We start from the raw sequence: 72,089 nt of genomic DNA on the forward strand, positions 1-72,089 counted from the left end.
ATCATCCATTTATCTATTATCTCTATACTATAACAAAGGAAATGAATGAGAATAAATTTTGAAAGGTTTGAGATATCGATGTGCGGTTTTCACCATATCTTTTCTCTGGAAATCCTGGTATAGGAATCATGCATCATATGACCACCTTTCAATTAAAACATAATTGAATTCGTCAAACATAATTTTCCTGTACTACTTTACACCTGTATACGTGTATAATTCAGTTCTTTAATATAATAACAATTTTAATTCCGACCATTATGATTTGTTGATTTTTTTATGAAATCGTATGTACTATCAATGAAGTTGAACATTAATTCTGAAAAATCTAGAAGGAAAAATGAAAATTGGCTTCCAGGTGCACGAGAATTGATATTTTTAGAATCTATGTTCAAAATTAGGAGATCCTAAATCATTCACGTTTTTCCGGTATGCAATCCACAAGTTGACATGTTTTGATGCGAACAAAACGAACAAACAAACCCTACTCTCTCTTATATATAGATACTCACTTGAAAATGATCTGTGATGAATACCCAGCGTCCTAATATATCTTTTTCAAGTGATTCACATCCCGCGCTGAAATGTTCTGGCCTTCCGCCTCATTTTCAAATTTGAAACCACTCAGCTCCTCCAGGGTGATCAGAAACAGTTCGTATTTCGGTGAATATACTGTTGTAGGCAAACAATCTTGAGGAATACAGGACAGACACATTACATAGCCGAAAATAGATACCAGCACTGTAGCAGAGCGACAACTAGTACAAGTAGCCACTCTCTGCAGTTTTCGTGTAGCTGGCCGGCAGGAGAAGGAAAACGTGATTGGAAGATCATCGAAAGGGACGGAATTTTATAGATGCACAATCAGGATACCGTGGACACAGTTGAAAGAGTATCCAAAACAGAAGAAGAGGAGAATATGCTGAGCGCTCTCGAGTTCCTGATCGCTGTCTCCTCCATTTCCCAACTTTGTTGCGTTTCTTTTCCACCAGGTTTGCGTCCGATTCGGATTTGAACGTGGGATTTTGTCGTATCGAATCCTTGGGGTCGCATGCCAGATTACACCAATCATTGTTATTATTTTCATTCAGTTACCGTTCGGAAAATCAGAAAATCTCGGGAAATCTCAGTCGACTAATGATGGTAATTATTGTTGTGAAAATAATAGTGCGAAGGGGTGGTGATTGATGGGTTGCAGGTGCTTATTACTATAAGGACAGCTCTTGAGAATTGTCTGACACCTGAAATTAGAACAGAAATAATTATTTTCTGAGTTGAAAGTGTGCAGATCCTTTCTTGTCAAGGCTGGTACTGTCAATCATTTTTGTTATTATGTTTTGAGAAGAGATTCCAGATCAATGTACTATGAATAGCAAGGTAATAGTGGGGTGATTCTTCAAATAAGACTCTCACAAAATAGTAAGTTGTTATTGCTTATATTTTGGGCAAAAGATTTCAAATTAGAGGCATTTAGAGTGAGATAGCGAGTGAGGTGATATCACTCTCACAAGGGTGAAAAAGTGGAACGGTGAAGTCAGAGGGTATCAGAGAAGGTAGAGGTAGGTGAGAGTTTTGAAAAGTATAACTATGTACTTATGTTAACTAATGTTAAAATACCATCTATATTCAAATGTGTCAGAAAACATAGCGGAGCGGTGAAGGTACAGTATCAGAGCTATAGGTGACAGTGTTAAGGCTGTGCAAAGCTAAAAATAAACTTTCTACTGGTGATATTTTTCAAAGTTTTTCGATTTGTATACTATTAGCTATCAAAATGAAAACGTTTTCTCAGGAAAATTTTTTTTTCGATCATTACTTTTTGAGATATGAGCGCCTAAAGTTTAAATGTTTGGGACTGAACATTTCAAGTTCGGTAAGAGATAAATCCATGAGATTTAAAGGATAGATTCTTCATGGTATTGTTGATCTAGTAAAACAAAACTTTTCTGAGAATATCAATTTTTGAGAAAGTTATCCAATTTACTAAAATTACAAAAAAAACTTTTAGTTTAGTTATTTTCGGTAAATTGAATAACTTTATCAAAAATTGATATTTTCAGAAAAGTTTTGTTTACTAGATCAACAATACCATGAAGAATCTATCCTCTAAATCTCATGGATTTATATCTTACCGAATTTGAAATGTTCTGTCCCAACATTTAAACTTTAGGCGCTCATATCTCAAAAAGTAATGATTGGAAAAAATGTTTTCCTGAGAAAACTTTTCCATATTGATGGCTTGATAGTATACAAATAGAAAAACTTTTAAAAATACCATCAGTAGAAAGTTTATTTTCAGCCTTTGCTCAGCCTTAAGAGAATAATCTGGTGTGGCGCACTCACACTACTTACCTTGCCATTATAAAATTGATCACCTGACGCTAGTGTTCACGCGCATGGCGCATCTCAAGTCTACTATTCAAAGATCTGAGCCAGCTGGTGACAGGACAATAACGCTGGAGACACACAAGGAGTGCTATCTCTTCATAGTGAATGATTTAATAGAATCAACAGTTTGCAATTGAATAATCACATTTTCTCAAATTTCAAGCCTATTTTCAATTTAGGTGAAAATGTTATTGACATTAACTGTAGAGATTTTCATGCTCAATCTCTTACACTTGATTTTTTTTGTTCAAATTGTTTCTGAAGCCTGATAACTGGGAATCTAAAATCAAATTTAGCATAGATGGGGTGGAGCTCCTGAATTATTACAGATATGAGACTTGTGGCAGTTGATAGAGCTTATCAATGACTATTTTAGGTATAAATTTGATCAAAATCGTTAAAGTCATTTTTGAGAAAATCGCGAAGAACCCTGTTTTTGACAACATTTTCGCCATTTTAGCCGCCATCTTGAATTGCATTTGATCGAAATTGTTCGTGTCGGATCCTTATATTGTAAGGACCTTAAGTTCCAAATTTCAAGTCATTCCGTTAATTGGGAGATGAGATATCCTGTACACAGACGCACATACACTCATACACTCACATACACACATACACACATACACACACCACCACACACACACACACACACACACATACAGACCAATACCCAAATCCTCTTTTTTGGACTCAGGGGACCTTGAAACGTATAGAAATTATTTAGAAATTGGGGTACCTTAATTTTTTTCGGAAAGCAATACTTCTTTTGTTACCTATGGTAATAGGGCAAGGAAAGTAGAAATGCATGTATGCAAATAATGTGTCAAAATAGTGGAGCGGCGAAGGTAGAGGGTAACAGAGAGGGTAGATGAAAGTGTTGAAAAGTAATTCATGTAGGTAACCAAATGTGTGGTAGCAGAGTGGGGCAGCGATGGTAGGGTAGAAGGTAGAAGGAACCGGAGAAATTTAGTTACATGCTTATGAGATAGGGAGTAATTTTTGGGGAAAAGTATAGAGAATAATGGAATATTCAAACTGTCGGTCCGGGCTGAAGTATGACAGTCGTAAGGCCCATTGACGGCTTAAATTATATATTCAGGCGGTGGGACCTTCCCGCAAGGGACTCCCCACCAACAAAAGCCATACGAATTTACTTTTTTTACTATAGTGCGGTCCACGTTATAATAACAGTGGAGAAAGATATAAGAACAGCGTTGTAGATTCTCTGCCTGCTTTCATAGAGGATAGCTGATACCGGAATATCTGATGTAATATTAAGGCTCAACTCACACTTACGCGACTCAGGTCGAGAAGAGACTCGACTCTAGTCGAGAGCATGTGTTTTCAAATGGTGACATCGCAGAGACTAGAATCGACTGGTCTGAGTGTCACACCAAGTGTGAGTTGAGCTAACTGTTCATTTTTGTTTAAAATGATCAGAATCAAATTTATTTGTCAATTTTATTTTTAGCCAACGAACTAACTTGATCTGTATAAAGCTACGTTTACATCAAATTTGTCAACCAAATATTGTTCACAGGTAGTTCTACGAAAATTTGTCAATTTTTTGTAGAAAAATAAGTTGCTGTCGTTCTCAAATGTAGAAAAACAAAATTTGACAATTTTTGTAGAAGACGAGTTGCTGTTCTCAAATGTAGAGAATCAAAATTTGACACTAGTATAGTTGAAATTTAAGGTATTTCTTCTTAAGCAGATGAGCTTTCTGTTTTCAAGAAATAATCACACAACCCAAGGTAAATATATAGACATATATCTATATAATATATTATCTACATATAAATAAAAATATAATCTAAACCCTTATTAAAATTATTTAGTCACATGTTTCGGCTATATATTAAGATAATGGCATCATATAGCCGGAACATATTGTGAGTAAACAAAGGGTACTTAGATTTCTACAGTATTTTTATTTATATTCAAGAGTAACCCTAAAGAAGAAGAGACAATCTACACTACACTTTGATATCTTTGTATCAATATGCCTAGCACTCAACCTACCATATTCTTGAATACTTTTCAATAGTCTACCGCTCTTGAAAATAAAACAGTTCAGAATTCATCTATCAGCTAAGAAGTCTCAACCAGCTCTGACTACAAATCTTGGCTGTCGATCGGATTTGAACGTGGGATTTTGTCGTATCGAATCCTTGGGGTCGCATGCCAGATTACACCAATCATTGTTATTATTTTCATTCAGGTACCGTTCGGAAAATCAGAAAATCTCGGGAAATCTCAGTCGACTAATGATGGTAATTATTGTTGTGAAAATAATAGTGCGAAGGGGTGGTGATTGATGGGGTTGCAGGTGCTTATTACTATAAGATGACAGCTCTTGAGAATTGTCTGACACCTGATATTAGAACAGAAATAATTATTTTCTGAGTTGAAAGTGTGCAGATCCTTTCTTGTCAAGGCTGGTACTGTCAATCATTTTTGTTATTATGTTTTGAGAAGAGATTCCAGATCAAATGTACTATGAATAGCAAGGGTAATAGTGGGGTGATTCTTCAAATAAGACTCTCACAAAATAGTAAGTTGTTATTGCTTATATTTTGGGCAAAAGATTTCAAATTAGGGGCATTTAGAGTGAGATAGCGAGTGAGGTGATATCACTCTCACAAAGGGTGAAAAATAGTGGAACGGTGAAGTCAGAGGGCATCAGAGAAGGTAGAGGTAGCTGAGAGTTTTGAAAAGTATAACTATGTACTTATGTTAACTAATGTTAAAATACCATCTATATTCAAATGTGTCAGAAAACATAGCGGAGCGGTGAAGGTACAGTATCAGAGCTATAGGTGACAGTGTTAAGGCTGTGCAAAAGCTAAAAATAAACTTTCTACTGGTGATATTTTTCAAAGTTTTTCGATTTGTATACTATTAAGCTATCAAAATGAAAACGTTTTCTCAGGAAAATTTTTTTTCGATCATTACTTTTTGAGATATGAGCGCCTAAAGTTTAAATGTTTGGGACTGAACATTTCAAGTTCGGTAAGAGATAAATCCATGAGATTTAAAGGATAGATTCTTCATGGTATTGTTGATCTAGTAAAACAAAACTTTTCTGAGAATATCAATTTTTGAGAAAGTTATCCAATTTACTAAAAATTACAAAAAAAACTTTTAGTTTAGTTATTTTCGGTAAATTGAATAACTTTATCAAAAATTGATATTTTCAGAAAAGTTTTGTTTTACTAGATCAACAATACCATGAAGAATCTATCCTCTAAATCTCATGGATTTATATCTTACCGAATTTGAAATGTTCTGTCCCAAACATTTAAACTTTAGGCGCTCATATCTCAAAAAGTAATGATTGGAAAAAATGTTTTCCTGAGAAAACTTTTCCATATTGATGGCTTGATAGTATACAAATAGAAAAACTTTTAAAAATACCATCAGTAGAAAGTTTATTTTCAGCCTTTGCTCAGCCTTAAGAGAATAATCTGGTGTGGCGCACTCACACTACTTACCTTGCCATTATAAAAATTGATCACCTGACGCTAGTGTTCACGCGCATGGCGCATCTCAAGTCTACTATTCAAAGATCTGAGCCAGCTGGTGACAGGACAATAACGCTGGAGACACACAAGGAGTGCTATCTCTTCATAGTGAATGATTTAATAGAATCAACAGTTTGCAATTGAATAATCACATTTTCTCAAATTTCAAGCCTATTTTCAATTTTAGGTGAAAATGTTATTGAACATTAACTGTAGAGATTTTCATGCTCAATCTCTTACACTTGATTTTTTTTGTTCAAATTGTTTCTGAAGCCTGATAACTGGGAATCTAAAATCAAATTTAGCATAGATGGGGTGGAGCTCCTGAAATTATTACAGATATGAGACTTGTGGCAGTTGATAGAGCTTATCAATGACTATTTTAGGTATAATTTTGATCAAAATCGTTAAAGCCATTTTTGAGAAAATCGCGAAGAACCCTGTTTTTGACAACATTTTCGCCATTTTAGCCGCCATCTTGAATTGCATTTGATCGAAATTGTTCGTGTCGGATCCTTATATTGTAAGGACCTTAAGTTCCAAATTTCAAGTCATTCCGTTAATTGGGAGATGAGATATCCTGTACACAGACGCACATACACTCATACACTCACATACACACATACACACATACACACACACACACACACACACACACACACACACATACAGACCAATACCCAAAATCCTCTTTTTTGGACTCAGGGGACCTTGAAACGTATAGAAATTATTTAGAAATTGGGGTACCTTAATTTTTTTCGGAAAGCAATACTTCTTTTGTTAGGGTACCTATGGTAATAGGGCAAGGAAAGTAGAAATGCATGTATGCAAATAATGTGTCAAAATAGTGGAGCGGCGAAGGTTGAGGGTAACAGAGAGGGTAGATGAAAGTGTTGAAAAGTAATTCATGTAGGTAACCAAATGTGTGGTAGCAGAGTGGGGCAGCGATGGTAGGGTAGAAGGTAGAAGGAACCGGAGAAATTTAGTTACATGCATTATGAGATAGGGAGTAATTTTTGGGGAAAAGTATAGAGAATAATGGAATATTCATACTGCAGAAGAAAGCCATTAGGATAATTTATAAGATTATTATTTATATATTAGATTTAGCAATCTTCGTTTTTAAAAATAGACGAATGTAGACTATGAGGAGAACCAGGTGAGTCATCTCCATAATACAAGATTTAGAGGTTTTGTTTACCCACATCACAGACTTAGCCTGCTGGAGAGTGGCCCGTTTTATATGGGAATGAAAATATTTAGTTCAATCCCATCTCACATAAGAGAAATTGATGGCTTGAAGGAGTTCAAAAAAACACTTAGGGAATTCCTCATTCCATTGTGTCCGTACAGGTTAGCAGACATCATTGTTGAATAATGTTTGATTGATGTATGTTATGTGGGATCTGTTTTGTTGAAATAGGAGGGATGGTAGATATTAGATTAAACTTTGACGTGTCATATACTGCGGGATTGTTGCTCCCTTAATGCAGTTTAATAACTGTGATGAACAAGAAAAGTAAAGTAAAGTTAAGTAAAGACTTAGCTACCTTCTCTGATACCCTCTACCTTCGCCGCTCTACTCTTTTTCACCCTAACACACAAATATGTATAAAAAGTTAAAAACGTTACCAGGCTTTCAAGCCTCGATCACACTAAAATTCTCAACCAAGTTGTCAACAAAATTGCGGCAATTTATTGTCAATTTCTTAAAAAAAAACACAGCAACATTTTGCCGTCATCAACGTACGGAAATTCTTGTTTAAGTTACAACAAAATTTCTGTTTCCACTCAGTGTAGGAAACATTCAACATAAAAGTAGCTTTAGTTTTGTTCTAAACAAGTACTCTTAGTAGCTTTTAAAGTAGGTACTATGTGCTCGCACTACCTATTGAATTTGTTTCAAGCATCCAATAGCTCAACAAACCCAGAAATATTTTAAAGGAGAGTTGTAAGAATGTAGTAAATATTTTATAAAAACAATATAAAAATCTTGAAGTACCCTTTATTTTTTGAAAACTTTAGAAATAGTTCAACAGACCCTAACTTAGGTCATTTTCGAAATGATGTTTGACCTTGATTAGGTCAAGTTGAAAATTTTTATACATATTTTATCACATTTTTAGGCTGATAAAGCTCCTCTTCAAGAGTGGAATGCATTCCTCAATATTCCAAGAAAAGTAAGTATTTTTCAAATATTCACAAGTAACACAGTGTCTGAACTACAACAAAGTTAAATATTTTACATTCAAATTATTTGGGATTATCAAAAATCCTTATTTCAAATCATAGTTTCCAAAATTTCTAATAAGACAGCTTTCATGCCCTTTCCAGAATTTCAGTTGAAAATCTACATTACAACCTTTTATAGTCACGCTTTCAAATACATCATAACTCAATCACGTTCCTCACTGTGAAATCACATAACGCTTTTAATGGTTGACTTGTGTAGGATACGTCAGCACAGTGTCTCTAAATAGCAGTCGATAGTGGCATCACGTTCTAGATCTAAAAGGCACTGGATTGTAAATTCGAGAATCGAGAGCGCATTTACAAAAGGAAGCCATGTTGTTTTTCTAGGAATAGCGTCCTTGCCTGCTCGCCATAACATTAGTGAAATTTAGATCTGGTTTGTGAATTAGTTGTAAGTTACGCGGTTTTAACAGTGTGAATGCAGTTTTTTTAGCTTTGCTTTCGAGTGTGTGACGGTTGTAGTCCTATAATTCGTTGATTATTGATTAATTACGGAAATGGGACCTGCTCGAGGTCGTGGAAGGGGCCGTGGTAATAGAATGCCACCCCCGCCTCCTCTCATGGCTCGTAACAACATGATGCCGCCCCTCAGATCTCCACCCCTCATGCCTCCAAGGATGCGACATCCGCCACCTCCAGGAATGAGAGGACCGCCCTTTGCTCCTCCACATCCACCTCATCCTCCTAGACGTCCGCCTCCTCCCGGGTTTAGAGGAATACCTCCTAGACCTCCTAGGTTGCCTCCAGGTCCTCTTCCTCCACCTTCAGCTAGAAGATTTCCTCCCAGACCCATGTTTCCTGGCCCCCATGGACCCCCACTATTACCTCTACCTCCTGGTCCCCCCATGATGGATGGACCTCATGCTCGTTTGAGAAGACCCCCAGGACCCCCTGGCGGACCTCCGTTCATGCCTTTCGGACCAATGGACCCGATGATGAAAAAATGGAACGTCAATAATCAAATGAACTCACAACCAGCAACCAAGGTAAGTAATAAATCAACTTGACTACCATAGAACAAAACCAACAAAATATATTATTTTTATGTTGTATATTGTGAGCTTTAAGCTCACAGGTAACAGGCTAATATCTACGACTTTGAATATTTCCTGAGTTTTGAAGTGTAGGCTAGGCTAATCTGTTAACCTTCAGGTAGCAGTCGCAGTGAAAAACCAACTGAATCTGCTACCAGGGCAGCAGAATTATGCAAATATGTTCTGGTAAGCTTTTGGGGTGTTTAAAATAATGATTGATGTTATAAAAATAACTTTATCGTTACCGGTACATAAGTCACTCAAATAAGAAAGGGTCATGTGCAAACACTGAACACCTTAACCTAACCTCAAACATACATCTTTGTTAAAACTCTTTCCTACTGAAAGCAAGTTAGGTACTCAAGCTAAGTTTACATTTGATTTTTTCAACAAAACATTGTCCACAAAAAAGTTGTCAACTTTTTGTAGAGCACAAGTTCCTGTAGTTTTCAAATCTAGGGAAACAAAGTGGAAAACTGGTTGCCAAACCAAATTAACTCCGAGAACATAGTGCGCATGCGATAGTAGAGAGGAGTGTTTTTCTTGGAAACTTTCTCAGTCTTGAAACATTTTGTTGAAAACAAGGATTTCTAAAAAAAAAATGTTGTGCTTTTACATAAATTGGCACCAAATTCCTTGAAACCCAGTTGACAACTTTGGTGAGATCGCGACTTTGAAGCTGAATTTACATACTAAGTGTTTTCAATTAAGTTTTTGGCAAATTGTTGCTAATTTCTAATGAATCACAGCATCATTCTATCGTCAAATTGTGGAAAACTTCAACAAAATTTATGTTTTCTACTCAGTGTCTGTATGGATCAAAGAAAGTTGTCAACAAAACGTTGCATGTTTTAAGTACACGTGGCCCGAGAGTTTTTGAAGTTGGTTGATTTTAGTATTGATTTTTTTATAGAAAACAAGTTGCTGTTCTCAAAATTACTCCAAAAAAGTGGGAAACTTGTTTAACAGTTTAATTAGGCATTAATGTTGAAAATATCAAACAACGAAGACACAATAATTAAGATTGTGGCTGCCTATGCTATAGCCAGCATTTGTAACAAAATTATCAGAAGATATTGCGTGAGATTCTCCTTAAAATGAGGCAGAAGCAAGGCAGAGAGTCGTCAACGCCGTTCTCCTATATTTCTCTGCTGCTATTATAAAGTGGACCTAAATGTAGTCGATCATGGTGAGACCCTAGTGAAATACCAGCGATAGGTACATATTATAAAGTCGCAGTGGCATGATAGCTGATCTTCGAGAAGATGTATCTGGTGATGTATCCGAGAAGGTATCTGTTGATTGATGCAACAGCAGTATCCTATACTATTAAACGAGCAAATTCTGTTTAGATGTTTGTATTTCACCGGGTCTCGAAAACGGCTCCAACGATTCTCACGAATTCAGAACATAGTAGGCTTATAATATAAAGATTCGATTACACTTGGTATCATCCCTGGAAAAATCGCTGAAGGACATTAAAAGTATTATTCATCCTTGGAAGAACAGCTGATAATAATTATTTCGTCGTCTGATTGTGATGGAAGTGAGTGAGCGAGTTCATGTGTGTGGGACTGTGTCAAAATTATGACTCAGCTGTTGTACTTTTGTAATCATTCAATCAGGTACTTAGTGCCGGTTGCAAAAAAGCCTGGTTATTTCCAATCCTGATTAATTCCAGTAGATCCATCTTTTTGAAATGGTCTTCTCTGATTTGGTTCATCAGGATTAAAATTTAACCGGCTTTTGTGCAACCGGGCCTTTGTGAGGGAAATTTTTGCATTCCTCTGGGAATTAATCTCAATTTACTGTAATTTCTTCTTTCGCAATACAGTTTTTATCCTTTTGTACTCCAGAGCGAAGCTCGATCCCCGATATTCTTTCTAAATTGCGGAAATTTGTTGAAAATTTCTCAAAAAGCACAGCACCCTTTGGCATCAACTTGTGGAAATAATCAACACAATTTTTGTTTCCCACTAAGTAACGGTGAAGATTAAAGAAAGTTGTTAACAAAATGTTGAAAACTTGTTGCGATTAAAACGAGCTGCATTTTTTGGGAGGTATTGCTTTCCTGTAATGTTGTATCAAACATTCAAGAACAGCAACTTGTTTTCTACAAAGGAATCGACAACTGCTTCGTATAAAACTATTTGTGAACAACATTCTGTGTCAACTTGACATTCTGTTGACAACTTGGGTGTTAGGCTCAACTCACACTCACGCAACTCAGGCCGAGAGGAGACTCGACTCTATATAGTCGAGAGAGCATGTGTTTCCAAATGGTGACACTCAGACCAGTGTCCGTGACGTCACCATTTGAAAACACATGCTCTCGACTAGAGTCGAGTCTCTTCTTGACCTGAGTTGCGTAAGTGTGAGTTGAGTCTAACAATACTTGACTTGTTCACTTGTGGCCATACCTATGACCACGCCATGAAAAGAAACTGATTTTTACTTTCCTTGCTCTATTACCATAGGTAAGGAAAGTATTGCTTTCCAAAAAATTTAAGGTACCCTAATTTCATGTTTTCTATACGTTTCATTACTTTCCTTGCCCAATTACCGTAGGTAAGGAAAGTATTGCTTTCCAAAAACTTAAGGTACCCTAATTTCATGTTTCTATACGTTTCAAGGTCCCCTGAGTCCAAAAACATGATTTTTGGGTGTTGGTCTGTGTGTGTGTGTGTGTGTTTGTGAACACGATAACTCCTTTCCTAATTAATCGATTGACTTGAAATTTTAAACTTAAGGTCCTTATACCATGAGGATCCGACAATAAGAAATTCAATAAAATTCAATTCAAAATGGCGGAAAAAATGGCGAATAATGGCTAAAAAACCATGTTTTTCACGGTTTTCTCGAAAACTGCTTTAACGATTCTCTTCAAATTTATACCATGGATAGCTATTTATAAGCCCTATCAACTGACATGAGTCTCATTTCTGGAAAAATTGCAGGAGCTCCGTAATATTCTTGAGAAAAATGGCGGATAATCACTAAAAACCCATGTTTTTCACGATTTTCTTAAAAATGACTTGACCGATTTTCATTATTATTAATACTACTGACTGAAGCCGCGTTTATACCTGAGTTGTAAACTGAGTTATGGCAATTTCTTGAAAAAGAATACTCAGCAACTTTTTGTCGTCAACTTTTAGAAATCCTTGTTTTCAACTAGATTTTTGTTTCACACTCGATATGGAAAACACTGAGATAGTTGCCAACAAAATGTTTGCCCTCTACAAATCCTCGCCGACCACGCCCTCTGGGCAATAAATTGTCAACTTCTGTAGCTCTACATTTGGGAACAGCAGCTTATTTTGTACAAGAAAATTGGCAACTTTTTTATTGACAACTTTAGTTGCTCTACATTTGAGAACAGCAACTTGTTTTGTACAAATGAATCGATAACTTCTTCATACAACAACGGACAACATTTTGTTGACAACTTTAATTGCTCTACATTTGAGAACAGCAACTTGTTTTGTACAAATGAATCGACAACTTCTTCATACAACAACGGACAACATTTGTCCGTGGACAACATTTTGTTGACAACTTTGGTGTAAACGCAGCTCAAGATGACTTGGATTCAATAGACCTTCGTACCACTGAAAATTTGTGCTATGAATGTATAAAAGCATAGTATTGTTGTAAATATAAATGAAAATAGAATTCTAAAGCTGCGTTCACACCAAAGTTATTAACAAAATGTTGATAACTTAATTCTTATAGATTCTATTAGATTGAACGGAACTTGACAATCACATAATGTTCATCATGTGTATGATAAGTTATTTTCAATCTAATAGAATCTATAAGTATCAAGTTATTAACATTTTGTTAAAATAACTTTGGTGTAAACGCAGCGTTAGTACCCTTTTTAAAATTATTTAGTCACAACATGTAAATAATACTTTAAAAAGAGCATGTAAATAATAATAATACATACAATAATAATAATAATACATGTAAATAATACTAAAAAGAGCACATAGATTTCTATTTTCATTTATAGGCCTATTCAAGAGTAGCCCTAAAGAAGAACAGACTATTGTTGTACACTATGAATATCTTATTCAAAAAGTTCGTTTCCTTCAAAATAAATACTTGAAAGTATTGAGTAATGTATGAAACCACGAGTATGAGTAATTACGTACCACAGAAAGTTTGTGTATTTCATGAATAATTTATTCGTTATTGAAAATATAGGACCTTATTCCATAGAAGATGTAAACTGATCTAATAGGAAGTAAAATGTTTTATGAAGGCTGGGAAATTATGTATTGTACGAGGGCTATTTTTTTTCAACTTCCGATGTGGTATAAAAAAGAAACTAGTGAGAGTAATTGAATGAGTTTATTATCAAAAGTTATTTACATTATTAGTTACTTCTTAACATAGTCACCATTCAGATTGAGGCATTTTTCATACCTGGGAACAAGCTTCTTAATACCTTGTTCATAGAATTTAGCCGCCAGTGATTTGAGATGGTTTTTCACAGCATCTTGCAGCGCATCGTCTTGTCGGAAGCTCTGCCCTCCTAGCATTTTCTTCAGTTCCGGGAAAAGGTGATAGTCGCTTGGTGCTAAGTCTGGGCTATACGCCGGATGGTCAAAAACGTCCCATTTAAACCCGTTAAGAAGACGCTTCATCACAGCAGCACTGTGAGGACGGGCGTTGTCATGAATGAGCACCACTCCCGATGTGAACATTCCTCTCCTTTTGTTCTGCACAGTTCCTCTCCAATCACGCACTGCACTGTCACTCATAAAGCTTTCACCATATACTCGTTTCATTCTATGGTGAATTTCGGCTGTGGATAACCCTTCAGCTTGCAAAAAACGAATTACACTTCACAACTCACACTTGGCGGGAGATTCTATCATATTGGCCATATTTATGTGTCGCTAGATGAACTGGTAATGACGACAGATGGCCGAAAACGAGTGAGGTTATAGTGTGAGATGTGACTAGTCAGCTGCGGCGCATTGTTGGCCAATGCCGCTCGCATTGCCATCTAGCGGCACGATCGGAAGTTGAAAAAAAATAGCCCTCGTATGACCAAATTAAAGATCAAATTGTTCAAGTATTTTGATACAGCTACTTATAAGTTATCACTAGCACCTTGCTATTATCTTATTCCAGACACGACTAGTTTCTAGTATTTATCCCATTCTGAGACACTGTTTTGACACATGTGAATGGGGTAAATACCCGAAACTTACTGACTTAATCGAAGCCTCTTCTACCTTGCGGTGTAGAGTTCACGAGATATTCCCATCCATTACGATCCTGCGCCAAACGGCCAATCACTCTCCAATCACCTCCACTAGACTCCAAATTTCTCCGGAGGTCATCAGGCAATCTTTTTCTTTGTCTTCCAGCTCGCCTTCTTCCCTCCGCCTTACATTCCCATATCTGTGTTGGTAGCAAATACCGGAAGCTAGTGAAATAAAATAATATAAGGATGCTAATGATTCTTTATATTTTATTATCAAATATCACTGTGTAATAGAGTGTCTTTAGCAATTTTGTTGAAAGAATTCTCGTAGATTGCAGAAAACACCAAATTTTATGAACTGCATACACCTAACATGCTCTGATCATGATGAATTAAGGCTGTGCAAAGGCTAAAAATAAACCTTCTACTCGTGATATTTTTCAAAGTTTTCGATTTTTCGAATCTTTGGAAATAATATATGTTCCCGAGATTTATATAAATTATCCAGTACCAGCAAAAGCAGAGAACTGTGGGAGCTCCTGAGAGAGCCGGTAAGAAATTGGTATTATTATTATTATTCCAGGAACCACAAAAAGGGTTATATATCTTACAAATCTTGCTCTAACGACTGCAGCCAAGCAGGGCAACACGTTACTGAAAAAAATAACGTTACATAAAAAAATGTTTCATCAAGCTATCAAAATGAAAAAGTTTACTCAGGAAAAAATTTCTTTTCTGATCATTACTTTTTGAGATATGAGCGCCTAAAGATTACATTTTTGGGACAGAATATTTCAAATTTGGTAAGAGATAAATCCATGAGATTTGGAGGATAGATCCTTCTTGGTATTGTTGATCTAGTAAAACAAAAATTTTCTGAAAATATAAATTTTTAAGATAGTTATTCAGTTTACTAGAAATAACCAAAAATAACTTTCAGTTTAGTTATTTTTGGTAAATTGAATAACTTTTTCAAAAATTGATATTTTCAGAAAATGTTTGTTTTACTAGATCAAGAATACCCTGAATACCCATCCTCTGAATCTCATGGTTTTATATCTTACCGAATTTGAAATTTTCTGTCCCGAAAATTCTAACTTCAGGCGCTCATATCTCAAAAAGGTAATGATCGAAAAAATGTTTTCCTGAGAAAACTTTTTCATTTTGATAGCTTGATGATATACAAATCGAAAAACTTTGAAAAATATCGAGTAGAAAGTTTATTTTTAGCCATTGCACAGCCTTAATCAGAGGGTTTTAAGACGTCGAAAACAATTATACTAGCTATGAGTTATTGATTCAGTTTGAAATAATTTTTGATTAATAATAGTTGTCCAATAGTTACAAATATAAGTTTTTGTATGTGCCGTTCCAGTAGTTGTTGAAAAATTCCTGACTCTTGAAAAGGGAAAATTAATCCATGTTATATTCATGACTGAAAAACGTTTAGAACGTTTTAGAAAAGTCATTTGAGTATAAATACAAACAAGGGACAAGATAATAGGGGTATTCACAATGTTGGAGTTAGCTGGCCAAGTCGAGCTATTCGCTAACTCCAGCTATTAGCTAAGTCTGTGTTAACTGAATGCTATAGTGGTACGTTAGGAAAAAATTAACAGACGAGATAGCAGATAGCGCAGGTTTGAGTCCGCTAACTCTAGCTATCACTGTTGAAACGGATGCCATATGTTTATAATCTTACTTTTTCAAACTAACTTTAAGTTATTGAATGAAAAAGACTAAGAAATCGACTTAGAAAGACCGGTTTCGGTTATTACACCATTGTCAATCTCTGATAAACTCAGAGATGTAATAACCCGTGTAATAACCGAAACCGGTCTTTCTAAGTATCAATAAATCTGGTTTTTTGACAATTTCTTAGTCTTTTTCATTCATTATGAATAATTACCACAATATCAACTTCTTCTCAACTACACAATAACTTTTAAGTTACACAAATTATCCGCTTGGATCGCTACTGCAGTTAGCTAATAGCAGATGGTTTTAGATGGGGCGTACACAATCCAGAGTTATCAAATAGCACTTTAGCTGGCTAAAACAACATTGTGAATACCCCTAATGTAATTTGCGTAATTTCAGGTTCAATGAATATCTTATTCATAAAGTTTGTTTATTTAAAAATGCATACTTGGAAGGATTGAGTAATGTATGAAAGCATAGTATTGTTGCTCCCTATAAATATCTTATTCAAAAAGTTCGTTTCCGTCAAAATACTTAGTAATGTATGAAAGATTGAATGAAAAAGACTAAGAAATTGTCAAAAAACCACTGATTTATTGATATTTAGAAAGACCGGTTTCGGTTATTACACCATTGTCAATCTCTGATAATCTTGAGTTTATCAGAGATTGACAATGGTGTAATAACCGAAACCGGTCTTTCTAAATATCAATAAATCAGTGGTTTTTTGACAATTTCTTAGTCTTTTTTCATTCAATATGAATAATTACCACAATATCAACTTCTCAACTACACAAAAAATGTATGAAAGCATAGTATTGTTGTACATTAGTATTAAGAGCTTAGTTTTAAGAAGGACTTTCAATATGCGAAGTTTGTTTTGAAAGTGTTATTCATTTATGTTGAAAAATGAGTTCACATGTTGTGCTTAGCATAGTGACGTAGGTGGCTTTGATGAGAGCGGATTCTGAAATATCATTCTTGGTATTGGTCCCGACAGAAATTAAGAAAAGCGAAAAATCCTTGGATCACTGAGGATATTTTAATCTTGATAGAGCAAAGAAAAAAGGCGTACAACTCGAAGACTGCCGAGGGGCGGAAGAAGTTTCTTGCGTTGAAAAATGAGGTGACGAAGAGATCGAGGAAAGCAAAGGAGCTGTGGATGGAGAAGCAGAAGGAGAAGGAAGGTGGAGAGAAGAAGACCGAAGGAGAGAATGTGACAGCCAATGGATCATCCACGTAAGTTGAACTTTATTATTTCAATAATTCATTAAGGACAAATTTATCATTTATCCTTCAAAACCCCCCTAAAAACGTTATTAAGATTTCACAAGTTCCAGTTGGATACTATTCAATACATATTTCCATAGAGAAACAATAGCATAAGTAGATATCCCATGGTATAGGGCGTTTATGTCGCAACTTTTACTGTTATCTCAAGCTGATAGTCCACGTAGTTCTTTCCTGTGAAGCTTTATGACTCTGGTAGTCTCTCATAATACAATATTTCCATTAATAAATAAATCCTTAGTTTAAATAACGAAATTAACGTTTTGGTAGAGAGTTAGTGGGGAGGATATTTTCAATATTCTTTCCGAAGAATGGACATTGATATGTCCAAAGCTCCGCCAATTTATGTAGATGCATAACAATATGATTATTATCTATAGTTATTATATTACAAATTGCTTTTTCATATCATATACAGTTCAATAATTATTTTCTTAGTCTATATTATGTAAATTCATCTATAATTTTGCTGTATTGTAAGCTATTGATATAAGTGTATAAGCCAGTATATATTGTAATCTACATAAATAAAGTACTCAATCAATCAATCAATATTGTGCCGTTCATACACTCTTACCCGGTCAAAACAGTAATAATCGACAGTAATCGGCTTGAGATAACAGTAAAAGTTGCGACATAAACGCCCTTCACCATGGGTTTCTACTCACGCTATTGTTTCTCTATGATATTACATCTTCATTCATGAAGAACGAATTTATCTTTCAAAAACTGGATTCTCTCAGGATTTTTCAAGTTTACTGAAACTCCTACATGAATATAAATTGGTATGCAGAGTGACTCATATGTATGGGAACCCTTCAATAAGTAGGAGACTGTTGTAGATATAATACTGTAACTTTCAGGATAAGTTATTGGTCAAATAGTCTACCTTCTGACGTACAAATGAATTTCAACCCCTCATAAGGTTGTTACTTACGGGTTGTAACTCGAATACTTTAAATATAAACACCCATTGTGTGGTACATCATTTTGAATGCCTTTTGAACCAAGAAAGATGACATCAATTAAAATGTTCTATGATACTTGTATCCAAAATGGCGGCTGATTGAACTTTATCAATTATTTATTTAAAAACTAAAACTTCAATCAGCCACCATTTTGGATACAAGTATCATAGAACCTTTTTTATTGATGTCATCTTTATTGTTTTGGAAAGGCCTTAAAAATGATGTACCACACAATGGGTGTTTACATTTAAAATATTGAAATTCAGTTGTACGTCAAAAGGTAGAGTCAAAGGAGTATTTGACCAATAACTTATCCTGAAAGTTACAGTATTATATCTACGACAGTCTCCAATTTATTGAAGGGTTCCCATACATATGACTTACTCTGTATATTACATAATATTGATTCATGAAGAACGAATTTAGCTTTCAAAAACTGAATTTTCTCAGGATTTTTCAAGTTTACTGAAATTCTTCCATGAATAAAAATTAGTATACAATGTTTTCTAAAAGTTTCAATACGTTTCTCCACTGTGTGAGATTCCCCTCAACTTATAAAGTCAGCATTGATTAACATTGGTTTGCTATCCTTGTCTGTCATTAGACAAAGCAGATAGCTCTATCCTTTTCCAACTCCACACCGTTGCTAAATGTTTGGCCTCTATATGAACTACCATCACAATATTGTAAAAATGTGTTAATAAATATCGTGAAATAGTTATTTTTCCTACAGTTACCTTGAAAAGTGACCATTCCTGCACTGATTACAGAACGCAAAGAATCACTTTTCCGCTCTAGTGCGCAAAATATTACTTTGCGTACTCTTGATACTTTGCGTATTATCTTGCAGCCATCCCAATCAGCTGTTGACATTGTTGGCGTGTATTTTGAATGCAAATTTGTTCTATCTATATTTTTTCTGATTTAAAATAAATAAAAATGAGAACTCATTAAATTATACATTTTGAATATTATTAATTATTCATTATTTCATATAATATATTTTCATTCATAAATTGATTGGTTGAAAAATTATTTAGAAATGAAGATTTACTGAAAATTATTCAAATTTCCAAATTAATCGGATTTATTTAATTTTTGATTTGAATAAATTATCTATTATTAATTTCAATTGGATTATCAATTTAAAATAAATTAAAGTTGTTATTAATAACAAAATTATACAGATAAACTTTTGATGGATTTCAGCCATCATTTTACCCATAATCAACCACTTTTCATATTCAATGGTAACTGTAGGAAAAATTTAATGTAAAATACGTGCGCAAAGTTCCTCTGCTGTACTCAAGAAACCATTCCGCCCTCGCCTACGGCTCGTGCGTAAACGTTTCTTTCGGTGTAGCAAACTGACACTTTGCGCACTAGTTGCACAAATATTTTTTCTGGAAGAATAAAAAATATATTTGAGAGAATCGATCATTATTAACAAGAATAAACAATTAATTTCAGATCCGAATTAATTGCAGTTGCTAAATCGTTTGTAAATTATTCAACTATTGTGACAGATAATTAATGAGTTTGGCTTTTGTCTTTATGAAATGTGCTGCTGTTCTGTTTTTATTTGTGTCATTACAAATTCTAATTGGTATTTTTGTCCATGTTCGTGCAGATGCATACTAAGTAAGGTATCATGTAAATTGCCAGTTATTTTATAGTCGACCTTTTTATAAGAAAGTTGAACAGTTTATGATTATTTATTATATCTTTTACTAACTTTTATTATAACTTTGTCCAATGACAGACAAGAATAGCAAACCAATGTTAAACAGTTGCTGACTGACTTCTATAGTAGATAAGTGTCATTCTTGTTTCCCCGGTGAATCTGATCCAATAAAAAATATAAATTCTTAAATATTAATATAAACATGAATATAAATTCTTAATAATAATAATGCTGATGATTCATTCCATCCCAAATATATTTTGTTTGTCAAGAAAGTAGGCCTATATTTTTCTATAATTAAAAATAAATGAGATTTTTTTCAAAATTGAGATCAAATATTTTGGTACGGTTGTTTATTTACCGTGATAAACCAATGGCTAGGCCCGCCGCAAAGTAGACCCACGAAAAGCAAACCACGCCGTGGGATGTTTTTTAAACCATTCTAGGCTTCTCCAGACATCTGTGTAATGATAATAATACATGCAATGAATAATCCACTTGTCAGCTGATTGATTATGAATAATTCTATAGCAATGGTTTACAAAACATCCCATGGCGTGGGTAGCTTTTCGTGGATTAGCGTGGGTCTACTTTGTGGCGGGCCTTATTTCACAAAATCAATGAGGAGCCTGAAGACGTTTCTAATTAGTGTTTAATCGCGGTTAAATTTAATAGACGTACGACGGTACTTGTTTATATTCTATTGAACAATTCTCGTTATCACTCAATTTTCTATCAAGCCATTGGCTGTTTTCACGAGGGGCTGAGTGTAAACAGTCCCAATAGAACTAATAGGAATTATATTTTTACTGTACCGGTCACTGACTGATTGGTTTGTGTGAATCCGCCTTGAGCCAATCGGAGGAAATTGTCACGAAAAAGTCGTTATGTGTGAACCCGACCGTTATTGCTGTCATTTTTAAAACGAGATTGATATTTTTAGAATGTATTTGGAGATCTAAATCATTCCCGTTTTTCCGGTATGCAATCCACAAGTTGACATGTTTTGATGCGAACAAACAAACACAACTCTACTCTCTCTTATTATATAGACTAGACTCAATTGTCGATCTGTTAAATTGAAATTTCATTTTGTTTTGCAGCGAGAAGACAGACAATGGGACGGAAGCTGCCGTGAAAGAAGAGGGAAAAGACGGTGACGTCACTACTGATGGTACTGATATCAGTAATGTTGAACCGATAGTCAAAGTAGAAATACCTGCCTAAAGGCAGTTACTCTCACACATGAGTCCCCCTAGCATCCTAATATTGATGTTTTCCCAAATCATTAGGCTTTTGTAACTATAATCATTATCGGTGTTATCCAATAACTGACCTAAACTTCCTACTGTAATAGTTAATTGAATGGATGTTGTTAAATTTTGAAACTTGTAGATTAGGGGGAGTGCCCCTGCAGCACTGTTGAGTCACAGGGATATTTCGATTAATAATAAGGGGTGCTGCAGGGGTGGCTAGTTGCTACTCTCTTGCATTTCACTTAATGATATCAATGTAATGTGTGTTATTAAATGTCAATGTACACGTTTTATAGTTATTGTGGAATTAGTCGAATTTTTATTAATGTTTCAACGCAAGGTTGCCAGATTAACCCAGACATTGTGTCAAATATCTTGACTCAGAAAAATTACAAAATTTAACTGAGTAAAAGTTTGAAAATTTCTGAATTTATTAAACTCAAAAGTGCAAATATTTGAGAATTTATAATGACAAATCCAAATCTCACTCTACATTGTTTCAGTGAAAATGTATCAGGACTTATTAATTATTTTAAGTGTAATTAATTGTTTCAGAATTATTAAATTTGTTCAACTCAGTTGATCTTCATCAAATTGAATTTAGTATAATAATCATTTTAATATTTGTATACTTGGAAAGTCTTATGAGGAATATTGTTCTGTCACTTTGTTTTACTGAAAGAATAATTGTTTTTGTTAATTTACTAATGCACAACTAACAGTCATGAAAGGCTAGAGTTGTTTTAGCTAAAACCTTAGTTTTATACTGTTGAAGAGAACAGTAGTCGATATTTGTTTTATTCAATTCAATGAGAAAATATTGTTCATAACATTAATTTGTTTTCGAGGAAATTTCAATGAGTTTGAGAGCTTATTTAATTCTAAAATACATTTTACATAGTTTTGTATAATCTTGAACGCTACCATTGTACCAACTGATATTTCTAAGTTCTATTATACTTTCCAAATCAAATTTGACAAATAATAGTTGTATTTTTTCAATTTCGAATACAGTAGTCAATGGTAAAAATATGCTAAAATACAAGGCCTTGTACTATATTTGGTGAAAATATCATTTCAACCACAATTGTGTGGTTGGATTTTGCCTCCACTTTCTAGAGTGGAATGTGTTCTATAATATGACCAATCTCACTCATATCTCTGGAAAACATCCTATCTGATATCCAATATCATTGTGATACGCTGTTTTTTATCTTGAATAATTTTTCAAGAATGAGAAAACTCCAATTCATACTTTATAACCTTGATTGGAAGTTAGAAATGTATTTGAAATACTTTCCATACTTAATACAAGATACTTATTACGATAACAATTAATAGAGACACAAAAATCATGTACAGCAATTTCTATGTATACTCCTTGTTCCTAATTAAGTTAAAATTTAGTAAACCTCTGGAATATCTGGCAACCCTTTTTTATCGATTAACATTTTGATCAGTTTCTATCGATCAGTGATTGATTATTATTTCATTCAGATACCACCACTGACAATCATGTTCACAAAGTCTTGTTCATGATTAAAAAAATATATCAGTAATATATTTACTATTTATCTAGACAGATGTTTGTAGTTGTATTCGATCTTGTTCTTTGACAGAACTCTAAGATTATTTAACAGTATTTGTACTATAGTTTTTACATTTGCTATAAAATATAGCACGAAAAGTGAGTGGTTGATGTATTTATTCTTCTTGATCCTTTCAAATTCTCTTCTGCGCACAAATTTTTGTGTTCGATTATAAAGTTATACAGAACACTATCGTACAATACCTAAGTCAATAATATTGAGTTTTTTAGAATGATACAACTGAAAACCAGCTGAAATACCAATCTCCACAGTTCTTGAACAAAAAATAATTCTGCACAAAAAAATCGTAACTTCAATGTTAATTTAGTAAATTCAAATTATTCAATTTCAATCTAAAATGAATACTTGTTGAATACTTCTTGAACAAAAAAATCTGCACAAATAAATCATAACTTCAATGTTAATTTAGTAAATTCAGAGTATTCAATTTCAATCTAAAATGTATACTTGTTGAACAATAAAAAATCTGCACAAATAAATCGTAACTTCAATGTTAACTTAGTAAATTCAAAGTATTCAATTTCAATCTAAAATGAATACTTGTTGAATACTTCTTGAACAAAAAAATCTGCACAAATAAATCATAACTTCAATGTTAATTTAGTAAATTCAAAGTATTCAATTTCAATCTAAAACGAATACTTGTTATTTCTACTTTTGACTAATTATTAGTTCAATTTTTTGATTAATCACTCAAAAAGAAACTGAATTTATCATATTGGACATATCAATAGTCCTCTTTCATCTAAGGCTGGGCAAAGGCTAAAAATAAACTTTCTACTCGTGATATTTTTCAAAGTTTTTCGATGTGTATATCATCAAGCTATCAAAATGGAAACGTTTTCTCAGGAAAAAAAATTCTTTTCTGATCATTACTATTTAAGATATGAGCGCCTAAAGTTTAAATTTTTGGGACAGAACATTTCAAATTCGGTAAAAGATAAATCCATGAGATTCAGAGGATAGATTCTTCATGGTATTGATAATCTAGTAAAACAAACATTTTCTGAAATATCAATTTTTGAAAAAGTTATTCAATTTACCAAAAATAACTCAACTAAAAGTTATTTTTGGTCATTTTTACTTTCCTTGCCCTATTACCATAGGTAAGGAAAGTATTGCTTTCCAAAAAAATTTAAGGTACCCTAATTTCATTTTTTCTAAACGTTTCATTACTTTCCTTGCCCTATTACCATAGGTAAGGAAAGTATTGCTTTCCGAAAAAAATTAAGGTACCCAAATTTCCATACGTTTCAAGGTCCCCTGAGTCCAAAAAAGTGGTTTTGGTCTGTATGTGTGTGTATGAGTGAATGTGCGTCTGTGTACATGATATCTCATCTCCCAATTAACGGAATGACTTAAAATTTGGAACTTAAGGTCCTTACACTATAAGGATCCGACACGAACATTTTCGATCAAATGCAATTCAAGATGGCGAAAATGTTGTCAAAAACAGGGTTTTTCGCGATTTTCTCGAAAACGGCTCCAACGATTTTGATCAAATTCATACCTAGAAAAGTCATTGATAAGCTCTATCAACTGCCACAAGTCTCATATCTGTAAAAATTTCAGGAGCACTGCACCATCTATGCAAAGTATGGTTTTAGATTCCCAATATTATCAGGCTTCAGATACAATTTAAACAAAAAATTTCGAGTGGAAAAGATTGAGCATGGGAATATCTTCAATTAATGTCCAGTAACATTTTCACCTAAAATTGAAAATAAGCTCGAAATTTGAGAAAATAAGATTAGTCATTTATTGCAAACTGTTGGCAACTGTTGATTCTATTAAATCATTCACTATGAAGAGATAGCAGATCTCGTGTATATCTAGCGTTATTGTCCTGTCACCAGCTGGCTCAGATCTTAGAAAAGTAGACTTGAGATGCGCGGGAACACTAGCGTCAGTTGATAAATTTTCATAACGGCAAGGAAAGTTGTGTGAGTGCACCACACCAGATTTTTAGTAAATTGGATAACTATCTTAAAAATTGATATTTTCAGAAAATTTTTGTTTTACTAGATCAACAATACCATGAAGAATCCATCCTCTAAATCTCATGAGTTTATATCTTGCCGAATCTGAAATGTTCTGTCCCAAAAATTCAAACTTCAGGCGCTCATATCTCAAAAAGAAATGTTCGGAAAAAAGTGTTTTCCTGAGAAAACTTTTTCATTTTGATAGCTTGATGATATACAAATCGAAAAACTTTGAAAAATATCACGAGTAGAAAGTTTATTTTTAGCCTTTGCACAGCCGTAATATGAAGTTTTCTACGGAGCATTTGGTTCAAATAAATTTATCTGTAACGCTAGACTTGAAGTTGAAACAATATGGCAAAACGATTTATTGACATTGATGAATATGAATATCCAACATTGATTCAAACGAATGCAAAGTCAAATGAACTGTTTCACTAGCTATTCAAATATAATATTGTACTCCAGTTTAAGATCACAAATATTGGGATTAATATTCTGACACAAATATATTTTATTATGAGAAAATATCGATCTGCATAAACTGAAAACTAAGAAACTATGAAAAATCTCCAAAAATCATGTTTGACTTGAATTTTGATTGAAACTTATTCAAGTTCATTAACAACTTTGTTGTTAATTATTACAAAACGTTACAAAATTACATTTTGTAATTGAAACAAAATTACATTTTGTAATCATTACAAAACGTTGTTGAAATCCCTTGAAAGACAGACGTTTTCTGATTTGATTCAGGAGTCAATTTTTCTCTTAATATTTAATAATTTGATTTTCAGCTGAAAAGATTGGTTTCTATATTATTAGTCTGATTGAAATAATTTTCAAAATGGAAGATATTTCCCACCATATATTACTGTATCAGTTTTAATAATCTTCAAATTAGTTACTGAAAAGTCAATAATTTTAGTCTTCCCTTCAATCTGAAAATCCAAACTAAAAATTTTCACTTTTATGGAAACGTAACTATCTACAGAAAGGAGTAGTAGTTTAAATTCTTGTAATTTGTTTGTATCTAACCTTATATTTGACTCAACTATATATGGATTTAAAAATGAATAAGGCTCGGTTTTAACGGAGAAATATCAGCTGTTCGTTTAAACCCCAAATGGAACACATTAATGATAAATGCCAACATATCTACCAGTGTAAACCTGGTTTAGCGTTAAACGTGGGTAGTGCACATGGCCCTAAATCTATTATCAATACCTTGTATTATCATTATATGGCATAAAACCATTTGAAGTTGTCAAAACCCCTATATCTTGAAAAATCTAGAAACAAGTTTCGGTTGTTACACAGTTATCAAACTCAAGTAATTTAAATTAAAAATGGATAAGAATAACAATGTGCAAAGAAAAACAGATATAGCACTGGAAACCTGAATTTATATTTTTTAAGCTTATTAAAAACCTGAATTTAAATGTTGAAACCTTGAAGCTTACATATTTGGGACAATTTCTATCTAAATTTGGGAAAGGAACAGTTTTGGGCTTTGAGCCTGTTGTTCCTCTCCCAATCATTCATAGTTGAGAATTATATTGTATCTATCATTTTAACTTTATTTTTGCGAAGTGGAAAAATGTATTGTTATTTGTTAGAATAATTGATTTCAGAATATTGTCGTCTATAAAAATTGAAAATGAATTGATGCTTGTGCAAACAGCGATCATGTTTAATTTAATTCATTGACAATAACTGCTATGTACACTCTGTTCCATCAATTTGTCTGATTAATGTTGATTAAATTGTAATTTCACATGTGATATAATAATTATTGTTCACAATTTAAGTGAAAGTTTGCGCTTTTTGTACACTGAAATTATTGAAAATTGAGCGTTATTTGTTGGGCAGTCACTGCATTAATGCATCAAATGCTCTCAGTCAAGCCTGACAATGAAATTTGGCATTTCAAATAACGGCTTTCATGAGACATTTGAAATAAGGAGATTTTTCCGCAGCCCGCCATCAATCTCAAATCTCTATCTCTGTTACTCTCCAACAAACCAGTAAGTATTCACTCTTACCTGTTCAATTCTATGGAAATATTTCTCTCCTAAGATTCTCTGTGGACAGGGTATTGTCTACCAAGCTCATTCACTTACTATTATTTGCTGATCAAGAAATCACACATTCTATTTTTATGAAACAAAATTAAATTGAAATTAATTTATATTCATATCTTTATCGAATTTATTGAACACTCCTCTACATATAATTTTTGAAGAATTTAATTCAAAGAATTAAAAGAAAAGACTTAAATTATAATTTGACTACAAGTGAATATCTTGAAGTATTTACCTCTTGACTAAGTAGCAAAAAACTTCAAACATGTAAAAGCATTCTACATTTTATTTCTCTGTACTTGTAAACTTCAAACATGTAAAAGCATTCTCCATTTTATTTCTCTGTACTTGAAACTGAATTTCATTTATGTAGTTAGTATCCAGTGTAAGATTTCAGCATGCTGTGTCTTATTATTTGCAGTTCTGTTAAGGTTTGGTGTTAATTATAATATTGTGATGAAATTTTCACAAATTACCTTTCTCTTTGAAAGGAGGTATCAATGTATAGTTGTTTCAAAATGAGTTACGTCAATTTATTGTGAAACAGGGCTTAAAGTTAACAAATTATCTTCAAATTTACTTGATTATAATATTCATTAATACATTTTCAATGACCTCGTTTAGCTGCACCATAGAGAAACAATAGCAAAAGTAGATATCCCATGGTATAGGGCGTTTATGTCGCAACTTTTACTGTTATCTCAAGCTGATAGTCCACGTAGTTCTTTCCTGTGAAGCTTTATGACGCTGGTAGTCTCTCATATTGTGCCGTTCATACACTCTTACCCGGTCAAAACAGTAAAAATCGACAGTAATCAGCTTGAGATAACAGTAAAAGTTGCGACATAAACGCCCTATACCATGGGATATCTACTTACGCTATTGCTTCTCTATGTAATAATCTATAGTGAGGTCCACGTTATGACAGTGGATAAAGATAGAAGAATAGCGATGCCGATTTTCTGCATTAATTAATCATATTTCTACACTGTCAAAAACATAAATTAAACATTATAACTTTAAAATTCAATTATTTTGTAAAAATGTTGTTTTGAAATATGTAGTTGTGATATTGATATGATTGATTTAGTTTTCATTGCTATTGTATAATTTGCATGCTAGTTTTAAAAATACTGCTTACATACATTCAGTTGGAACTTGAATTGATTTATCAAACTTCATATAATATAATTATCAGTTTTTATTAATGAAAAATAAACTGTTTTTTGGGGAATTTATTATCAACAACTACTGAGGCACATGCAACTTTGGTTATAGAAAAATAGTTTCGAAACAGATTTTAACAAGGTTTATGTTCATTGTTGAATAGTATAATATCTCTATCTCAGATACTTCATAGAAACACACAACACAGCAAAGTTTTGGTTCTACGAAAATGGTTTTTATTTTACAAAATGTCTTAGGCTGAACTCACACTCATGCAACTCAGGTCGAGAAGAGACTCAACTCTAGCACTACCTCTGTTTACGGAGTAGTGACTCTAGTCGAGAGCATGTGTTTTCAAGTGGTGACGTCGCGGAGACTAGAATCGACTGGTCTAACTTTCTCCACTGCCATTATATCTTGAACCTCACTATAGAATACATTCTGGTACACCCTGTATTCTAGGTACATTCATTATAAGCTGTGTACTCGTTTAACTAAAATTCAACAATAAAAAATAACTGTCAAAATTTAAAATTCTTTGTTTTCGTTATTTTTAGTGAAAATGGAATAAATTTTAGAAAAGTGAAACCATAACCCTATTTGGGACTTTTAAAATGTTATCTTAATTTGGGAGAAAGATGGTACAAGGAGTATCCTTAGTTTTTCTCTTCCAATCAGTGCTACTTTGTAAAAATTATAAATAAATAAAAATGAATACTTGAACATTGGTCAAGGTAATACTGTTTTAATTATTATTATCATTATAAAAAATCTATCAATCCAAATGATAATACTTGAGATGTTTTGATCACTCAATATAAATTAAAAGTTATAGTCTTCAGTTTATTTGTGAACCAAGTTATAACTTTAAAACTCAATTATTTTGTAAAAATGCATTAAATGATTTTGTTTTGAAATATGTAGTTGTGATATTGACGTGATTGATTTAGTTTTCATTGCTATTGTATAATTTGCATGCTAGTTTTAAAAATACTGCTTACATACATTCAGTTGGAACTTGAATTGATTTATCAAACTTCATATAATATAATCTATCAGTTTTTATTAATGAAAAATAAATTGTTTTTTGGGGAATTTATTATCAACAACTACTGAGGCACATGCAACTTTGGTTACCGAAAAATAGTTTCGAAACAGATTTTGACAAGGTCTATGTTCAATCTTGAATAGTATAATACCTCTATCTCAAATACTTCATAGAAACACACAAAACAACAAAGTTTTGGTTCTACGAAAATGGTTTTTATTTTACAAAATGTCTTAGGCTGAACTCACACTCACGCAACTCAGGTCGAGAAGAGACTCAACTCTAGCACTACCTCTGTTTACGGAGGTAGTGACTCTAGTCGAGAGCATGTGTTTTCAAGTGGTGACGTCGCGGAGACTAGAATCGACTGGTCTGAGTGTCTCCATTTGAAAACACAATGCCCTCGACTAGAGTCGAGTCTCTTCTCGACCTGAGTCGCCTAAGTGTGAGTTGAGCCTAACTGTGTAGTAGTAGCCTTTAGGTACGTTTCCCCTTTTGTTCAAAAATATATAATATTTGTTCTGAATATAGATATACCTATAACATATAAGTTGAAGCTGACATTATTTTCAAAATGTTTATAATTGAAAATTATTATTCATCCAATATGTTAATTCTGTCCTACAATGTGATATGTATCTATTTTTTATGTTCAAAGTTTTTGGTTTAGATTCCAGTACAGACTCGGGCTCTCGGCTTCCAGTACAGACTATGGTAATAGTACTAGTAGTTCTATGAACAGTACACCTCACGCAGTTTTCTCATCCACAAGTATCTGTTGTCACCTGTTCTAGTTCAATCACAATTCACAGTTTAATCATAATTTACTCTTCAAAACCATGGCTTACTTTAGATAATAGGCTGTCTATCTATCTATAGTAGGCTATGTCAAAACTGTTATTTGTTTTCTCCAAGATCAAAAACTCACTCATGTTAATAAACTCAGTTCACGTTTGAATTTGTATCCCATATGATGATTTATCCAGTTTTGTGATAATCTTTCCATCTGATAAAAATATTTCTCAACTATTTAAATTTTTTTTTCAATCAAAAATATTATAATTTCTTCAGCATTATTTAGTTCATTTAATCACTTTTTATTCTATTCTCAATCACCTATTAAATTTGTTTTTCAAATGTGAGAATATTGATACTGATGGGCACGCGTCATAAAAAATATTTAAACCCTTTAACTTATAGAAATAGCCACGGCCAGACATTTGTGTAATGCATGCTACGAATAATCCACTTGTCAGCTATCTTTAAAAAAGATGATATATATATATAATATAGTGATATCAGAGTATGGAAGAATTCCTTTTCTTTTCATCTTCTTCTTCTGCTTCAATCGTCCGATTGGTTGGCAGCTTTCCATGTTTGTCTGTCCAGAGCCAGCTGTTTTAGTTGGGTATAGCTCTGGACCCCAAGATCCCGGGTTATCCGCTTCAATATTGTAGCCGGGGTCTTCACGAGCCCGTTGTCCACTGATTGCACCTTCCAGTATTGTTAGCGTGAATTCGCTGTGTCTTATAATATGTCCTATCCAGAATGCCGTCTGTCCCTAAGAGATTTCAATAGAGTTTTTTGTGTCTCTTCAGCCCTTTGAAATACTTCTTCATTTGTTATTCTCTCGTCCATTTATTTTCAGCATTCGCCTCCAACACCATACTTCAAATGCATTAATTGCCTTTTCTTCCGCCTTACCGATAGTCCACGTCTCTGAGCCATATAGTGCAATACTCTACTTTAATACAAAAGTACTATGGGTCAAAACAAAGAGAAAATGTAGAATATTTTTTCATATTATTATTATTATTATTATTATTATTTTATCATTTTATATTCATAATATTATTTCTTTTCATATTATCCTTAAAATGCAAAATTTCAAAAATCCTTTTGTATACATCGACGCGCAGTTGAAAAAGGAATATTCCTGCCAAAACTCATCGAATTCTATCAATGCGTTTGGCCGTAATCGCGTTACATACAGACAGACAAAAGCAAATCGAGTTGAAACATAGACCTCACTACGTTCGGTCAATAAAATATGCTTCATGTAACCGCTCCTGAGGTCATAAGACGCATTACCTTTGTCACAATATTCAATAAATGTCATAGACACATTATACAATAATTGAAAAGATATTAGGCTATTCTAAAAACATTTAAAAAAAGGGTTAAACATGCATATAGTATCACTAGCCGTCAGGCTCGCTTCGCTCGCCATATCCGTCTAGCCAGGGAGCTCCGCCCCCTGGACCCCCGACTGGATCGTCCAAGAATGAGATCAGCAGGCTCGCTTCGCTCGCCTGCAATTTTCATTTGAACATTTTTATCTTATGTTAGGACAATCCAGTCGGGGGTCCAGACTGAACGTCTGGCTAAACAGATATGGCGAGCGAAGCGAGCCTGACGGCTAGTAATATAATATTCCCAGGATTGAAGTAGCAGTGCCCAATCAATTTTTCCGCGATAATCTTCAACTTGGTGCCAACCTAACAAAGTCAACTCAACTTAATGCCAAACTGACAGAATTAATTATTTAGTTGTCAGTTAACAACTGTTTCGAAGAGGTACTCTATCCAGATTATAGTTCTATAGTAACATAATGATATGGAAATTTCAATTGTAATTAAGAGATTGAGAGAAGAAGAATATACATGCTAAAAGACGAACTTTAAACCCTTAAAAACAACCCTTAGAGTAAAAATATTGCCAAAAGATTTCTTAGTGCGCCTCTAAAGGGCACACTGAACATACCTCCCAAATTTGAAAGTTTTTGGTCCGGTAGATTTTTAGTTCTGCGAGTGAGTGAGTGAGAGAGTCAGTCAGTCAGTGAGTGAGTGCCATTTCGCTTTTATATATATAGATACATACACTATACAATCATTGAAAATATATTAGGCTATTCTAAAAACATTAAAAAAAGGGTTAAACATGCATATAGTATCATACATACACTACACAATAATTGAAAAGATATTAGGCTATTCTAAAAACATTAAAATAAGCATTAAACATGCATATAGTATCATACATTCACTATACAATCATTGAAAAGATACTAGGCTATTCTAAAAACATAAAAATATAAAGATCCGCATGTGGAAATGTCCAGATAATTAATTTTAGAAGTATGACAAACTGAATGTATGTAAGAGCACCTGAACCTCCGTTTTTTTGTGATTGCAATTATTGTTCTAATTGAAGTTCTGCTTGCGCAACAGGATAATTATTGTGTGACCTGCGAGCGTGGATTTAAGACGGAGGAGGAGTTAGCGACGCACTGCGCCGGTCACGTGACGTGTGGCGTTGACGGCTGTCAGCTGACAGCTGATCAGAAGGTCATTGACAATCACTACAACCTGCAGCACAAGACTGGTCTGTTCAAACGGCTCGCCCTGGAGCCCGCCGATGTGCAAAAGTGGATTGAGGAGAGGAAGAGGTAAGCATTGAAGAGAACTGTTCTTTAAACAGAGTGTCCCAAAATTAAACTTCCATTTATTAATAGAAAGAAAAATAAAAATTTTAGTAGGTACCCTTTTTGAAATAATCACAATATGTTTCGGACATTGATGTTCCAAGTGACTTCAATGTCCGAAATATGTAGTGATTAAATATTTCAAAAAGGGTACCGGTACTAAGATTTTTATTTTTCTTTCTATTTCTATAAAAGTAGCCCTATACAGAAAAGAGATAAATAAGATGGCATTCCATTTATAAGTTTGTTATTTGTTTGTTTATTAGTTTTATTTATAAGTTTGTGCCAAACTTCGGGAGTAGGTTCTATGGGTCAAAACAAAGAGAAAATGTAGAATATTTCCCCCCTAAAACGCTTCGTTTACAAGATATTCGCCATTTTGTATTTTTTTTTACAAAATAATTTTCATCTTCAAAGTTTTCCAACCGTTCGCTATAAAAATCGGTAGGTATATTCAAATAAGAGAGAGATGAACTGTAGAAAAAATATTCAACTTTGTCCAATTCGAAAATTCAAAATGGCGGCCATTTTAAATTTTCAATCCAAAATTGCGGGAGAACGGTGATAAAATTTACTAGAAAAAATGGCCCATATTTTTTATGAATAAAACCAGAGCAAATGCTCATGAGCAAAAGCATTGAGCATAATAAGGCCGCATTGGATGAGTCAAGAATTAACTGTCCTCAAGAATTGGGTCATTCTTGCTTATGAGCACCACAAGAATCTAAGGACAGCTGATTCTAAACAGTTATATATGTCACTGAGAAAGGACTTCAAGGAGAAACTCTTGAGAGCCAAAAAAGAAATGAATGCCCAGCAGATAAACTCCTCGCAAAATAAGTGCTCTGCAGCATGGAAGGTGATCAAGAGAGAAATGAGTTCTCAGCCGAGGACCACACGTATAGAGCCTGATATCTTCAATTCCTTCTTTGTGGATTCAGTTGCTACAGTTCGTGCTTCTATTAACACCCCTGATATTTCGGCCATGCAGTTCCTAAATGCTATGCCCAGGCCAGAAACAAAATTTGTGCTCTGCCCAGTATCTTGTGAAGAAGTGTTGGATGTTGTGAGTAAGCTGAAAAATTCTGAAAGTAAGGACTTCTTCGATTTGTCGGTGAATCTCATAAAAAGAGGTCATCTTCCAATCCATATACCTCTAACTTTCTGCTTGAACTCATGCATTGTGGAGGGTGTTTTTCTGCTCTACTAAAGATTGCTTAAACTGTACCCATTTACAAGAAGGGTTCAACTGATCTACCGGGTAACTTCAGGCCTATTGCAATCTTACCTGTGTTCTCAAAATCTTTGAGAGCATAATCAAGAAACAGTTATGCTTGTATTTTGAGAGTGCTGGACTGTTGGTGGATGCTCAGTACGGGTTTAGGGCTGGAAGAACAACAACCCAGGCAGTGGAAAGTCTTTTGAAGGTCGTGCTTGAGGGCTTTGAGAGCAGGGGTTTCACAGGCTTGACATTGTGTGATTTGAGCCGTGCTTTTGACACAGTGGACCACCAGATTCTGCTGTCCAAGTTGGAGTTTTATGGGGTCACTGATGTCTCATTAGGACTCCTGAAATCTTACCTAGCAGGTCGTCGCCAGGTGGTCCAGGTGAATGGTAGGGTTTCTGCAATGAAGGCTATTCCACATGGGGTCCCACAAGGGTCCATACTCGGCCCCCTGCTCTTCATAATAATGACAAATGATCTACCTTGTGCACTAGGTAATAGGTTGGCAGCCTATACAGATGATAACACCATTTTTGATGTGAGCAGCTCTTCAACAGATCTGACGGAGAGGATGAGTGGGTCCTTTGATGCTGCATCGGTGTGGTTCAAGTCAAACTTACTCAAGCTAAATGAGGAGAAAACCCAAAGAATAATTTTCAGTTTGAGGAATATTGTTGATCAGGAGAGAAGTGTACAACTTCTTGGTTTTCACCTTGATCCAAAATTAACCTGGAACCCCCACATTGAAGTCATCTGCAAGAAACTATCACGGGTGATTTTCTTATTAAGGCAGCTCATGCTCAGTGTGCCAAAGGACTATGTCAAGACAGCCTATTTTTCATTCTTCCAAGGAATCATGTTGTATGGCCTTGAACATTGGGGTGCAGCTAGTGGAGTTAATAGAATTCTCCTGCTTCAAAAGAAGGCCATACGAATATTACTGGCTCAGGAATTATTGACCACTGTCGTCCTCTCTTCTGTGCCGAATCCATCATGACAGTGATATGCCTCTACATCTTTGTATCACTGAAAAATTCAAGATTTCTGTGGAGAGTATGCGACTGCGTAGTGACATCCACAACTTTGACACCAGGGGCAGGTACCAGGTCGACATTCCATTCACAAGGCTGAGCAGAGTGAGGAATAGCCCTAGCAACCTAAATGCCAGACTTTTCAACTGGCTTCCGGCAGCAGCTAGGTCTCTACCAACCAAGGAGTTTCTCCGGGGCACTTATAATTTTCTTATACAAACTCCTATGTATGAAATGAATGAGTTTTTCAGTGTTCCTGAAAGGACTATCAATGTGTATTACAAAAGTACCTGAATCTTACTGTGATATTTCTGTATTTTGATAGACTGAACTCTATATTTATTAAAAACCAATTTTAGTACCCTGTAAACTTTGACGAACCAATTGCTGTATTTGATGGCTTAAAGGCAATAAATCATTTATCATTTATTTATCATTTATAAGGTTTTGCTCATGAGCAAAAGGTAGAAGCAAAAGCATTTGCTCATTTTTATATGAATAAGCTCTATCTTATACTCTTACCTTATGCTCCTGAATTCTGGAGCAAATGCTCACGTATTTTAAAGATTTTTCATCAGCTGATTCGCTTTTGTAGCCTTACTTTGTTTTTATAGCTCACGGAAGCGCTAAATATGTATAGTAGGGGGCACCGCTTCTGTTTGCGTCGTCTACTCTGTTTTCTATTTTTATGAATAGAGTTTTAGGTTAGTTGAGTTTACAATTTTGAAATAATAGCGTGAAAAATGTCATCTTTACAATAATCTTTAGCATATTCTTATAATATAAATAGCCTTCTTATAATCGTCTACACTCTCATCTTCTTATATGCCTATTTCCTATTTTGTGATGGCTATCTTTATATCAGGTATATATCATATATATCTTTTGTATTTATTCTTTTGTAGGAATAATGGTGATATATATCATGGTTGAATCTAAAAAGAGTTTTATAGTTATCTAACAATTATTTATTTTTTATTCATTTATACAATAAGCACATTATCAAAATGATAGGGAGAGGAAGAATAAGGTAACCTTATGCTATTCCTCTCCCAAATTTAGATAACATATAGTGCGAAATAGGTTAAGTCTAGTTTATAAGTTTAGTTGTATTTATTTCAAATGTTCATTTATTCAATTAATTGAATCGTGTACAATCACTTTATATCACAGTTTTGTTGGATGAATGAGCATTTGAGTTTAGGAAAAGCATTTGTTTTAATGCTCGTCAACATTGTTATTGAATTTTTTGTCTTTCTTCAACAGGAGATTCCCCACCAAAAAGAATGTACAGGAGAATAAAGAGCGATTGGAAGAAATGGAGAAGAGAGGAGAGAGACTACATAAGGAGAATGGCAGATTTGGCAAGAGAAAAGGAGGTAAGATTATAAAATAATTGAAATAAACACAGGTTTACTGATTTCATCATTTGGGTTTAGAAATGTTATTCATTTTATGTATAGATTTTCAGCCACGAGAAAAAGGTGGGCTTCCCTTAAGCCGCAGCAATTTATGCTTTTTTCTCGTCATTGAACTATCTACAATATATACAGAGTGACACAGAATAACGGGAACTTTTAAAAACGCCATAAAACATTAATGGGAAGGACAAAGATGATTTTATTCAAACTAATGTAAAGTTCAAGACTTGCCATTTGAGAATTATTATTAATAACATCTATCACTTTTTGACAATTACTTCTTTAAGATGGCTTCCTCCTGCACGAATACACTCTTGAAATCTGTGTTGACGATTCCTCTATTGGCAATTTGAGAATCTATATGAAAATTTTCCTGTTGGTCAGTTCAGTATATTTAATATTATAATATTTAAATATTATAATATTTTAATATTATGTGATAAATATTCAGTAGTTCGGGCGTGATGATGCGGCATTCGTGAATTTCCTTTCCAGTATGTGTATAAGCCAATAATTCTTTCCTTTGATATATTATAGATTATTTGCAATCAATTCTTGAAAAATATCAATAATTTTATCATTTTTTTCAGGGAATCAAGCCGATGATCAGCCAGCCAAGATTCGGAAAGTGGAACCGAATAAGCCGAAACAAAAACTTATGATGACGGTTTTGAAAGATGAGTCCGAACGAGAGTTCTCTTGGAGAGGAGATTTGCCTCATTTTGCGGGAACTGGTGAGTGAGTGTTTAATTGATTGTATGTAGGACTAGCAGTAACCCGTGCTCCGCAAGGGTCTAATTAAAACCTTGACAAACTGAAAACTTGACCCACTGAAATCTTGAAGAATTTAGAATAGGCTAGTATAACCATCCTCGGTGAATGAAGAATCTATATGAAAAATTTCAAGTTAATCAGTCCAGTAGATCAGAAGTGATAAGGCGTCATTCGTATATTTCCTATAGCGTACATGTATAAGCCAATTCTTTCCTTATTATATTATAGATAATAGACTAGCAGGTAGCCCTTGCTTCGCAGGGGTCTGATTGAAAACTTGACCTACTGAAATATTGAAGAATTTGAAATAGACATATAACCATCCTTGGTAAATTAAGAATCTAAATGCAACATTTCAAGTTGATCAGTCCAGTAGATCAGACGTGATGATGCGTCATTCGTATATTTCCTATAATAATAATAATAATAATTATAATATTTTTTTTAAATAATGTCATTTTATTTATTTCATTGAAAGTTACATAGTATCATATACATACAGTGTTTTGTTGCTCCTCTAGCTTAGAGCTAATTGAGGATATCCTTTCCTTTACTTTTTCCTTCGTCCTGGTACCCCCAGAAGAAGGGAGTTTATTATAGAAAATATAACAAACAAAAATGAAAAATACACTTATAAAAAGAAATCTTACAAACAAAAACAAATGAAAAATAATAAAAAAAGCAAGAATGACAATTCCTTTTCAGTGGAAAATTTCAAATATTATAACCAGAAGAAATATAAATTCTCCAAAACCTTCTAAAGAAGGTTTGACTGGAGGAGTCAAGTTTTACATTATATTTAAAAAAAAAAAACATTGGAATAGTACATTGATATAATCAATCATTGATCCCAAAATAAATAATTTACAATTCAAATCATATTAAAAGAAAATAGTTGTCAATCTTGAGTAGAAAAAAATTAATTGATATATTGATAATAATTCAATAAAATTGTATTGTGTAGCAATATGTAGCAATGAAATAATAAAACAATGGGAATTATATAATAATAATAATAATAATAATAATAAAATTAATAATAATAATAATAATCTAAAGAGGAATAATTAAGAAATAGATAACATTACCTGCTTGTGCTGAAGTTACTACATGCATTCTACTAGTAGTTCTGTGAACAGTAGACCTCACGCAGTATTCTCATCCACAAGTACCTGATTGGAACTATAGACCTTATGGAAATACAGCAATAGACTGGCTTCTCCACACATCTGTGTAATCACTTGTCAGCTGATTTATGATGAATATTCTATAGTCTGATTTTCACTCTAATATTGACGTATGAAGGAGACTCTTTTTTCCCTTTATATTATCCTTGAAATGCAAATTTCCAAAAACGTATAGTATATAAATTATTGTAAAAATGCAGTGAAATAAACGAATTATTATTATTAAATTATTATTATTATATACGTCGACGGACAATTAAAAAGGAACATACCTGTCAAATTTCATAAAAATCTATTACCGCGTTTCGCCGTAAGTGCGCAACATTTAAACATTTAGAGAAATGCCAAACCGTCGACTTGAATCTTAGACCACCTCACTTCGCTCGGTCAATAAACATAACCTAGTTTACAAATTTCGAATGAGGAATTCTGTGGAAGTTGACAAAACTTCCCCTGGAGCGCTGAAGATGGTTTTTTTTGTAGCAGTTTTGCTGTTCCTATTTTGGAACTAGGAAACATACTAGACTGTAAAGAAAACGAGTCGTCTTAACGATAGAAGTGGAATTTGAAATGTTTACAAAGATGGCCGACCTTTGCTCCGAACTTGGAATGCTGACAGCGCTCCACTGGGCGTTTTGTGAACTATGAGACATGATGATCATTATTTATTATTAAAAATACTCTTTTTTATTCTATTTCTGTTAATTTTGTTCAATAGCAACTTAACTCTTTCAACTTGTACTCTTATTTTCTTGTACTTGTACATGTACATAATATTATATAATTACTATTTAATTGAACTCACTACTGGCGCTCAATTGTTACTTTTGCCAGTAGAGCCAAAATTTCATTATTAGGTACTTTACTTAATATTTTCACATAATCTTGTTAATTATATTGTAGGCCCACTGTATACATCTAAAATTTTGTACTTTTGTTAACTTTATTACTGTTATTATTTTGTGATTGTAGAAATGTCCGTGAATTTATTTGGCAAATAAATTTTAATATCAATTGACTTAAAAATGTACGGGAAAGCTTTGAAATTCTTCAAACCTACAAATTCTTATTGCTTGGATACATCTATTTGTTAGTTATTTTAATAATAGTCTAAGCCAAAACAAGAAAATATCCAGTTTCTTGATGGATTTTCAATATTATTGGTAATCCCGTCCTGTCCCCAAACCTATGGATTGGGGTTCAGTTAAGATTTAATTCACGAAAACGTTGACAGCCCCAAAAGTAAGTCTTTAATTTGCACTAACCTTGGAACTGGCGAGGAAGTGGACTGTATCTCGTGTGTAGAAGTTACTGCTGACGATATCCTGTCTTTATGCGTAGGCCTATATGATATTGTACACGAAACGAAACGAGGTAATTGCGTTCAGCTCGAATGCCACGGAAACAGGAGAAAACGGAACGAAAACGATGTTGACTTCTTGAGCACAATTCTTGAAGTGATGGGTGGAAAGATAAACGGGAAGGATGAAGGAGGGGTGAGGGAGAGAGGTTATCTTGCCTCTTTGGGAGAGGGGGAAGGGGAGGAAAGCACAAACCAAATCAACCCACAATCAAGGCTGCCGACCCTCCGTGAATCCACCAATTATTATTATAGTTAATAGGACATTATTTCAGTTTATTGTTAGAAAACAGCTTTTGAATTTGCCGGTTGATTACTTGAATTTGAATTTGCCGGTTGAGCAAGCTTCATGATAGTGTTAGAAAAATTTCAAAATAATGATGAAACGACAGCAAATCTTCCAATAAATTATTTTTTCAAACAAAATTTACTCAGCAATCATTGATTAGAACAATTTTTAATTATTCAATATAAATACCCATAATCTAGAATAACAAAACAAATCAAGTTGGCCATCTCGTCAGCATTCCAAGTTCAGCTTTTAGGGCGGCCATCTTGTCAACATTCCAAATCCGACTTCTATCGTTAGGTAAATTGAAAGAAAACATGTGGTTTCATTACAGTATAGTATGCTGTAATGAGAATCATATGTTTATTTGTTCTGAGACAGCTGTTTACCGGCTTGATTTCATGCATGGAAAACAGCTGAGATTGAATGAATATGACAAAAATTCATTTACAAGTCAATTCCTTTCTTTTTTAATAAGATTATAATCTAATTTATTCTTATCTATTCATAATATTTTATTCTCTTCTATTGCTTTCCAGCACTCTACCCTCCAGCAGAAGACGAGATGAATAAAGATGAGATGGAGAGGAGGATCCTTCAAATGTCCAAACAGAAATGGAGAACAACGATTTCAGTGATGAGGAATGGGAAGGAGATACCTCTCTAGACCAGAGCAATACTGCCAACATAGCTGCTCTGCCCAATGCACTCTTGTCGATCAGCGGCTACGATTCTGGGTCTGAATCTGAGGCGGAAGCAGGTGAGATTCACTTCAATCTGTCAGTACAGTGTAGGGTTGTGCATAACGAGATGGCCCCTGACTGCCGTTTGAAACAGCGAAATCCAAGGATCATCTCGTTATGCGCGTTGCTGTCGACTCCGCATAACGAGATGGACCCTGGCTGCCGCTTGAAACAGCGAAATCCAAGGATCATCTCGTTATGTGCGTTGCTTCGACTCCGCATAACGAGATGGACCCTGGCTGGCGTTTGAAACAGCGAAATCCAAGGATCATCTCATTATGCGCGTTGCTGTCGACTCCGCATAACGAGATGGCCCCTGGATGCCGTTTGAAACAGCGGAAACCAGGGATCATCTCCCTGGTGCTACTCTTGTCAAGCTTTATAGTGAACATCGAGGACCGAGCTTCGTTTTGGAGTACAAAAGCATAAAAAGTTTATTACGAAAGAAGAAATTATAATGACATTCATAGTTCATACAGGAATGTTCTATCTAATCACAGTAAATTGAGATTAATTCCCAGAGGAATGCAAAAATGAACTCGCTCACTCACTTCCATTATCAACAGACGACGAAATAATTATTATCAGCTGTTTTTCCAAGGATGAATAATAATTATCCTTTTAATATCCTTCAGCGAGTTTTCCCAGGGATGAGACCTAGTGCAATCGAATTTTTATATTATAAACCTACTATTTTCTGAATTTTGTGAGAATAGTTAGAGCCGTTTTCGAGATCCGGTGAAATACAAACATATAAACATCCAAACATAATATAAACAAAAATTGCTCGTTTAATAGTATAGGATAGTCCACGTTATAATGGCAGTATTTGATTAACATTGTTATTGCTATCCTTGTCTATCATTTGACAAAGCAGGTAGCGCTATCCTTTTCTAGCTCCGCAACGTTGCCAGATTGTTTATTAACAATGTATTAATATTAATTTCCCAAAAATTTAATCTCAATCATGAACACTTATAATTTAATTATTGAAAAATGTATTTCTTGACGAATAAAATAAAATTAATTATTTTGAACAAGAATCAACAGTTAATTGTACTTTCTATACTTGTCTCTGTTTTCTATTAAAACTTAAAGTATATGAAACTTACTTCTAAAATATCAAATCAAATCTTTATTTGTCCCAAAAATATTATGACAATGTTTGTAAATGAAATGATACACCCTTAATTATTATAATTTATGAATTGTTTTCGAAAATGTTTTTATCCTACAATAGTTTTAGTATTGAAAGATATTAAATAATTGACCGAGCGAAGTGAGGTCTAAGATTCAAGTCGACGGTTTTGCATTTCTCTTAATGTTTATATGTTGCGCATTTACGGCGAAACGCGGTAATAGATTTTCATGAAATTTGACAGGTATGTTCCTTTTTAAATTGCGCGTCGACGTATATACAAGGTTTTTTGAAATTTTGCATTTCAAGGATAATATAAAAGGAAAAACGAGCCTCCTTCATACGCCAATATTAGAGTAAAAATCAGACTATAGAATTATTCATCATAAATCAACTGTCTAGTGGACTATAATACTACCCGTTCAAAAACATCGAACATCTTTAAAATGAATCTTTCCATTAACGTTGTAGACATTTGCAGCCAGACCTGATAACAGCGTTCACACTCTCATTCCGGGACGACACGTCACGGTACGATAGGACAGAAAGCTCTATGTTTATTTTGAATTTTTCTAGACATTTTAAATTGATTAATTATTTATTAATTTTTGAGAAAACTTAACCATAGGTCAATGTAACTTACTGAGCGCGAGGTCTACTGTTCACAGAACTACTAGTACATTTCATTTCTCTCAATAAGAAACGTATTACATCAAGATGTTTTTGTTTCATTTCAGATGTTTCAGTTACCAAACCTATTGAACCAGTTATCAAGCCTAAGGAAACAGTTGAACCTGTGATGGCTGTTACTGAACGTGTGTTACCAGTTACTAAATCTGCCGGATCAGTTACCAAACCAAAGGAAACAGTTACTAAATCTGTCGAATCAGTTCCTAATCATGTGGTATCTGTTACCGAACCTGTTACTAAATCTGTCGAATCAGTTACTAAATCTATTGGAACAGATACTGAACGTGTGAAATCAGTTACTGAAACCGAAGAACTAGTTGCTGACCAGTCAGAAAATTGTGAAATTGTGAAATTCAATTTCACAATTGAAACGAATGATGACGATGACGATGATGATGATGAACCGCCTGAGGAAGTGAAAATTCGGAAGACACCTGATCCTAGTTTTGCAGAAAAAGTTACCGAGAAAGTTGAAGTAACAGCTGTGCTTAATGGGGCGGTGTTGACTAATGGTAACAGTGAACATAGAGAGGTAATGAGTAATGGAAAGTTGGAATATTCTGATGATAAACCGGAAGAAAATTCAAAACAAGTCAAAAATCCCAGAAAACCTGATATGAAACCTGTGACTAGAACAACAGCTATATCAAGACGAAGGGCGACTCTTCTTGAGAAGGTATGTTTATAAATTCATCTCTATTACAATATATTTATTTTCTGCTGAGTATGACCATAGAGAAACAATAGCGTAAGTAGATATCCCATAGTATAGGGCATTTATGTCGCAACTTTTACTGTTATTTCAAGCCGATTACTGTTGATTATTGTCGAATTTTACTGTTTTGTTGGGGTGAGAGTGTATGAACGGCACAATATGAGAGACTACCAGTGTCACACAGCTTCACGGGAAAGAATCACATGAAATTCATGGGCGTCATAAACGCCCTATACCATGGGATATCTACGTATGCTATTGTTTCACTATGGTATGACTTGGGCGGCTCCTAAGCTTTTTCAATAGCATCTCGTATCTTGACTGCCATACTAAATTTTTAGTGAATACAATAAATACATTTTGTATTTTTCAACAAATTTGATGTTGAATGAAGCTTTATCGGACATTTTTATTTGTCACATTTCTAGCCACATTTGAAATTAGTGCGCGGTCACACTAGCATGAAAGTTTCCAAGAACCATTGTTATATTAAGAAAAGTGAGCTGTCTCAATTAAAAATGTTATCCATTTTCCATAACTTGAAAATTAAAAACAATTTTACAAATGGTAAAGATAACTGCTTAATTTCATGAAAACCTATTACCGTGTTTCGCCGTAAATGCGCAACATATAACCATTTAAACATTAAGAGAAATGCCAAATCGTCGACTTGAATCTTAGACCTCACTTCGCTCGGTCAATAATACTACCCGTTCAAAAACATCGAACATCTTTAAAATGTATCTTTCCATCAACGTTGTAGACAGTTGCAGCCAGACCTGATTACAGCGCTCACACTCACATTCCGGGACGACACGTCACGGTACGATAGGACAGGAAGCTCTATGTTTATTTAGGATTTTTTCTAGACATTTTAATTTGATTAATTCTTTATTAATTTCTGAGAAAACATAACAACAGGTCAATGTAACTTACTGAGCGCGAGGTGTACTGTTCACAGAACTACTAGTAATATTAAATTTTCATTTTTCAGCTTCTGGAACCAGACATTCGACACGAAAGGAATGTTATTCTGCAGTGCGTGCGGTATGTGGTTGAGAATAAATTTTTCGAAAAACACATAAAAAATTGACGAACTATCCATCAACGAAAATCAGGTGTCCAATATTGTGTGTAATTCAATTTGGAGTGAGAATAACTTTTTCGAGAAAGATAGTACAAAATATGAGGAATATATCTCCATCAACTAAGATTAGATTTGAACTGAATTGTTTTCAATTTCGCTATGTAATTCAGTACCAGGCAGGCACCAACACTAAAAAAAACTCTGATTTTTATTATAAAAGAGTGGGAGATAAGGTGTAAAATATTATCATTTGATTGAAAAAATTATTCATAATTTGAGTCAAGTAAACAGTTTGTCTCAGGGTTTGATAATCAAAGATCAGGGAAATACAGGTTTTATAGTATCTTACGTCACAAGGACGAAAAGGGGCCTTTTGCAGGCGAGAAAGATGTTTATAGTCGAGGCATTAGCCGAGACTAGAATTTCATTTGAGCACTCCAAGTAACGTACACTATTTTTTGTCATAATAATCTAAAGAAGAATAATTTAGAAATAGAAAACATTACCTGCTTGTGCTAACATTACTACATGCATTCTATAAACATAACCTAGTTTACAAATTCAGAATCAGGAATTTTGTGGAAGTTGACAAATCTTCCACCTGGTGCGATGAAGGTGGTTTTTTTGTAGCAGTTTTTGCTGTTCCTATTTCGGAACTAGGAAACATACTCGACTATAAAGAAAAGATATTATGGTTTCATCACAGTATAGTATGCTGTAATGAGAATCATGTTTATTTGTTCTGCAAACAGCTGTTTTCCCGCTTGATTTCATGCATGGAAAACAGCTGAGATTGAATGACTATGACAAAAAAGTAAGTTGTCATGTCTGTTGTGTTATATCGATATTAATGAATCAAACGTTTTTAAAACATTTCAAATGCACAATTTTCTTTCTAATTAGTTTGTATAACATATTGTTCACAAGATATTCAATTCATGATAATTTTTATTCAAAGCATGTATTTCCTTGATTCACATGGTCTATATTGCAATTATTCATCTTAGCTCTGGAAGCTAGTTAGTTTGTAGTAATCAATGATAATGAGTTAAAAAGTTTTGAAAATATTTCAAATGCATAATTTCAGTTTTAGCTAGAACCAATCGTTTACAAGATATTCAAGCTATGATACTTTTTATTCAAAGAATATATTTCCTTGATTCACATGGTCTATATTGCAATTCATCTTAGCTCTGGAAGCTAGTTAGTTTGTAGTAATCAATGATAATGAGTTAAAAAGTTTTGAAAATATTTCAAATGCATAATTTTCTTTTTAGCTAGAACCTATCGTTTACAAGATATTCATTCATATTCAAGATATGATATTTTATATTCAAAGAATGTATTTCCTTACAAGTACAAGTGATTAATGTCTGTAGTGTTAATGTCTTGAAGAAGTTTAGCAATATTCTATTTACCAGTAATTTTTTTCAACTTATGATACTCATATTGTGAAATCCGCTTTCAAGGTTTATTCACCATTTTTCGAAAAATAAAGAAATATGCCCAAAGTTTGAGCAAAGACTCAATTGTTTTTTCATAGTTTTCGATTGAAAGTAGGGTATGTTTCTGCTATTGATATAATGGTACTGTAATGTAAAAAAATTAAAAATGAAGCTTGTAAGATATTGTAAAAGCTTGTTCAAAGCTTTTTTCAATTCTTTTTCTCACAGTTTATAATACTGTTGTAACGAGAGTAGGGTATGTTTCTGTTATTGGTAGGATATTGTAATGTAAAAAGCTTGGAATAAATTTTCTATAAAGCTTTTAATGTCAAATGATATTATGAAAGCTTTAAGTTTTGTTAATGTAATTGTTTTTCTTACGGTTTATGTTGAAACGAATGTAGGTTTTCATTTATTTGTGTTACGGTACTGCTATAATGATACATTATTATGCCTATAATGCATGGTTAAATCATTATTCACAAGTCTTGGGGCCGGTTTCCGAGCTCGGGATTTAGCTAAGTCCTAGACTTCAAACAGCTGGAGTCAGAAAATTGGCTTTCCAAAACGGGGCGTAGTCGCAGCTTTTATAACAGTAGTCATAGTTGTTATTTTCTCATTTCTATAATTGGAAACGTTTTTCCTTGACGAAATTAGACATTCCTAAATAATTCAAAATAGCTGAAACTTTACACTATTTTCTCTTTATTTTATTTTGTGTTCAATTCTCTAGTTTTTCGAAATTTAATCAAAACGTGACTATTCCAATGACTGCGAATACGCCCCGTTTTGGAAAACCAATTTTCTGACTCCAGCTGTTTGAAGTCTAGGACTTAGCTAAATCCCGAGCTCAGAAACCGGCCCTAAAATGAAGTTTGCATCAAACTGCAGTATTCCGTATAAACAGCATTAATATTATATTTTTCATTCGACCAATGCTGAGGGTTCACACTCAGAATTTTTTAAAATGCATATTAAAAGGGAATAGTTATTGTATTTGGTAAAGTTTTCACTACAGATTAAAAATGATCACAAATAGGATCTTATGATTTTTATCTTATAGTATTCTTCACAGTGCCTTTTGTAGCTTAAGTTAATAATAAGCTACTTATCTTAGCTATTAGCTATTAACCATTATGATGGTGCTATTGCAAAATATAGAGAAAACATATATACTGTATCTATTCTCATTCTATGATAATATCAAATCAGAAGATAATAATTTTATGTTGCATATTCTACTTGAATTCTGGCACTGCATAATTTCATGTGGATGGTAACTTTGATTTTGTTGAAACTTGCTAAAGCTGCATTTACACCAAAGTTAACAAAATGTTAATAACTTAATCCTTATATAGATTCTATTAGATTGAACATAACCTATCACACACAGATTATGAACATGTGTTGTCAAGTTCCGTTCAATCTAATAGAATCTATAAGGATTAAGTTATTAACATTTTGTTGGTGTAAACGCAGCTGAAGCCTTCTTATGGTAGTTTATGCTATTATTATAGTATGTATTGTTATGTATACAGTTATTTCTCACTTGTATCGTATTAATTTGTTGCATCAGTAACTGGATTACTGACAGGGTTAAAAATGTTGTGTTTTTAAGAATTTTTCAAACGTTTTTTTCTAAATAAAGAAGTGATATCGTTGCCATTTGTTCATTATTTCCAAAATTCCCTTATTTTTTAATATCCCTTTTTTCATACCTCAAACTGTTTAAATAAATAAAACTATAGCCTAAATTTCTATGAAACAAGCTATTATTATTACTAGTGTATGGCTTTGGATGATGGGGAGACCCAAGGGTAGTTCCACCTCGCCGTATATAGTCCAAAGTTCCCTAATGGGAAACCGGACACTAAGGTTATAGTAAGCACATCACTTCAAATTTACACTTTTCACTTCGGAATTAAGTTCATTTATGAAACAAGCTACTGATCTCTTACACCCAGTTGCACAAATGTTTGTTAATTTCTAATTCCAATTAGATGGCACGAGAACCAGTCAGAGAAGCCTTTTGAAAAAACCTTCTCTGATTGGTACTTCTGGAATTCAATCGTGATTAAAATTTAACAGGCTAAATTTAACTGGGTCTTAATCTTGAATGATCAAGACAATAGAATACAATCGACAAATAGAAAAATATATAATAGGATAATAACAAAACTTTCTACAAAATAAATATTAAATTTCTTTACTATTCTTTTAAAATCTTAAAATCTATATAAAAAATAGAATAATCTTACAGATTAACAATATTAAGTAAAGAACTTTAAAATACAATGGTATCAAACATTTAAAAATCTAGCAAACTTATGTCCCATCTTATTGTCTTCAGTAATCAGTGCTCAATTGTATGTACAGTGTCGTTGCTTCTTTACATAAATATATTCTCCATGATGGTAATATTATGTATCATTTTGATACAGTTTCAGTGTATTATGATGCATAATTATTATGTTCAATCATAAACCTCGTGTATGTATCCCAGCTCCTTCATTTCTGAAATTAAAAAATTACACATCTTTATAAAATTTGTATTTAGATGAATAATTGTGTAAAAATAGGCTATATGGAGTAACTAGTAGAATCATAGAGATAAGATTGCATAAGGAGATATCACGCCGCGAACATGAGCAATTCACTTTTAATCAGCTGACTATAGTGAGGTCCACGTTATTATGACAGTATTTGATCAACTTCGGTTTTGCTATCCTTGTCTATCATTCGACAAAGCCGGTGGTACTATCCTTTTCCAGGTCCACAACGATGCCAATTATGTTTTTGACAGTGTAAAAATATAATTAATTAATGCAGAGAATCGGCATCGCTATTCTTCTATCTTTATCCACTGCCATTATAACGTGGACCTTACTATATATCTGTATTTTTACAAAAACTGTAAGATACAGATATAAAGAGCTTGGCATCAGCTGATTAAAAGTGAATTGCTCATGTTCGCGGCGCGTAAATCTGTACGCACCTATAGAGGATAGTTGATTCTGGTATATCTGATGTATCAACTCTTCATTCTTGTGAAATCAATTTTATTTTATTCTTCAGAAAAAAGTTAATGATCTAATGGAAAATTTTCATGATAGAGATTAAATATTTAGTTAATTATATTTCTACATTGTTGACAACTTTCTGGAAGTTGTGGAAGCAGAAAAGGATAGCGCTCTCTGCTTTGTCGAATGATAGACAAGGATAGCAAAACCAACGTTAATCAAATACTACCATTACAACGTGGACCTCACTACAGGAGGATGATACAAAGATTAAACAAAGATGATACAAGGATGATAGACAAAGATAGCAACACCAACGTTAATCAAATACTACCATTACAACGTGGACCTCACTATAGGAGGATGATACAATGATTAAACAAAGATGATATAAGGATGATAGACAAGGATAGCAACACCAATGTTAATCAAATACTGCCATTATAACGTGGACCTCACTATAGGAAGATGATACAAAGATTAAACAAAGATGATACGAATATGATATGAGGATGATAGACAAGGATAGCAACACCAATGTTAATCAAATACTGCCATTATAACGTGGACCTCACTATAGGAAGATGATACAAAGATAAAACAAAAATGATACGAAGATGATATAAGGATGATAGACAAGGATAGCAACACCAACGTTAATCAAATACTGCCATTATAACGTGGACCTCACTATAGGAGGATGATACAAAGATTAAACAAAGATGATAGACAAGGATAGCAACACCAATGTTAATCAAATACTGCCATTATAACGTGGACCTCACTGTACACTTGCCGCTTCACTCTATGTTTTGGCCACTATGAAACACTATGTTTCTACAGCGGCAGAATTTCGCAGACAAGGATTGCAACACCAATGTTAATCAAATAACTGCCATTATAAAGAATACCTCATTATAGCCCTATTTTGAATGAATGAATGAATTTTATTTGCCAAAAACAAAATACAAAAAATAAATATAAGTATATGCTACTGCACTTAAACCAAGATACATACATTTATTTAATCAGATATAATAACGAAATGATATCCTTTACATTACAAACAATAGTTTTAAAATGAAGATTCAATTTATGATCACATGCATAAGTACAGTAGGTGAGGCAAAAACACCGGCAAAAGGAAGATTCCTTGTGCGCCAGTGTGAGTCGTAAATCAGCTTAATCAGGGATGTAATATATAAACTTGAATCTAGCAACTTGAATTTATTGAAATAAATAATGAATATGATGTAAAAGGATGATCATAGATACCTCTAACAATCTCTGGGTTTCGACTGAGTGTCCTAAACCAGTCCTTATAACAGTAGTGCGGCCGGATCCCTCCATAGATCTCTGGCAGATACTTGGGGTCAATGTGGTTGTGCAGTGACTCCATATCGTCGCCGTGGAAAAACATCTGCAAGCAAATTAAAAATCATATTTAACAGCCGTTAGGTCTTGTTAGAGACCTATAAAAGTCCTAACTCCGCCTAATAAAGATTTTTTTCATTTCATAAATTGATCAGTATGTAGACTACTCAATTGAGCAGGTGTGATCTGTGGACACCAGTCCTGAACCACCCAGGTCACTCGACCTTATTAATTATCGATTCATACAAGTAGGCTACATCATCTATTATAGGGATCGAAAAAATAAGGTAACCTTGTGCTACTCCTCTCCCAAATTTATTATTATTATCAGCGCGACCACGGAGACAACCGCTTCTCCAAATAATCAATTGAATCCCTAATATTAATCAAACGACAATAACATTTATTATAATGTGTTACATTCCGACTTCAAACCAACAGCTCTTTTGTTTATAAACTAGACTTTAATAGTATCTATTTGATTCAAAATTTGCTCGTTTATCTCAGTATTGGAGAGCGTAAATTGTATTTTGAAAAGTGAAAGTGACATGACCAACATTTTGATTCGGACAGTATAGTGTATAAATTGGAGATGGGACAGTTTTGGGCATGAGCCTGTTGTGCATTTCCTCATGTTAAGTATTTGTACACAATGTGATAAATAAATAAATGATATATGTAATTTAATACATCTCTGTACAACTTGTGATCTAATATTATTATAACTATTGTTGATTCTTGTTATTAATAATCAATTTTATCTCAAACATATTTTATTCGTCAAGAAAATTAATCAACTTGATTGAATGATAAATATTCATAATTGAGGATAAATATTTTGGTTCATTATATTTCTACATAGACTGCAAACAACTTGGCAAAACGGTGCGATGTTGGAGAAGGTTGGAGCTATCTGCTTTGTCTATTGACAGACAAGGATAGCAAACCAATCAGATGCTGACTTTATAACGTGGGCCTCACTGTATTCACTTCAAATTATATCACTACCTGGTCCAATGTAGAGAATTAAGAAATGGTATGTTGGACAATCAAATTGTTATTGGAAATATATATTAGGAAGTAAATCATTTCCATATTTTTATTTGACGAATAAAAACTGAAACTGAAACAAACAATCTAATTAAGAGCTAAACAAAATTTGTTAATAGATTGAATATTGTTGTATAAAATAGATAAATGGTTGAAAAATTTATGAAAGAACTTACAATTTCCCTATATCTTTTGCCCAGTAGTGGTTTGAATACTCGGAAGATCATGTCAAAGATACGGGATTCATTCACTATATGAATGGCAGCAGTCTTCATTGGGAAACTAGTCTGTTGAAAAAAAATCAATTAGATACGGTATTATTATCTTGTCAAAACCAGTGCAATCAATATTATAGCTTAAAGCTTTCAGGCTAGTGTCCAATGAAAGTAAAGTAAATTCGTATGGATGATTATCATTAAGCCTCTGATGAAGAGGCTGATGAATTCATCCGAACAGGCTGATGACGATGCTCCTGGATTCATCAGAGCAGGCTGATGAATTCATCAGAGCAGGCTGATGACGATACTCCTCCTCAAGAGTGAAATGCATTCCTCTAAACTCCAAGAAAAGTAAGTGTTTTTTTCAAATATTGACAAGTAACACAATGTCTAAACTACAACAACGTTATTATATAGTGTTTCGTCATGGAAAGCAACATCAATAATATAATTATAGATAACATCTATCTACAACATAAAAATCGGCTAGCGCACAAGTTTATACTTAGTCAAGACACAATATGAAAAAAATTATTTGACTTTTGCAAACAATGTGAATAATATTGTTCTAAAACATACTTTTTCTAGGAATATTTAAATAATTTATTATTAGGTCTACTGGTATATTCATATATTGAGAATTGTTTTGAATTCTGTCTATTTGTATTTAAACTTTTGGCAAACAATCAATCAATCAAAAATATTTTTTATTCCAGAATACAGTAAGTACAAAAATATGAATAATATGAAATATAAAAAATACAAATAATTAAGTACATGAATTAGGTTTCCATATTATAGGTTACGGAATGAGCCTACATGGGCACTGTGGCCTGTGCGTAGACTCGAAAAAAATTTGATTTGTTTCGATCTGGTGATGAATTTGTTATCTCAGAAAGTACGACTGAGTCATGGTCAACTTGAAAATGTGACCGGTGTGGTCACGAAACCATGATCGTGTACCGAATAAAACTGTGTAGAATTTGACAACATATGTGTGTATTTATTCAATCTCAGAAAGTATTGTAATATCTCAATAAATTACCTAAATTATATTTTCTGAAATGATCAAATCATAATTATGTAAATGTTAGATGAGATCTCTAAGATGACAATGAATAAGAAGCGGATCGTAGCAGAATGATTGATAAAATATATAATCATGTAACATGAATATATTATATGTAACTTACCACCATTAGTTCAATGACCTTGGAGGCGACAGTAGGGGTGATTTGCCAGGCGTGGTTGAGGGTGAGACCCGCCAGGTCCCAGATGACAACCCCTCCCAAAATTTGCGCCCTTGGTTCCAGCATTCCCAGCTCCAAAATTGCCAGAGACGCCTTAAATAATTCGTCTATGTGGTAGTCGCTTGGCTTCCATTTGCCTGTCAATCACAAAATAGACACACCATTTCAGGGTTTTTTACAACGACGATATTCAGTCAATAATTATTTAAATAAATGATAAACAATTTTGAAAATGGACGTTTGCCGTCTGAAAGTACTGCAGTCAGAATAGTAAAAATCAAGAGTTTTGTTCGTATTATACAGTCTTTGTATTATTGAGAGTCGACTGTGTGAGTTATATACCATAATTAAAATTTATTGTATAGGAACTAGTAGTACACCATTCATTCATTCATGAATTCGTTTATTCATTTTGTGAGGTATTGTAAGGTCCAGGTTATTTATGTAAGATCCTGGTGCTTGGTGTTCATTTAGATCCAAAACTCACTTGGGAGCCTCATGTCAAATATGTAAGCACTAAGCTGTGTAGAGTGATCTATCTGCTGAGAAGCCTTGCTAATACATTACCAAAAATGTATTTAAGGACAGCAAACTTTTCTTTCTTTCACAGTCTCATGTCTTATAGTATTCTTGTATGGGGAAATTCAGCGCACGTTAACGATATTCTCCTGCTACAAAAAAAGTCGTGCGAATAACACCTTATTTAGAACACTGTAGGCCTTTATTCAGAAATAATAAAATTCTGACAGTAATAAATCAGTACATACATTCTGTTTTGTTATACACTAAGGAGAATCTGCAACGTTATCAATTAGGAAATACTGTTCACTCTGTTAATACCAGAAACAATAGACAGATCCAAATTCAATACCAAAGATTGTCTAAATCTTTAAACAGTTTTGAAGCAGTTGGGCAAAAGGTGTATAATAAGTTACCGCTACACCTCCAACAAACACCCCTAAAACTGTTCAAATTAAAGGTGCACGATTGGCTAGCAAGCAATTCTTTTTATAAATTAAGTGAATTCTACGAGAGCAGAATCAGCATACCTTAATTCTTATTATTAGCACGTATGAACTAGCTGCTTAATTTTGTAATATTGTCTTTGTTATTTGTAATATTTGTAAATGTAATCTAAATAGCAATGTAATAGTAACAATGTGTCTCTTAATGTGTGACTGTCTATTTTATGTTCTATTTGTGTGACTTTGTCATGTGCTTTTTTGGCTGGCTGACAATAAAATTATTGTATTTATTATTTATTTATTTTGTTATGATAACAGTGAAGAAAGATAGGAGAACTCTGTCTTCTCAATGCCTTCATGCAACTGATACACCGGTTTATTAATGTAATATTAACTGTTCATTCCCGTTTAAAACGATCAATTACATTTTATCAAGCAAGAAATTATATTTTTTAATGATTTTATTCATAATGAATTGTCATAATCATGATGAAATACTTTGTTGATTAATAATTACATTTTTACATTGTTAAAAAACAATCTGGCGACAGAGCAAAGCGAGAAAGAGAGCTCTATCGGCTTTGTTGAATGACAGACAAGGATAGCGATACAATTGCTAATTAGACACTGCCATTATAACATGGACCTCACTATACCATATGTGTTCATTTGAAACAGGCTGGGATGCCGCAGATCAGCTCATCCACCCCTCTTACCGATTTTAATACTATGTATTTTTTCTTATATTCATCATCTAAGATATATTGCTCATAATTCATCATTGTTCAAGTTTTAAATTTTATCTTGTGCCATGTTAAAGTTGTATACCGTAATATTTATATTGTGCTACTTCAATTCATACATATACAGAGTGTCCTACGAAAGGTGTAAGAGCCGAAGACCATAGATTCTTCATTAAATTTTCAACAAAAAATGTCTTATATCGACCTTCGTTTTTGAGATATTCCGTTTTTCGATATCTTTAAAAAACGTCAATAACTAGAAAATTATCAGTCAAAATCTAATTCCAAGGACATGGTTGGAAAGATGAAGAAATTTCCAATAAGATTCATATAATTTGTTGCTTTGTTTGACGTTTTTGAACTTTTTATGAGCGTTCAAAGTTGAAAAAAGTACATTCGTCGAGTTCGAAGCCAAATTTCAAATAGTTTGAACACTAATAAAAAGTTTAAAAACGTCAAAGGGACAAATTATATGAATCTTATTTCAAATTTCTTCCTCTTTCCAACCATTGTCTTGGAATTAGATTTTGACTGATAGTCTTCTAGTTATTGACGTTTTTTAAAAATATCGAAAAATCGAAATATCTCGAAAACTAAGGTCGATATAAGAAAATTTTACTGGTCATTTTTTGTTTCAAATTTAATGTAGAATCCATGGTCTTCGGCTGTTACACCTTTCGTGGTACACTCTGTATACTTTCTCCACTAAAATTTAATCAACTTTTAATTTTTTAATTAATATTGTAAATATTTATTATTTTCTCTTTAGTACCGAGTTTTTTTTCATTAGAACTCTTTCCTCACACACAGACTTGTCTATGTGGGGGATATTCACAATAAGTGCTTTACATTCGTTTATTCATGTACTATATTTGTAATGAATTTGTGAATAAAACCATAGAGAAACAATAGTGTAAGTAGGTATCCCATGGTATAGGGCGTTTATGTCGCAACTTCTACTGTTATCCCAAGCCGATTACTGTCGATTTTTGTTAATTTTTACTGTTTTGACCGGGTAAGAGTGTATGAACGGCACAATATGAGAGACTACCAGCGTCATAAAGCTTCACGGGAAAGAACTACGTGGGCTATCGGCTTGAGATAACAGTAAAAGTTGCGACATAAACGCCCTATGCCATGGGATATCTACTTATGCTATCGTTTCTCTATGATACTATTCTTTTATTCATGTAGGTTACTTCATTTGTAATTAATTTATGAATGAAACTCAATCTGAATTTATCTGTAGATGATCATGCGTCGACTGTTTTGCTCTCTGTATTTCTATCCATCTATAAAAAGTTTTTCATTTTTTTAAATGTGCATATTTGCGATGATATCTTACCTAATTTGTAGATCATGATGCGTCGGCCATTTTGCTCTCTGTAGGGCAGCACACTGACAACATCGGCGTCTCCCAGAAATCCCAAATCCAGAGGGTTCACATTCTCGTAGAAGTGTGCATTGTTCTCCCGAAATATTCCATAATTTACCAACTGCATAAAATAAAAAAAAACACATTTTTAAATAAAATATATTATATTAATCTATAATCCTATTATATTAAGCGAGCAATTTCTGTATTTATATATCTGGCTATTTTTATATCTGGTTATTTATGTTTAAAGGTGCGTACAGACTGTCGCTCTGCTCCGCAACCGAACGTCACTCCAGCAGAGCGATTGATGATCGACCGGCGAGCAACAGTGGTTCGACCGGGGAACGCGAGAAGATCTAACATCTTCCGTAACGTCATGATGGTGCGTGGGCGGAGCGACTGTGGTTCGATGGTGGTACGAGGGCGGTACGAGGGAGGAGTGTGCTCGGTGGGGGTTGGAAGCGCGAATATGTGTACGCAGCTTTACGGATCTCGAAAACGGCTCTAACGATTTTCACGAAATTTGGAACATAGAAGGTTTATGATGTAAAAGATTCGATTGCACTAGGTCTCATCCTTGAGAAAACTCGCTGAACGACATTAAAAGGATAATTCATCCTTGGCTGAAACAGCTGTGGGTAGTAAAAAAGTTAGTATGTGAAAAATCAAAATATCGCATCCCCGAAATTCATAAGATGACGTATAGCCAGCTGTGAAATATAAACACGATCATTTTAGAGAATTGTGTTCTGTTTATCAATAAATAAAAATAACGAACGAAGCTCGGTGCCCCGATATTAATAATAATGGGAGAAAAGAATTGGTTTATTCACGTACGGGATGGGAAATTCACGAGTGATGCATCATCACGTCTGAACTATTGGACTGATTAACTTGAAATGTTGCATAAAATAGATTCCTAATTTATTTACCGAGTATGGTTTTAGACCTATTTTGAATTCAAAATTTTCAAGTTTTCAGTTTGTCAAGTTTTTAATTGACCGAGCGAAGTGATGTCTAAGATTCAAGTCGACGGTTTGGCATTTCTCTTAATGTTTATATGTTGCGCATTTACGGTGAAGCGCGGAAATAGATTTTCATGAAATTTGACAGGTATGTTCCTTTTTTGATTGCGCGTCGACGTAAATACAAGGTTTTTGGAAATTTTGCATTTCAAGGATAATATAAAAGGAAAAAGGAGCCTCCTTCATACGCCAATATTAGAGTAAAAATCAGACTATAGAATTATTCATCATAAATCAGCTGACAAGTGATTACACAGATGTGTGGAGATGCCGTTATAGGCCTATTTTAATTCTTCAAGATTTCAGTAGGTCAAGTTTTCAATTAGACATAATAAAGATTAGTTGATTCTCTATATTATTGTGTAGTGAAAATTGAAAGCCTATTTTAATTCTTCAAGATCTCATAGGTCAAGTTTTCAATTAAATTATATAAAGATGGGTTTGTTCTCTATTATGTAGTGAAAATTGAAAATTGAAGGAAGTCCAAGCTCTAATAATTAATAATAATAAATACTGAGGGTGATGCCCACATAAGCTCTTAGGCTTGTGCGTGAGTAATGAGTGAGAGGGATGATTATGAGAGATGACGACTACTTTTTCGGTAGTCGGGACCGAAGGCCTACTATAGTACAATAGCGCGCACTATAAGCGTATGTTACATTATCATAGTTACATATTGCCATCGTACATTAGCCACCGTTTATTGTGTGCGTTACAGTCCAGATTTAAGGCTGTGCAAAGGCTAAAAATAAACTTTCTACTGCATGGTGATATTTTTCAACGTTTTTCGATTTGTATATCATCAAGCTATTAAAATAAAAACGTTTTCTTAGGAAAACATTTTTTTCCGATCATTACTTCTCGAGATATGAGCGCCTAAAGTTTTAATTTTTGGGACAGAACATTTCAAATTTGGTAAGAGATAAATCCATGAGATTTAGAGGATGAATTTTTCATGGTATTGTTGATTGAATAGAACATCAATATTTGTGGAAGTTATTCAATTTACTAAAATTACCGTACCAAAAATAACTTTTAGTTGAGTTATTTTTGGTTATTTTTTGTAAATTGAATAACTTTTTCAAAAATTGATATTTGAAATATCAATTTTTGAAAAATTATTCTATTTACAAAAAATAACCAAAAATAACTCAACTAAAAGCTATTTTTGGTACGGTAATTTTAGTAAATTGAATAACTTCCACAAATATTGATATTTTCAGAAGATTGTTGTTCTATTCAATCAACAATACCATGAAAAATTCATCCTCAAAATCACATGGATTTATCTCTTACCGAATTTGAAATGTTCTGTCCCAAAAATTAAAACTTTAGGCGCTCATATCTCGAGAAGTAATGATCGAAAAAAAGTTTTTATTTTAATAGCTTGATGATAAATCGAAAAACGTTGAAAAATATCACCAGTAGAAAGTTTATTTTTAGCCTTTTCACAGCCTTAAATCTGGACTGTAACGCACACAATAAACGGTGGCTAATGTACGATGGCAATATGTAACTATGATAATGTAACATACGCTTATAGTGCGCGCTATTGTACTATAGTAGGCCTTCGGTCCCGACTACCGAAAAAGTAGTCGTCATCTCTCATAATCATCCCTCTCACTCATTACTCACGCACAAGCCTAAGAGCTTATGTGGGCATCACCCTCAGTATTTATTATTATTAATTATTAGAGCTTGGACTTCCTTTAATTTTTAGTTTTCACTACATAATAGAGAACAAACCCATCTTTATATAATTTAATTGAAAACTTGACCTATGAGATCTTGAAGAATTAAAATAGGCCTATAACCATATACTCGGTAAATTAAGAATCTATATGCAACATTCCAAGTTATTGACATTGGGCATTATCAATTTTCACATCAGTATTATTAATTACTAGCCGTCAGGCTCGCTTCGCTCGCCATATCCGTCTAGCCAGGGGGCTCCACCCCCTGGACTCCCGACTGGATCGTCAAAGAATGAGATCAGCAGGCTCGCTTCGCTCGCCTGCATTTTTTATGTTTTATTCATTCATCAATACCATGAAGAATTTATCCTGCAAATTTCATGGATTTATCTCTTACCGAGTTTGAAATGTCCTGTCCCAAAAATTTAAACTTTAGGCACTCATATCTCAAAAAGTAATGATCGGAATAAAATGTTTTCCTGAGAAAACTTTTTTATTTTGATAGCTTGATGATATACAAATCGAAAAACTTCGAAAAAATAGTATCACCAGTAGAAAGTTTATTATTTTAGCCTTTGCACAGCCATACAGACATCAGCTCTTTAGGCTAATTTTTTACATGATCAGCATAGTTGCATACAAATTACAATAGTTCATTAACCAAAGTTTATTGTGTGTGTTGTCCGGAAGTCTTCAGTTACTCACACGGCGGCCATTTTGCTTTTTTCACTTATTATTTTCTTTCCAAATAATGGTTGAACATACGAAATAGGAACTTTGCACGATCATTTATGACAACTAGACAAAGCTAGAAAAAAATTATGATAATTTTTCAAATTCATAAAACAAAATGATGGCCATTTAAAATTTTGTTTCTTGAATAACTCAGAAACAGTTGGTTTACCAACCTATCGATTGGTACATGATCTTTTAAGATTGGACCAATATTGATGGAGATATGGCAGCCTTAGTAATAATAGGTGACCATTGAAAGTTTGTTGTAGTGCAAACCAAGGCATGCTAATATAGAGTCACCTCAATGATGCAACAATATCTATTTGTATTGCATGTTAATAGTAAGCGATTTTGTTTCATTTCAATCAAAAAAAAAGGTTACATAACCCTCTAAAGGTGGGTCACCAACCACTAAAGCTGCCATATCTCCGTTAATATTGGTCCAATCTTGAAAAATCATGTACCATTCGATAGGTAATTTCATTTACTAAAAAACGTTATTCTTGTAAAGTTTTTGTAAAACCAACGGTTTCTGAGTTATTTAGGAAACAATATTTTAAATGGCTGCCATTTTGTTTTATGAATTTGAAAAATCATAATTTTTTGTAGCTTTGTCTAAAGTTGTTATTAATTATCCTGCAAAGTTTCAATTTCATATTTTAACCATTATTTAGAAAAGAATAATAAGTGAAAAAATCAAATGGCCGCTGTGTGAGTAACTGAAGACCCGGACAATTTAAATATGATATTTAGATATGTTTTTTACCCAGGAACAATGCCCTAGAATATTGGTAAGGAGTTCGTAACACCCTGTATAGACATCAGCTCTTTAGGCTAATTTATTGTTACATTATCATAGTTGCATACAATTTATAATCGTTCATTAACCAAAGTTTATTGTGTGTGCTTTAATGTCCAGAGTTAATGAATGTAAATATATCATAGACATCGGTGGCTATGTAGGCCGTTAGACGTTTCCACTTCCACAAGTGTTACAAGGATCCGAGACTCATTGTATTAATGGAGATTTCGAGGTTGATAGCCTATATGTAAGATTTCATCATGAGCGGATAATCAGTAAAGTACAGTACTGTACAGTACAAATGTATATATATATATATATATATATATATTATATATATATATATATATATATATTATATATATATAGTGATATTCACTTTCAAACTGTCAGCAAGGATGCCATATATATATATATATATAATATATATATATATATCTGATATATATCTATATATATATATATATATATAATATATATATATATATATATATATATATATATATTATATAATATATATATATATATCGTGATATTCACTTTCAAACTGTCAGCAAGGATGCCATATTATATATATATATTATATATATATATATATATATATATATATATATATATATATATATTACACGCAAATACTTCCCATTCAAACAATATGCTGACATATCCTATACTATTAAACGAGCAACCTCTGTTTATAATATGTTTGGATGTTTAGATGTTTAAGGGCCGGTTTCCGAGCTCGGGATTTTGCTAAGTCCTGGACTTTAAACAGCTGGAGTCAGAAAATTGGCTTTCCAAAACGGGGCGTAGTCGCAGCTTTTATAACAGTAGTTGCAGTTTTTATTTTCTCATATCTATAATTGGAAACGTTTTTCCTTGACGAAATTAGACATTCCTAAATAATTTAAAATAGCTGAAACTTTACACTATTTTCTCTTTATTTTATTTTGTGTTCAATTTTCTAGTTTTTCGAAATTTAATTCAAACGTGACTACGACAATGACTGCGACTACGCCCCGTTTTGAAAAACCAATTTTCTGACTCCAGCTGTTTAAAGTCTAGGACTTAGCTAAATCCCGAGCTCGGAAACCGGCCATAAATGTTTAGATGTTTATATGTTTGTATTTCACCGGATCTCGATAACGGCTCTAACGATTCTCACGAAATTCAGAACATAGTAGGTTTATAATATAAAGATTCGATTGCACTAGGTCTCATCCCTGGGAAAACTCACTGAAGGACATTAAAAGGATAATTATTGTTCATCCTTGGAAAAACAAATGATGATAATTATTTCGTCGTCTGTTGATGATGGAAGTGAGTGAGCGAGTTCATGTGTGTGGGACTGTGTCAAAATTATGACTCAGCTGTTGAACTTTTGTAATCATTCAACCAGGTACTTAGTGCCGGTTGCAAAAAAGCCGGGTTATTTTTAATCCTGATTAATTCGAATAGTCTTCTCTGATTTGGTTCACGTGAAGTTAATCAGGATTAAAATTTAACCGGCTTTTGTGCAACTACTGGGCTTTCGTGAGGGAAATTTTTGCATTCCTCTGGGAACTAACATCAATTTACTGTGATTAGATAGAACATTTCTGTATCAATGTTATTATAATTTCTTCTTTCGTAATACATTTTTTATGCTTTTGTACTCCAGAGCGAAGCTCGGTCCTCGATATTATTATATTAAGCGCGAAATTTCTGTATTTATATATCTGGTTATTTATGTTTAACGGATCTCGAAAACGGCTCTAACGATTTTCACCAAATTTGGAACATAGTAGGTATATGATATAAAGATTCGATTGCACTAGGTCTTATCCTTGGGAAAACTCGCTGAACGACATTAAAAGGATTCACCCTTGGCTGAAACAGCTGTGGATAGTAAAAAAGTGAGTATGTGAAAAATCAAAATATCGCATCCCCGAAATTCATAAGATGACATATTATAGCCAGCTGTAAAATTTGAACATGATCATTTTAGAGAATTGTGTACTGTTTATCAATAAATAAAAATAACGAGCGAAGCTCGGTGCCCCGATATTTCTGAGTGAAACGTCACTACAGTGAGGTTCACGTTATAATGGCAGTATCTGATTAACATTGGTGTTGCTATCCTTGTCTATCATTCAACAAAGCAGATAGCGCTATCCTCTTCTATCTCCCCAACGTTGGCAAATGGTTTTTTAACAATAGAAATATAATTAACGAAATATTTTGATCTCAATTATGGAAATTGATCATTCAATCATTGGGGAATATCCTATTATATTAAGCGAGCATTTTCTTTATTCATATATCTGGTTATTTTTATGTCTAGTTATTTACGTTTCATGAATCTCGAAAACGGCTCTAACGATTTTTACGAAATTTGGAACATAGTAGGTTAATGATATAAAGATTCTATTGCACTAGGTCTCATTCTTTGGAAAACTCGCTGAACGACATTAAAAGGCTAATTCATCATTGGAAAACAGATGATAATTTCGTCGTCTCTCGATAACAGAAGATGCGTGTGCCTGTGTGGGAGAGAGACAGAATTATTCCCAGCTGTGTAATCAATCAGCGAGAAATCAGCCTCAAATTTCGACATTAAATAACATGCTTATGTGTGCACCGAATTTGATGATTTTTCTTTAGCTGTGTTCGTTATGTTCAGGTCCAGGTTTATGGCCTATCAAATTTATTATCCGACTTCAGGACTCTTTCCTACGGTCCTTCAAGGTTTACATGTAATCCTTATGGGAGACGATTTGTGAGCTGGTGACACACAGAAATAAAAATCAGCTGTTATAATCAATGCGTCATCCAACAGCTGTCGGTAGATATTAGACAAGAGTGTGTGCTGCTTCATAACCGCCCATGTATTTTATTCTAAACGCTCAGACTTAAAACAAAATGACTGTTGTGTGTGTAACCATCCAGCAGTGCGGCCTCAGGTTAAAGACTTACATGCTCTAAAGACATTGCTTTGTGTTTAGAATTAATTTATTTTTAGTAGATTATTCATTTTGCAGTTGGAAAATTATCTATATCTAATTATCTATTTGGCGGCACGAAGTTCGCCGAGCCAGCTAGTTATATTTATTATAGATATTGAGACATCAACATCAGAGTGCAAAATCAGAAGACATTAAACAACAAAAGTGAAATTTTTTGATCACTTTTTACTTTCCTTACCCTATTACCATAGGTAAGGAAAGTATTGCTTTCCGAAAAAATTGAAAGTACCCCTATTTCTAAATTTCTATACGTTTCAAGGTCCCCTGAGTCCAAAAAAGTGGTTTTTGGGTATTGGTCTGTATGTGTGTGTGTGTGTGTATGAGTGTATGTGCGTCTGTGTACACGATATCTCATCTCCCAATTAACGAAATGACTTGAAATTTGTAACGTAAGGCCCTTACAATATAAGGATCCGACACGAACAATTTCGATCAAATGCGGTTCAAGATGGCGGCTGAAATGACGAAAATGTCAAAAACAGGGTTTTTCGCGATTTTCTCGAAAACGGCTCCAACGATTTTGATCAAGTCAATATATAGTCATTGATAAGCTCTATCAACTGCCACAAGTCCCATATCTGTGAAAATTTCAGGAGCTCCGCTTCATCTATGCAAAAATTGATTTTAGATTCCCAATTACCAGGCTTCAGGTACAATTTAAACAGAAAATTTTATGTGGAAAAGATTGAGTATGAAAATCTCTACAATTAATGTTCAGTAACATTTTCACCTAAAATTAAAAATAAGCTCGAAATTCGAGAAAATGTGATCATCCAATTGCAAACTGTTGGCAACTGTTGATTCTATTAAATTATTCACTAAGAAGAGATAGCAGACATCGTTTGTCTCCAGCGTTATTGTCCTGACACCAGCTGGCTCAAATCTTTGAATAGTGGACTTGAGATGCGCGGGAACACTAGCGTCAGGTGATTAATTTTCATAACGGCAAGGAAAGTTGTGTGAGTGCGTCAGACCAGATTTTTACTCTAATATTGGCATATGAAGGAGGCTCCTTTTTCCTTTCATATTATCCTTGAAATGCAAAATTTCCAAAAACCTTGTATATACGTCGACGCGCAATTGAAAAGGATCATACCTGTCAAATATCATGAAAATCTATTACCGCGTTTCGCCGTAAATGCGCAACATATAAACATTTAAACATTAAGAGAAAAGCCAAACCGTCGTCTTGAATCTTAGACTTCACTTCGCTCGGTCAATTATCTATATTATCTATTTGGTGGTACGAAGTTCGCCGGGCCAGCTAGTTATATTATAGATATTGAGACATCAACATCAGAGTGCACAATCAGAAGACATTAAACAACAAAAGTAAAATTTTTTGATCACTTTTTGTTTTTATTTATTGCTCTGGCTGACCCATGCTGACTGTAGACTAAGAAACAAAAGTCATCCTGCTGATAATAATCTATGCTGAGTTTCCTAATTCGTCTGCAAGATAACGTCCCTGCAATTACGTATTATATTATTATAGCCTGTGCTGCTAGTTTTATGTGTTATTACTTCATCGTTAGGAATGGGTGATTGCGAGGATGACTGGAAGAAAGAAGGAGAAGGAGGAGTAAGATGAAGGAGAGGAGGAGGAAGAAGAAAAAGAAGAAGAGTAAGAATAAAAGAAGATTCGAATCAAGAAGTTAAAAGAAGGATGTATGAACATGATGACTGGGGGAGATGAAGAAGAATAAGAAGAGGCAAAAGGAGAAGAAGACGAAGAAGAAGAGGGAGGAGAAGAAGAAGAAGAGGAATAATACAAGGAGATTCAAATCAAGGAAGGATGGAAGGATGAAGAAGAAGAAGACGAAGAAGAAGAAGAAGAAGAAGGAGAAGAAGAAGAACAGGAAGGAGAGAGAAGCAGTGAAGCAGTAAGATAAGAAGGATGCACGAAGGATGATGACTGAAGAAGATGGAGAGACAAAAATATGACTGTATGTGAAGGAAACGAAGAAAAAGAACTTGAATATAGTCCAGTCAATATAGACATAAAAAAAGGGGGTGTGCTTGCAATTTATATTGTAGTTCTGATTTTTTAATATATTATTTGGGTACATAGGAGAAGTCCGCCAGAGCCAATTTCTTCATGCAAAATTTCCTTGTGCTAGATACAGAGTGGCCCGAAAACCTCGTATTTCCGGCTCATTTTTCAGTTTTGAGCTATTTCTGCCAAATCTCGTAATCCGACAGAAAAATTTGCTCTCACCTTTTTTCTAGATATTATGAAATTCTGAATAAAATGAGATCATTCGGAACTCTCTATCTCCAATGAGTACTGAGTAATGATTTTTCAAAAATGAATCTCCTCTTCCTCAGAAGAAATTCATGAATTTATTCGTTCAATAAGCAAAAAACAAAAAAATCTTTTCCAAATCTAATTGATTTTATTAACTAATTATAAAATCTCTTATTAATACGAATTTATTATGCATCCTCAAATCTTCTACGATTTTACTTTAAAAACGAGATACCAATAACAGTCCAGACACTTTATACATTGGTGCATGCAATTTATATTGTAGTTCTGATTTTTTAATATATTATTTGGGTACATAGGAGAAGTCCAGAATTTCTTCATGCAAAATTTCCTTGTGCTAGATACAGAGAGGCCCGAAAACCTCGTATTTTCGGCTCATTTTTCAGTTTTGAGCTATTTCTGCCAAATCTCGTAATCCGACAGAAAAATGAGTGAAATTTGAAGAAAAAATCAATTTTGATGAATTTTAGTTTTTGATCAATAATATCTTCCGATTGTTATAATATAGAGATAGAGCGCTGTACATGATCTCAGATTGTGAAGCACAAAAATACGCCCAGAGGGATTTTAAATTATACAACTAAATTGTAACAATCGGAAGATATTATTGATCAAAAACTAAAATTCATCAAAATTGATTTTTTCTTCAAATTTCACTCATTTTTCTGTCGGATTACGAGATTTGGCAGAAATAGCTCAAAACTGAAAAATGAGCCGAAAATACGAGGTTTTCGGGCCACTCTGTATCTAGCTCAAGGAAATTTTGCATGAAGAAATTGGTTCTGGACTTCTCCTATGTATCCAAATAATATATTAAAAAATCAGAACTACAATATAAATTGCATGCACCAATGCATAAAGTGACTGGACTGTTATTGGTATCTCGTTTTTAAAGTAAAATCGTAGAAGGTTTGAGGATGCATAATAAATTCGGATTAATACGAGATTTTATAATTAGTTAATTGGTTTATAATTAGATTTGGAAAAGATTCTTTTGTTTTTTGCTTATTCAGCGAATAAATTCATGAATTTCTCCTGAGGAAGAGGAGGTGAAAAAGTAAGAGGAGTCGGAGAAAGAGGAGGAGGATGAGGAGGAGGAAGAGGAGGTGAAAAAGTAAGAGGATGTGAAGAAGTAAGAGAAGTGTGAGGAGGATTGATTGATTGATTGAGTACTTTATTTATGTAGATTACAATATTTATACTGGCTTATACACTTATATACAATAGCTTACAATACAGCAACATTATAGATGAATTTACATAATATAGACTAAGAAAATAATTATTGAACTGTATATGATATGAAAAAGTAATTTGTAATATAATAACTATAGATAATAATCATATTGTTATGCATCTACATAAATTGGCGGAGCTTTGACATATCAATGTCCATTCTTCGGAAAGAATATTAAAAATATCCTCCCCACTAACTCTCTACCAGGAGGTTGAGGAGGAGGAGGAGGAGGTGGAGTAGTAGGTTGTGGAGAAGGAGTAGGATGAGGAGGAGGAGGACGAGGAGGAGGTGGAGAAGTAAGAGGAGTCGGAGCATGAGTAGGAGGAGGAGGAAAAGTGCATTTAAAATCTAGAATGTCCTCATGCAACGGAGAAAGTCAAAAGTCAGATAAGATTCAGCGGTTGCTAAATCATGAAATACACCGTATACCTATGTTTTACAGACAAAAGTGATGCAGCAGTCACCTAACCAACTTGAATACGGCAGAATGACTTGGTCTAAAAAGAAAGTACTGTACTAAAGAAAGATTCAAGTCACTGTCAGCAAATTCCTTATTATCAATGCTTCGCATCCAACTATTGTATTTCTGACAATTTGCCATGAATCCGGATGTTTCTCGGACCCAGGTAATGTGTTATTGAAAGTGTTATTTGAGCATTGCGTAACCTGGCAACAATGGGATATTTGACATTATATAGCGGCACCAAGTCATAAAATTGTGATGAAAAACTTATTGGCAGCCGCTTGCAAAATATGTGTCATTTCATTGTTCTCAGAATAGGCCTACACTCACAATTAGGCTGATTAATTATAGCTTGGAATATTCATTTTTCCTACAGTTACGTTGAAAAGTGGCCATGGCTGCACTGATTACAGAACGCAAAGAATCACTTTTCCGCTCTAGTGCGGGAAAATTTTTTCTGCACTCTAGATTTGCAACATGACAACGTAAAATAGTTAGTAGGTTATATGGAGCACCAGTGCAGCAAAATCAAAATTAAGTTGGTAACACAGACTGTGGTGCACGTTATAATAATATCAAGGACACCGAGTTCGAGGACAGCCACCACATCAGTGACAGCCTCCTTCATTCAAACACTACTACATTATTCAATTTTATTTATTAATAATAAAATGACACAGAAAAACATTTGATGCATTTCAGGGAACTTTACCCATAATTACCCACTTTTCATATTTAATGGTAACTGTAGGAAAAATTAAATGTGAAATATGTGCGCAAAGTTCCTCTGCTGCACTCAACAAACCATTCCGCCCTCTCGGGCGTAAACGTTTCTTTCGGTGCAGCAAACTGTCACTTTGCGCACTAGTTGCACAAATAACTATTTCGCCACACTGCACAGAAAGCAGCTGTTTTCCAGTCCCTACGTGGATCTGAAAGACATTGTTTGCAGACGACTCTCGTCTGACGTCAGAACAGGTTTCTTTCCGGCCTAGGCCGGAAAGAGTACCCTTTCCAGCCGCTAACATGGAACTAATAAAGGTGATCAAAAAACAGCTGATCAAAACTTTTCATTATTCAATAATTAAAACATTTATTTATAATAATATCATCTTATTGTCATTTGAAAGAATAAAAAAGTATAAACTCAACCTCCCACATAATTGAACATCATCTTTTAGGTTATTTAGACAAATCAGAATAAAAAATAAAAATACTTGCACAATTCCTGATATTCAGATTACCTCAGATTTGCTAGAGCTATCACCTTCCACTTCTGCTTTCGGAAGTGCTTAGTAACAACTATTCTCACATATATATATAATATATATATATATATATAATATATATATATATATATATATATATTATATATATATATATATATTGTTTATTTTGTGTGTGGCGAAAATAGCGTTTGCACCATGGGCAAAATTTTTTTTCCGGCTCTCAATTTTCTTGAAAACCGATTTCGAGCCGGAAAAATATCATTTTTTGCTCTAGGTGCGAAATATACTATATTCATAGACAATAGATACGATACAGGTAAAAACACCAAAACTGTTTCAAACCTTAATTTGGAATACACAGTCTAGAGGTTATGTAAATGATAACAACTTAATTCACACACTATTTTGAGTCCAAGAAATGTATGTACGAAATTTGGAACATAGTAGGTTTATGATAGCCTATAAAAATTCGATTGCACTAGGTCTCATCCTTGAGAAAACTCGCTGAACGACATAAAAAGGATAATTCATCCTTGGCTGAAAGAGCTGAGACTTTCGTCATCTGTGGATAGTAAAACGTGATCGAGTGATTCTGTGGAAAATCAGAATATCGCATACCCGAAATTCATAAGCTGACGTATAGCCAGCTGTAAAATATAAACACGATCATTTTAGAGAATTGTGTTCTGTCTTATCTAAAGTATAAGCCATGGGTTCTGTTTATCAATAAATAAAAATAACGAGCGAAGCTCGGTGCCCCGCGATATTTAAGTATCAATTAACTATATTATCTATTTAAGTGATAACTAGTAGTTCTGTGAACAGTAGACCTCACGCAGTATTCTCATTCACAAGTACCTGATTGAAACTATAGACCTTATGGAAATACAGCAATAGACTGGCTTCTCTACACATCTGTGTAATCACTTGTCAGCTGATTTATGATGAATAATTCATAGTCTGATTTTTACTCTAATATTGGCGTATGAAGGAGGCTCCTTCTTCCTTTTATATTATCCTTGAAATGCAAAATTTCCAAAAAAACCTTGTATATACGTCGACGCGCAATTAAAAAAGGAACATACCTGTCAAATTTCATGAAAATCTATTACCGCGTTTCGCCGTAAATGCGCAACATATAAACATTTAAACATTAAGAGAAATGCCAAACCGTCGACTTGAATCTTAGACCTCACTTCGCTTGGTCAATAATGTGAACCATCTCTTCTATTTTTGGAGTCGAAGCATCTAAATTTGAAATTCACTTCGTGAACATATTTAAGGACGGAAAATTCTGTGAAGTGAACTACAAGTCTTAGTGCCGGTTGCACAACAGCCGATTAAATTTTAACCGTGATTAATTCCACGAGAACCAACAGAGAAGCCGTCTTTCCAAAAACACCATCTCTGATTGGTTCTCGTGGAATTAATCACGGTTAAAATTTAACCGGCTGTTGTGGCTTTCCAAAAACACCTACTCTGTTTAGTTCTCTTGAAATTAATCACGGTTAAAATTTAACCGGCTGTTGTGTCTTCCCAAAAACACCTTCTCTGATTGGTTCTCGTGGAATTAATCACGGTTAAAATTTAACCGGCTGTTGTGGCTTTCCAAAAACACCTACTCTGATTGGTTCTCTTGAAATTAATCACGGTTAAAATTTAACCGGCTGTTGTGGCTTTCTAAAAACACCTACTCTGATTGGTTCTCTTGAAATTAATCACGGCTAAAATTTAACCGGCTGTTGTGCAACCGGGCCTTAACCTATTTCGGACTACAGTAGAACGTCGATAATTCGGACATCAAAAATCCGGACCGTCAATAATCCGGATTCGTCTCTGGCAAGAAATAAAATGTTCGTACCTTCTGTCCTCGGCGCTAAGCTCCTTACTTTAGAGCGGGCGACGGGAGAAAGGCGCGAAGCGAGGAGAAAGGGAGTGTAATAATTGAAATAAGGGGAATAATTGAATACTGTATATGCAATTTTAACATCTTTGTTTCTTGAATAGTGCGTGCTGACCGTTTTTTAACGTAATTTCGATAATCCGGATAATTTAATAATCCGGTCCCAATTAATCCGGATTATTGACATAAATTTATATGTGTAAATTTTATATGTAAATTTTCCCCTGTCTAAATTTGGAAGAGCAATAGCACAAAGTTACCTTATTTTTCTCTCCCTATCATTTTGATGATGTACTTATTGTATCAATGAATGAATAAATAAATATTCAGATAAGCGTTGCAAAAATGCAATTGAAAAACGAGTCTTTCAGCAACATCAAGAAGGGATTTCGACAACCTTGTTTTTCCGACAATATTCAAGCATCAAATGTGCGTTTGACCAGCACTGGCTGTCTAGCCGCACCGCGAAAATTATCATCAAGATCAGATCAGTGTTGTAATGCCGGTTATGAGTAAGAAGTAATAATGAAGCTCGAAGTGAATACAGTGACGAAACTAACTCGGACTGGTATATCAGGCAGCAAGTTTGGTAAGATGTCTTGCTTAACATTATAGCGTTAAGCAAATGCATTAATCCGGTACGGTATACTGTGCATGTGAATAATATATGTGTAGGTATATGAAGAGTATGCTTCAGTTCAAGTTATACAGTGACTGTGAATGAGAATGAAATCTTCTCTATATAATAAGAGAGAGTAGGGTTGTGTTTGTTCGTTTGTTCGCATCAAAACATGTCAACTTGTGGATTGCATACCGGAAGAACGGGAATGATTTAGATCTCCAAATTTTGCACATAGATTCTAAAAATATCAATCTCGTGCACCTGGAAGCCCAAATTTTAATTTTCCTTCTAGATTTTTCAGAATTAATGTTCAAATCCATTGATGAAATTTGAACATTAATTCTGAAAAATCTAGTAGGAAAATTAAAATTTGGGCTTCCAGGTGCACGAGATTGATATTTTTAGAATCTATGTGCAAAATTTGGAGATCTAATTCGATTTCATTAAAAAATCACCAAATCATATGGTCGAAATTAAAAAAGGAACATCAGTTTCTATATTGCTTTCTACCTGAAAAACATAGTTTTGAAACTTCGTTTTCCTGATGCAATGTTTAGGCCTACATGTGGCATGGATTATTAATTTCTCAGCTAGAACAAATTTTGAGACAAAGTGCTAAATAAACATCTACAGTTTCATCAATGCTGTCTATCGGCAATATGAAAACGCATGCAGTTAATTTGTCTTTGAATGAAGGTGTTATTATTTACATAAAGAAATTATATTCTTCCATTTTTATTTAATTAAAATTTCAAAATTATTCGAGCCCTGATAGAATGACTGACTCACTGTACAGTCAGTGGAAAATTTTAATATGGAATGAGGGATATTTGGCAATCTGATCAAAAGAATAAGGTCATAATGCACCTTTTCGCTATATCTTCAAATGAAAAATGAGTTTTGTGGGTTGTCAAAACTCCCTCTGAAAGGGAAACTATTCAACTTATTCTATCTTTTAGTAAAATATCAATGATCATCCATCTATGTATCATCTTCTATACTATAATAAAGGAAAGAGCTGGATTATAAACGTAGCCTATACAGATGGAAAGTATAGGAAAATTATGTTTGACGTCATTATCACGTCAGAACTACTGGACTGATTAACTTGAAATTTTGTATATAGATTCTTGCTTAACCGAGGGTGGTTATAGACCAATTTTAAATTCTTCAAGACTTGTTTACATCAAGTTCTCAGTTTTCAAGTTTTCAATTATTTGTCATGCTTCAGTTTGTATGGAAGCAGAAGAAGATTTCTCTTAAAAGGGAAATTAGAAGATAGGTATGATTGGGGATCCTTTTCAA

At 33.7% G+C, this 72,089-nt stretch overlaps 2 protein-coding genes across 4 annotated transcripts in view; one reads left to right on the top strand and one right to left on the bottom strand.

Moving 5' to 3' along the window:
• The first annotated feature begins 8,464 nt into the window (after nt 1-8,464).
• LOC111060292 (nuclear fragile X mental retardation-interacting protein 1) lies at nt 8,465-44,352 on the top strand. Its single transcript, XM_039422615.1, has 7 exons — nt 8,465-9,151; nt 32,444-32,661; nt 36,220-36,332; nt 36,965-37,108; nt 40,524-40,744; nt 42,603-43,231; nt 44,265-44,352. Exons 1-5 carry the CDS (start codon nt 8,663-8,665, stop codon nt 40,649-40,651), a joined length of 1,092 nt encoding a protein of 363 aa, XP_039278549.1. The 5' UTR covers nt 8,465-8,662; the 3' UTR covers nt 40,652-40,744; nt 42,603-43,231; nt 44,265-44,352.
• A 3,639-nt stretch (nt 44,353-47,991) lies between these two features.
• LOC111060513 (alpha-tocopherol transfer protein-like) overlaps nt 47,992-72,089 on the bottom strand; it is a 62,841-nt gene continuing 38,743 nt past the window's right edge. For all 3 annotated transcript variants that reach the window (XM_039422617.1, XM_039422619.1, XM_039422618.1), the window contains exons 4-8: nt 55,768-55,918; nt 52,658-52,851; nt 51,423-51,533; nt 50,098-50,242; nt 47,992-48,316 (exon numbers count right to left, since the gene is read on the bottom strand). In XM_039422617.1, the coding sequence (XP_039278551.1) occupies nt 48,276-48,316; nt 50,098-50,242; nt 51,423-51,533; nt 52,658-52,851; nt 55,768-55,918 (642 nt within the window). In that variant the 3' untranslated portion in view covers nt 47,992-48,275. The remainder of the gene's footprint in view (nt 48,317-50,097; nt 50,243-51,422; nt 51,534-52,657; nt 52,852-55,767; nt 55,919-72,089) is intronic.

This window comes from Nilaparvata lugens, chromosome 3 (assembly GCF_014356525.2).
Source record: "Nilaparvata lugens isolate BPH chromosome 3, ASM1435652v1, whole genome shotgun sequence".
Classification (NCBI taxonomy): Eukaryota; Metazoa; Arthropoda; class Insecta; order Hemiptera; family Delphacidae; genus Nilaparvata; species Nilaparvata lugens.

Bases quoted from the DNA above. Each gene is read 5' to 3' on its own strand.
- LOC111060292 (XM_039422615.1), top strand. From the start codon at position 8,663: ATGGGACCTGCTCGAGGTCGTGGAAGGGGCCGTGGTAATAGAATGCCA. The intron at 9,152-32,443 runs GTAAGTAATAAA...CTTGCGCAACAG, and splicing joins ACTCACAACCAGCAACCAAG to GATAATTATTGTGTGACCTG. The intron at 32,662-36,219 runs GTAAGCATTGAA...TTTCTTCAACAG, and splicing joins TGGATTGAGGAGAGGAAGAG to GAGATTCCCCACCAAAAAGA.